We start from the raw sequence: 72,089 nt of genomic DNA on the forward strand, positions 1-72,089 counted from the left end.
TTGCTCTGTTCCAAATAAAGTGGAGAACTTCAATGCGCTCTATTAAGGCATACCTTTCCCCTTGGGAAGAAGCTTGTACCACTGCACTGGATCTGTGGGCAGGGAGATTGCCCCACTCCTTACAGGGTGACACATGCTCTGAGTGGACGCTGGGTAGAAATTGTAGCTCTTGATTTTCCTGGTTCTTTGGTCTTCTTGGATTGTCCTTCCCAGCATGTATTCTCCACCCTATGATCAAACTAGATTTAGGGAATCAAAACACCAGTATTCTTGGCTTGCTATGCCTAGGATAAAGCTTTAGACTCACAGATTGGGGTTAGCTGGGGGAAGAGAGACTCTGTACTTTTCACTGTGCCCATGCAGAAAAAAATTTTCATAATATGCAGCTGGGGGAATAAGCAACTCTGCTAGATCTCTCCTCCCAGTGTGAAATTTTCCCTAGACTGAGATCTGGAGGGAGATGGAAACCCTATCTCTTTGGCTGCATTCACCTTAAGTACATCTCCTGGAGTAGAGCTTTCATCAAAGGACACTGGGGGCAGGGCTGGGAGTGGTTTCTGGCTCCAATGTCACAGATTCTTAATGTTCTTACCAAGATTAGCAGATTTTCCTGGATAAATGTTTCACCAATTTATATATGTCCTTATGGCAATTTCCAAACACTTTAAATGGTTATTTTTCAAATTTTCACTAGTTTAATGGTTGTTTCACTAAGGAGAGGGTCTGGTGAGCTCCTTACACTGTTATTCTAAAGGTCCTGTAGTTGTATAAGTTGAATTTTCAATAAGCGTACAACTATAATTTCATGAGATGCCCAGGGTTCTTCAAGTTAAATGCATCATTATCTCTAGCTATTTATCTGAAAACAATTTGTGGGATATGAGTTTTGTTGTTTCATCCCCATTTACCTGTATTGGCCTGACTTTAATGGCAGTGGTGAGGAAAATCAAGTCCCTTTACACTACAAACATAACTCATTTTATTGTGTTTCACTTTGTTGAAATTCAGATACTGTGTTTTTTACAGTTTGAAAGTGTGTGGCAACCCTGCATTGAGCAAGTCTATTGGTGCCGTTTTTCTAATAAAACTTCCTCACTTTGTTTCTGTGTCACGTTTTAGTAACTAATAGTATTTCAAGCTTTTTATCATTATATTTGTTATGGTGATCTGTGATCAGTGATTTTTGATATAGCTATTGTAATTGTTTTGAGGTAACAGAAACATGAGGTGCATGTATCTTTACACATTTGTGTTTTCATGTTCTTTGGATAAATACCCAGCAGTGGAATGGCTGAATAGTATAGCAGTTCTATTCTTAATTTTTAGAGGAATCTCCATACTGTTTTCCATAGTGGCTGCACTAGTTTGCTCTCCCACTAGCAGTGTATGAGAGTTTCACTCTCTCTACATCTTCTCCAACATTTGTTATTTCCTGCCTTGTTAATTTTAGCCATTATGATGGGAGTGAGGTGATATCTCATTGTAGATTTGATTTGCATTTCTCTGATAGTTAATGATGTTGAACATCTTTTCATGCTCCTGTTGGCTATCTGTATATCTTCCTTGGAGAAGTGTCTGTTCAGATCTTTTCCCCATTTTTTAATTGGATTGTTAATTTTTGTTGTTGTTGAGATGTATGAGTTCTTTATATATTTTGGATATTAACCCCTTATCAGATATGTGGTTTGCAAATATCTTCTCCAAAATGTTAGGTTGTCTTCTCATTTTGTTTATGGTTTCCTTTGCTATGCAGACGCTTTTGAGTTTGATGTAGTCCCATTTGTTTATTTATTCTATTGTTTCCCTTGCCCAGTAAGCCATGGTACTTGAAAATATGCTGCGAGAACTTATGGTGAAGGGCATACTGCTTATGTTTTCTTCTAGATGTTTCATGATTTCAGGTCTTACATTCAAGTATTTAGTCCATTTTGAGTTAATTTCTGTATATGCTATAAGCTAATATCTACTTTCATTCTTTTGCATGTGACTGTCCAGTTTTCCCAACACCGTTTATTCAAGACACTTTCCTTTCTCCATTATATATTCTTGGCTCCCTTGTTGAAATTAGATGCCCATACATGAGTGGTTTTATTTCTGGGCTCTTGATTCCTTTCCATTGATCTGTGTGTCTGTTTTTGTGCCAGTACCATGCTGTTTTGGTAATTATAGCTGTGCAGTTTATTTTGAAATCAGAGACTGTGATACCTCCAGCTTTCTTCTTTTTTCTCAGGACTCCTTTGGTTACTTGGGGTCTTTTGTTGTTCCATATAGATTTTAAGATTCTTTTTTCTATTTCTGTGAAAAACGTCATTGGAACTTTGATAGGGATTGCATTGAATCTGTAGATTGCTTTAGGAAGTATGGACATTTTAACTATGTTAATTTTTTTTTGAGGAAGGTTAGCCCTGAGCTAACATCTGCTGCCAATCCTCCTCGTTTTACTGAGGAAGACTGGCCCTGAGCTAACATCCATGCCCATCTTCCTCTACTTTATATGTGGGACGCCTACCACAGCATGGCTTGCCAAGCGGTGCCATGTCTGCACCCAGGATCCAAACCAGCAAATCCCGGGCAGCCAAAGCAGAACGTGCGAACTTAACCACTGTGCCACTGGGCCAGCACCCTAACTATGTTAATTCTTCCAATCCAAGAGCACAAAATATTTTTCCATTTCTTTGTGTCTCCTTCAATTTCTTTCAACAATGTTTTACAGTTTTCAGTGTGCAGCCACTGACACCTCTTTGGTTTATTCTTAGGTATTTTATTCTTTTTGTTGCAATTGTAAAAGAGATTGTATTCTTAAGTTCTCTTTCTGCTACTTCATTGTTACTGTATAGAAATGAAACTAATTTTGTATGTTAATTTTGTGTCCTACAAATTTACCATATTCATTTATTATTTCTAAAGCTTTTTTAGTGGATTCTTTAGAGTTTTCTATATATAAAATCATGTCATCTGCAAGTAGTGACAGTTTCACCTCTTCCTTTCCATTTTGCATCTATTTTACTTCTTTTTCTTGCCTGATTGCTCTGGGTAAGACTTCCAACAGTATGTTAAATTAGAGTGGTGAAAAGGGGCATCCTTATCTGGTTCCTGTTCTTAGAGGGATAGCTTTCAGTTTTTCTCCATTGAGAATGATATGAGCTGTGGGCTTCACATATATGACCTTTTTTATGTTGAGGTACATTCCTTTTATACCCATTTTATTCTGAGTTTTTGTCATAAATATATGCTGAATCTTGTGAAATGCTTTCTCTGCATCTATTGAGATGATAATGTGATTTTTATTCTTCATTTTGTTAATGTGGTGTATCACGTTGACTTGTTTGAGGATGTTGAACCATCCATCCCTCCATCCATGCAATAAATCCCACTTGATCATGGTGTTTTATCTTTAATGTATTGTTGTATTCTATTGGCTAGCATTTTGTTGAGGACTTTTGCATCAATGTTCATCAGTGATATTGGTCCAGAATTTTCTTTTCTTGTATCGTCCTTTTCTGGTTTCATATCAGGATAATGTTGGCTTTGTAGAATGAGTTAGGAAGCTTCCCTTACTCTTCAATTTTTTGGAAGAGTTTGAGAAAGATAGATATTAAGTCTTCTTTGAATGTTTGGTAGAATTCACCAGGGAAGCCGTCTGGTCAAGGACTTTTATTTTTTGTGAGGTTTTCGATTACTCTTTCAATCTCCTCACTGGTGATTGGTCTATTCAAATTCTCTATTTCTTCTTGATTCAGTTTCAGGAAGTTGTATGATTCTAAGAATTTATCCATTTATTCTATATTAACAAATTTGTTGGCATATAGCTTTTCATAGTAGTCTCATAATTTTTGGTGTTTCTGAAGTGTGCATTGTAATTTCTCCTCTTTCATTTCTGATTTTATTTATTTGTGCCTTCTCTTTTTTTCTTGATTAGTCTTGGTAAAGGTTTGTCAATTTCGTTTATCTTTTCAAAGAACAAGCTCTTGACTTCTTGGATTTTTTTCTGTTTTTTTTTTAACTGTATATTTCATTTATTTCTGTTCTGATTTTTATTATTTCTCTCCTTCTACTGCCTTTGGGCTCTGTTTGTTCTTCTTTTTCCAATTCCTTTAGGTGCACTATTAGATTGTTTATTTGAGATTTTTCTTGTTTGTTGACGTAGGCCTGTGTTATTATAAACTCCCCTCTTGGAACCACTTTTGCTGTATCCCATAGATTTTGGCATGTTGTATTTTCATTTTCATTTATCTCCAGGTACTTTTTGATTTCTCCTTTGACTTCTTCATTGAACCAATAGTTGTTCAGTAGCATCTTCTTTAATCTCCGCATATTTGTGTCTTTTATGATTTTCTTCTTGCAGTTGATTTCTAGTATCATATATTTGTGGTCAAAAAAGATGCTTGGGCGGCCGGCCTGGTGGTGCAGCAGTTAAGTGCACATGTTCCACTTCAGTGGCCCAGGGTTCACTGGTTCAGATCCCGGGTGCGGACATGGCACCCCTCAGCAAGCCATGCTGTGGTAGGCGTCTCACATATAAAGTAGAGGAAGATGGGCACGGATGTTAGCTCAGGGCCAGTCTTCCTCAGTAAAAAGAGGAGGATTGGCAGCAGATGTTAGCTCAGGGCTAATCTTCCTCAAAAAACAAAAGATGCTTGGTATTATTTCAATCTCCTTAAATTTATAGAGACTTGTTTTGTGGCCTAATATGTGACCAATTTGGGAAAATATTACACACGCATTTGAAAAGAATGTGTATTCTGTGGTTCTTGGATAGAGTGCTTTGTATATATCTACTAAATCCATCTGGTCTAATCTCTCATTTAAGGCCAATGTTTCCTTATTAATTTTCTGTTTCAATGATCTATCAATTGGTACAAGTGGAGTGTTAAAGTCCCCTACTATTATTGTGTTACTGTATTTTTGTTCTTTTATGTCTACTAATAACTGCTTTACATATTTAGGTGCTCCTATGTTGGGCGCATACATATTAACAAGTGTTATATCCTCTTTTTGGATTGTTCCCACTTTCATTATATAATGCCCTTCTCTCCTGTTACAGTTTTTGTTTTAAAGTCTATTTTTTTCTGATATAACTATTGCTACCCTAGCTTTCTTTTCATTGCATAAGGTATATGTTTCCATCCCTTCACTTTCAGTTTGTAGTGTCTTTATGTCTGAAGTATGTCTTTTGTATGGAGCGTATATATGGGTCTTGTTTTTTATCCAATCCACCACCCTTTGCCTTTTGATTGGAACATTTAGTCCACTGACATTTCAAGTAACTATTGATAAGTAAGTACTTATTGCCATTTTGTTACTTTTTCCTGAGCATTTTAATTGTTCTTCTCTTTTCTTTTCTTCTTTTGCACACTTTCCTTGTGGTTTGATGGCTTTCTTTCGTAATACGTTTGGTTTCCTTTCTCTTTATTTTTTGCATATTTATTATAGGTTTCTGGTTTGTGATTATCATGAGGTTCATAAACAATAGCCTACACATATAGCAATCTATATTAAGTTGATGGTCTCTTGCTAAAAGTTGTACTGTTTTATTCTCTTCCTCCCACTTTTTATGTTTTTGGCATCGTATCTAACTTCTTTTTGTGTGTGTGGGTATCCATTACCCTCTTATCATAGAAATAGGTAATTTTAGTACTTTTGTCTTTTGATCTTCAAATTATCTTCATAGTTGGTTGATCTCCTACTTTTATTGTATTTTTTTGCCTTTACCTGTGATTTTACTGCTTTTTTGATAGTTTTCTCATTCTTATTTGTCGTCTTCTCTTTCCCACTTAGATCAGTCCCTTTAGCATTTCTTGTAAGACCAGTTTTTAGTGATAAACTCCATTAGTTTTTCCTTGTCTGGGAAACTATCTTTCCTTCCATTCTGAATGATGACCTTGCTGGGTAGACTATTGTTGGCTGTAGGTCTTTTCCTTTCAGCACTTTAAATATATCTTGCCATTCCTTTCTAGTCTGTATGGTTTCTGCTGAGAAGACAGCTGATAGCTTTATGGGGTTTCCTTTATATGTAACTTGTTGCCTTTCTCTTGTGGCTTTTCTCATTCTCTCTTTTTCTTTAATTGTTGACATTTTAATTATAGTCTGTCTTGGTGTGGGCCTCTTTACATTTATCTTGTTTCATGCTCTCTCTGCTTCCTGTACCTGGATGTCTGTTTCCTTCCTTAAGTTAGAAATGTTTTCAGCCATTATTTCTTCAAATAGATTCTCTGTGCCTTTGTCTCTCTCTTCTCCTTCTGGCACACGTATAATATGAATGTCAGTGCACTTGATGTTGTTCCCAAGGTTCCCTAGATTGTTCTCATTCTTTTTCATTCTTTTTTGTTTTATTTATTCAGCTTGGGTGATTTCCTCTTCTTTTCTTCCAGGTTGCTAATCCGTTCTTTTGTATCATCTACTCTGCTATTGATTTTCTCTAGTGAATATTTCATTTCCAGTACTGTATTCTTCATTTATGATTAGTTTTTCTTTATTTTTTGCCATTCTTTGTTGAAGTTATCATTGAGTTTATCAATTATTCTCCCAAGATCAATGAGCATCCTTATGACTTTTTGTTTTTACTCTTTGTCAGGTAGATTGTTTATTTCTGTTTCGCTTAGTTCTTTTTCTGGGGTTTTGTTCTATTCCCTTACTTGGAACTTATTCCTTTGCTTCTTCATTTTGCCTCTTTCTCTGTGCTTATATCTATGTATTAGGTGGGTCAGCTATGTCTCTTGATCTAGGAGAAGTGGCCTTATTTAAGAGACACCTCTTGAGGCCCAACAGTGTGCTTTCCTCTTGTCACCAGTTGCACATGTTCCAGGGTTTCCTCCTGCATGAGACACGTGTGTCCTTCTGTTGTGCCAGGGTTCCTCTTGCTGCAGGAACCTAGGGAAGCTATGCTGTCACTCTTTCCAGCTTGTTGTAATGCTCATCTATGTGTGCTTGCTATGGACCCTTCAGTCACTTTATTGGGTGTGAGGAGCCCCATTACAGTTTGCTACAGTGTCTAACAGCACATTCCTGTTGCAGTTTTTCTAAGTGAGTAGGCCCCTAGTGTGGCTGGTTGCTAGTCTCAGGGGCTTACAATTGCTGTAGGCCTCTGGACTGCAAGGCTCTTGTCAGCTCTCTCAAGGTTGCAGCTGAGTGGGGCTTGTCCCAGGCATGGGAGCATCAAATTGATTCAGGCTTTGGAAGGTGGGCCAATCCCCTATGTGGCTGTTTGAGAAGCACAAGTATTTGCAACTGAGAAGCCCCACCACCTGCAGGGCCACACAGACAATGAACACAGTCCTGCCCTGTGTGTATGCCCCAACCCCCTGAAGCAGACCCAGTAGCCCCATTGCAGATGTCCCATATACTCCAACAATGCCCCACACGCTCCACCCACTCCTCGCACCTACTCTACCCCACAGAGACAGACACACTTGCCCAGCTGCAGAGGATCCAGGCACTCAGGCTACACAGGCCCACAAATTGCCTGAGTCCTTGCTATTGGGTGGGGGCCAGTCCCTAGGGTGAGCTGCCTGCTCTGGCTGAGCTGGATTAAATCAGTGCTCTAGTGGATGGGGCAGACCCTGGGCTAACAGGCCAGTGGAAGAACTCCTATGGCATCTGTCAGCACCTGTGTCAGCATGCCTATACTAGGTTACAATAAAGGCTGCCACCAATGTCTGAGTCCCTGGTGATTTTAGGTAATTTTCTTTCTGGTGGTTTGTCCTTTCCAAAATGGCTGAATTTGTGTGTGAACCCTTGAAGAGCATACTTTTTCCCCCTTCTGTCTACTGGCTTTTCTGGAGGTATTCCCCATTGTTGTTAGTAGCCAGAAAAGCCAGATATTATGACATTCATCTCAGTTGTGCTGAGTCCAAAAGATACTTATAGTGGTAACACTCTCCCACTCAGGTTTCCCCACTCTTCAGAAGGCTGTGTACCTTAGGATTTCTCCTGGCCAATCATGAAGCACCATGGCTTGTGAAGGTGGCTTTTCTTCTCTCCAGAAAGGAATTTCTGCCTCTTCCGCTTCAGTCAGGGCTTCCCCTTGTTGCAGGGGTTCTTTTTTATCAGTTTTCAGTTCTCTCTCAGGGGTGATTGTTCCACAGTAGTTGTACATTCATTGTCTCTATAGAAGGAGGAGAGTTCAGAGTCTGCCTACACCAGCATCTTGACACAAACCTCCCATACAATGAGTTCTAAGTGCTCAAGTAAAAGGAAGAGTCGCTCATCTGTCACTTTAAATCAAAAGCTAGAAATTATTAAGTTTAGTGAGGAAGGCACATCAAAAGCCAGGATAGGATGAAAGCTAGCTTTCTTGTGCCAAACAGTTAGCCAAGTTGTGAAATCAAAGGAAAAGTTCTTGAGGGAAATTAAAAGTGCTACTCCAGTGAACACATGAATGATAAGAAAGCAAAACAGCCTTATCACTGATATGGAGAAAGTTTTAGTGGTCTAGATAGAAGATCAAACCAGCTACAATATTCCCTAAAGCCATAGCCTCATCCAGAGCAAGGCCCTAATTCTCTTCAATTTCATGAAGGCTGAGAGAGGGGAGAAAGCTACAGTAAATATGTTTGAAGCTAGCAGAGGTTTGTTCATGAGGTTTAAGGAAAGAAGCTGTCTCCATAAGATAAAACTCCAAGGTGAAGCAGCAAGTACTGATGTAGAAGCTGCAGCAAGTTATCCAGAAGGTCTGCTAAGATAATTAATGAAAGTGGCTATACTAAACAACAGATTTTCACTGTAGATGAAACAGCTTTATGTTGGAAGAAGATGCCATCTAGGACTTTCATAGCTGAAGAGGAGAAGCCAATGCCTGGTTTCAAAGGACAGGCTGACTCTCTTGTTAGGGGCTAATGCAGCTTGTGGCTTTAAGTTGAAGCCAATGCTTATTTACCATTCCAAAACTCATAGGACCCTTAAGAATTATCCTAAATCTATTCTGCCTGTGCTCTATAAATGGAGCAGCAAAGCCTGGATGATAGCACATCTGTTTACAACATGGTTTACTGAATATTTTAAGCCCACTGTTGAGACCTACTGCTCAGAAAAAAAGAAGCCTTTCAAAATATTACTGCTCATTGACAATGCATCTGGTCACCCAAGAGCTCTGATGGAGATGTACAATGAGATTAATGTTTTCATTCCTGCTAACAAAACATCCATTCTGCAGCACATGGATCAAGTAGTAATTTCAACTTTCAAGTCTTATTATTTAAGAAATACATTTCATTATGCTATAGCTGCCATAGATAATGATTTCTCTGATGGATCTGTACAAAGTAAATTGAATACCTTCCAGAAAGAATTCACCATTGTTGGTGCCATTACGAATATTCATGATTCATGGTAAGAGTTCAAAATATTAACATGAACACAGGTTTGGAAGAAGTTGATTCCAACCCTCATGGATGACTCTGATGGGTTCAAAACCTCAGCTGAGGAAGTGGTGGAACAGGCGAGAGAACTAGAATTAGAGGCAGAGCCTGAAGATGTGACTAAATTGCTGCAATCTCATGATAAAATTTTAATGGATGAGGAGTTGCTTCTTAAGGATGAGCAAAGAAAAAGGTTTCTTGAGATGAAATCTACTCCTGGTGAAGATTCTGTGAAGATTGTTGAAATGACAACAGAGAATTCAGACTATAACATAAACTTAGTTAATAAAGCAGTGGCAGGGTTTGAAAAGATTGACTCCAGTTTTGAAAGGAATTCTACTGGGGGTAAAATGTTAGGAAACGGCATCATATGCTACAGAGAAATCAGGAAAAATATTCTCTTCTCACCCTGTGGACCAAGGTGTGGGACTCTAATTTGCCCTGTCTGGGATGGGACTAACTAGATTATGGACTCTGTCCTTTCAAACTTTGGAACCCTTTCTTGTTAGATAAGACAAATTTTATAAAAGTAAGATGGGAAGAGAAGGAAGGGAAAACTAAGTTGTGGTTTTATAGATCTTCTGTTCCTTTATGGCAGTGCACACGGAGTCTCTGAGATCAAGGTTTACATTTACTCTCAAGCATTCAGTGTAGATCAGACTCAGCAGAGAAGTTTCAGAGTGGCAGATTAATTTTTACTAGGGAGAGAAATTTTTAGCCTTATTTTCTTTCACAGATTTTGGAGTTTCTCTTTCAGTCTATATGTATTTTCTTTCAGCAATCAGGTTTTCAGAGACTGCAGGTGAATTTCCCCACAGAGAAAATGAGGTTTTCCATTCAGTAGGCAAGTTTTCTGTACCAATTGGTGCATTCTCTTCCAAGGGAGGGTGGTTATCTACTACAGCTAATGGATTCTTTCCTTAGGCAGGAAATCTGCCCTGTCTCAGATAGGTGAATTCTCCCCTCTGGTTGATGGGAGATCTCTGCCCCAATAGTCAGTTCTCTCACCAAATTGATAGGCTTCTCCTGAGGTACCTGGACTATCCTTTCAAGTTCTCTGCACAGGTATGGGGGCTCTCCTATTCTTCTAGAAGACCCTCCATCCCTGCTGTTGGTCCCTTTCCACCTGCTGGATGGCTAATGAGGAATGACCAAAAGGTTAAAGTCTGCCAGTGGAAGCAAAGAAATATCTTTAAATAGATGATGATAACCTCAAGTCCACAGCTGCAGGTAAGCAGACCTTTCTTTTGGTGGCTGGAAGCAGCTTGTCTTCCCACTATGGATGTGCTTCTTGCTTGGGAGGGGACTTCTAAGGGTAATTTTCCACATATGAAACCCTGAAAAGTTCAGCCTAAAATTAGATTTACTGCATGGGTGGGTGTATGTATGTACATATTTATGTGTGAATGGAGGTAAGAGATGGGAGCTGGTCATGGGAGTCTGACATAATTTTCTTATTTATAGGAATATCAATATTTTAAGTATAAGATTATTAAAAAATATAATCTAAAGATAGAGTTTGCCAGAAAGGGTTATTTTTGATAGTGCAATGAAAATATTTAAATGAAATCCACATGATTTCTTAAACCACTTTGCAGGGTAATCTTGATCATAACAATAATTGTATTTTTAATTATAACCAAAACATTACCATCATCATAATCAATCATAATAAATTACAGTCAATAAAAAATAGCAATTAATTACTATGACAATGAATAATAATAATAACCCCTCAGATTTGTATATCACTTTATTCTTTTCAAAGTAACACTATATAACCTCATTATATCTTCACAACAGTCCTGAATATCCACGTAGGACTGAACAGCTTGTCAGGAAACTGAAGCTTGTATGTTTAAGAGAGTAATGATTTTCTATTAAGAAGTCATCTATAATTTAATTTCCATTATTTAGGTAAAATCAAATAATATAAAGGATGTGTAATGGTCAAAGTAATGTATGTAAATGCAGAGAATTATGATGATTACTTGACCTGATTTATTTTCATAAATATCACTTATGGAAATTGGAAATTTCCCATGCATATGCATATGTAGAAATAAACAAAAATGTTAGTGACAACATTAGTAATCAAATCCAACTTCAAATACTAAAGCAATTTTTATTATAACAAAATGGGGTATGAGGAGTGAGAAGAGGACTAGTAATCAGAATTAGCAAATAGGGACACAGGTATTTCTTTGATTTTTAAAAAATTTTAAAACAGCATTCTTAAACTCCTCAATCTATCACTATCAGTTTAGTAAATTCTTTTCTGTGCAGTTCTCAGGTTATAGCTTGGCTCTCTTTGGAGATATGACTTAATCTCTAAAATCTGAACTGTATTTTTGGATACTAAATGGAGCTCAGAGAAGTTACTTTCTGCCAACAGCAAGAAAGATTGGAGGTATTTTTTCTCTCTTTTTTGCAGATCAAAGATAAAACAATTTGGATGATTGAAATGTGTTTTTTAAATTCCACAAACAGGAAAAATAGTGTCATTGCCAAACAGGTTGCCTTTAGAAACTATACTTATATCCTGGTCTTCATTCTTGTTCTTTGAATTTAAAAAAGCTTGTTCTAGGGGATTTCCCTATGTTATTTGTGATCATTTAACTTTGATTATGAAGATGGCATGGCTTATAAAACAGGAGATGTCTATATTGCAAGTATAACTGTTAGGACTGGTATTTGATTGCTATCTCTTCTATTTTCAGACATGTCAGAAGTAGCAGGACATTCCCAGGTCATATAATGTGTGGGGATTGTGTGTGTGTGTGTGTGTGTGTGTGTGTGTGTGTGATTTAAGCTTAGGGCTTGTCTGGAGCAAAGAATAGTTTGTCATTAAAATTTTAGTGGACTTCAAGAAATTCTGATACTCTGAGATGGGAGGCTCTTGTAGGATGATGTTAAGTCAGACATAAGGATTCAGCTCTTAAAATTAGGCACATGAGTAATTTGTTAGAAGCATTTTAAGACCTCTCTCAATCCTGAAATTCTATGAGGCCCCTTTTTCTCCTGAGTTAAGAAAGGCTTTGGATTAGTATGGGTGGAGTCAATGAGCCTATTTGAAGATTGAATGCACAGTGCTGGCCTCCCAGTCATAGAGCTCAATTTAGTTTAGTATTATATTCAGGAGAATTGGGCACTCACCTTAATTTTTACTATTTGGCAACAGGTCACATCTATTCCTCAGGATTTCAGCTTCCTCAGCTGCCAAATGGGTGTTCTCTGGCAAAATTTCCAGGAGTTGTTGTGAGGAGTCTCTGCTCATCACCATGTGGCCCCCTGGTGGGGAGAACGTGCATTCCCCACTGGGATGTTACTTCATTATCCTGCCCTTCTTATTTCCTTGTTTATCCAATCTGAAGTTGACACTCTAACCCATGCCCCCAAAAGAGCCCTTAGAGACAAGCCCAAAGGTAAGCTTCTTTTGAATGCTAATGTTTCTCTCTTTGTCCAAGAATTATGAGGTCTAAGAAATAGCTTCCTCTGAGCTACTTTGTCTAGGGGGCTTGAGGTCTTATCTATCATATTGGAGCAACAAATTCTTTCAGCATTTCACATGGCTTTGATTTGCAGCAGGGTTCCTCCTCACTCCTCCTTTCTGTGGTTATATTACAGGAAAAGGTGAAGATTTTCACAGCAAATAAAAAGTGCTGTCCTGATCTTTATTGTTTTCAGGAAAAAAAAGTGTTAGAAGGGAGGTGTTTATGACCCATGGTGTTATACTGGAATAAACCCTACCAGTTCATTTCCCTTATCAATTTAAGTCTGGCCTCCAGTGGATATATAACTGAGAAAGGCCTAATAATTTTTGCAGGAGGAGTGGACTCTCCTCCATTTTATCTGAAGAGCACAAAGAGGAGGGAGGGTGGATTGGTTGGCAGGAAGCCCTTCAGATTAGTAAAGAAAAGAGATGGATAGCACTGTTATGTACTATATTTTCAAAACTCTTAGTTATCCCTACCTCTGTACTTTGGTGAGGAGGGGTTGAAACTAATGAAGTATACCTGTGCAACTGAGTTTGCGTGAATAGTTTTCTGACTTTGCTTGTCTGATTTAAAAGTTATGTACACAGCATTTAATAATTGGGAGATGACTTTAACGATTCAGGGGAAAGGCCAGGAATTTTAATTCAAAATCAAAAAGTGTTTCCTAGAGCAAAAGGGTTTTCCAGGGAATCTAAAGAGACACTATAGCACCCACAGTAACTAAACAAAGACTTTATAGTCCCAGGGTCCTAAAAACCCTGACAGTTCAACTAGTCACTTGAAATTTTACGCAGCACTTTTCTTGCCCCGTGTCTTTAGTAATCTGAAAGGGACTCACATATTAATGGCTTGAGAAGGAGAGGAAGGAAAGGAGGGAAAGTGATAGAAGGACTGTCACCTGATGTAATGCAGAGTTGTTGGTTCTTCAACTTTACAATCCTTTCTATTAGCTTTCTCTATTATCTTGTCTCCCATCACTTTGCTTTTTTTCTTTTGTTTGTTTTTATTCTTTCCTCTGTTTTGCCTTCATTTGTTTGTCAGGAACATTGCTCGGTCTTCCTAACTTCCTACTAGTGCCTCAAGGAGAAAGATCTGGTCCAAACTCTGCCACCTAGGCAATTTCATTTTGTTCTAAATAACCCAGTTTTCACATCTATAAAGCAAGGAAGTTGGACTTCAAGGGATGCTCCAGTTTAGATACTCTCTGAACTTGTAATTCTGATTAAGATACGGGATTTGTAAAGTAAATGAGAAACTAGTGTAAATAAAAATGGGATATGTTAGAAATGCAGATGTGCCTGCTTCTCTAAACAGGTTGTCTGTACAAGATATCAGAGGCTAGAGTTGGAGAAAGAATTTATCTACAACTACATTACTTGACCAAGAAATGCTACCTAGTTATCGTTCTATTGCTTACCGAGAAGCAAGTAGAGTAAAAATAGGATTTCTTTTCAGTTTTATAATATTTGTCATGGGGGAATTAGCAGAGGACTGATGTGGGAGGAGAAAGTTAATAGCATTATTTAAATATGTGAAGAGTTACCATAGTAGCATGGATAAATATTGAAATACTGTGTAAAATCTTTCTTAGAATCATTTAAAAAGAGGAGAGTCTCATTTGGCTGAGAAATTTGCATGTGCTGTGCTTTATAATAAGGATTTAGGGATTCTTAAACCTGATTGTACATTTGGGTGAGTTTTATAAAAGTACAAATTTGTGGATCTCACCTCAACTTCAGTGAATCAGAATCTCTGGCTTTTAAAAAAATACAAAACGGCATCTTGCTATCTTTATGCCTCTGCAGTCTTCTTTCTATGTGTAACTTAGGGTAACCATCAGAGAGACTTCTCCTATTTCTTTACAGATGAAAGTCTGGTTCCAGAAATGTTATTTACCTAAAATTCTTATTTAACTAGGTGTTTTGTATTTCATCTGGCAACCCTACCTGGCAGCAACAATCCAAGAAATAAAGCTCCCAATGTTATGCTCTCAGGTCGATAATCCAAGCAGCAATACTTGTGAAGATAACACTCCTAGAATAAATGGTCCCAGGGCATTGTTCCCAAAAATAACCTACTGGTGTGACTTGTAGGAATAATGCTCTCAGTCTCAATGCTCTCAGGGATAATGTTCCAAGAATCAACATTCCAAAAAAGAATATTCCTAAGAATAAGGATGCTTAGAAGAATGATCCTGAGAAGTATGTTTCTGGAGAAAAAGATTCCCAGAGACAGTTGTAGATATTGCAGTTATGTCCTGAAAGCTGGCCAAATGGTGTATTGTATCTGAGATAATAAGTTGTCTGGATACAGTTCACCAGGGGAGAGATAGACACTCACCATTTGTTCACCATTTCTTGTCTTGCAGACTTGAAGGCAGAGAATATATCCCTATATTTCCTCACTAAGGATACTCTTAACTCCTACTTGCCCTTTTCCCTTCTTCTCTTAATATCTAGTCAGTTTTTAACACAAGACATAACTTACAGTTAAGTCCACAAATCTTAAGCATACAGCTCAATGAATTATTTATATAGATATGCACCAATATAACCACCAACCAGATCAAGATAAAGAATTTTCCATCACCCCAGAAGGCTTCCTCATACTCCCACCCAATTAATAACCACTCCAGAGGTGAATTCTATTACCATAGATAAAATTTGCCTTTCTTACATGTCATAAATAGAACCATACAGTAAATAAGCTTTGTCTGGATCATTTTGGTTAACATAGTGTCTATGAGATACCTCAATCTTGTTAAGCATAGGAGTAATTTATCTTTTTATTGATGAGTATTGTTCCACTGTATGAATATACAAAATATGTGTACTCATTCTCCTTTTGATGATTTTTTCCGAGATCTTGCTTATTACAAATAAAGCTACTACAAAAATTCTTATACACATCATTTTGCAGAAATATACATTCATTTCTCTTGGAAGTATACCTAGGAATGGAATTACTGAGTCATTGTGAGGGAATATGTTGAAATTATTAGGTACCAAAGCAGATTTCCAAAGAGGTTGCACCAATTTACACTTGTGAGTAATGTTCTGGTTGTTCTATATACATACTAACAGTCTGTACTCTCATTATTTCTAGTTTTATCTTGTGTGTGTGTATTCTTGTGGATGTGTATTGCTATACTGTGGTTTTATTATGCATTTTCTTAACAACTAATGATGTTTAATATCTTTTCATATGCTTATTGACTGCTTGGAGATTCTCTTTTTCAAGTGCCTCTTCAAGTCTTTTGCCATTTTAATAGGATTGTTGCTTTTACTTATTGATTTGTAAGACTTTTAAAAATGTACTTTGTATACAAGTCTTTTGGTGTGTACATGTACAGTAATTATCTTTTCCCAGTCTGTGATATTCTTTTTCACTTTCTTAAGTGTCTTTTGAAGAAACAGACCTTCTTAATTTTGATGAAGTCCAATTTGTCAGTCTTTCTTTTTATATTTAGTGCTTATGTCCCATTTTAAAATATTATCCTATGCAAAAATCATAAAAGAAATTTTTCCTTTTTCTTATAGAATATCTCTTGTTATATCTTTTATGTATGTCTGTGAACAAACTGGAATCGCTTTTTGTGTATCTTGTGAGGTGGGAGTCAAGATTCATTCTTTAAAATAGATATATAATCTAACACAATTTATTGAAAAGAGTAAACCTTCCCTACTGTATTGGAAAGGACTCTTTGGGTAAATAAGTTAACTGCATGTGTATGGGATTTATTTTTGATTTCTTTTCAGTTCTATTGGTTTATCTGCCTCTATTATGTCTATTGGTCTGTCCTTTCAACAAAAAACACACTGTTTTAATTACTATAGGATCATAACAAGTCTTGGTATCTTATAGTGTAACTCCTCCAACGTTGTTCATTTTAATGTTTTTGTGACTAATTATATTGTCATATAAAATTTGGAATAGGCTTATTAACTTGAACAACAGTAATCATGTTGAAATTTTAATTGGTGTTGCATTGGATCTATAAATCATTTTGGAGAGTACTGACCTCATAACAATATTGAGTCCTAGAATCCATGAACATGATACATATCTCCATTTATTTGTCGTTTTTATCTTGTCAATGATTTATAATTGTCAGTATAAAGGATTTACAACTACTAGGTATTTGTTGATTTTGATACTCGTAAATTGCATTTTCACAGCTATATTGAGAGATAATCCATGTATAATAAAATATATAGTTAAAGTGTACAGTACATTACATTTGACACACACGTACACCCTTGAAACCACCACCACTGCCAAATAATGAACAAATTCATAAACTCCAAAGTTTCTCATGCTCCTTTTTTACTGCCTCTCTCCCTGCACCCCATCTTCAGTCAACCACAGAACTGCTCTCTTTCGTTTTGTATAAGTTTGTGTTTTCTAGAGATTTTTATAAGTGGAATGGTTCAAAATCTACTGGTTTTTGTCTTGCTTGTTTTAACCTTCATGAATATTATGAGATTCATTGATGTTTTCACGTGTTATTAGTTTGTTCCTGTTTATGCTGGAGTAGTAGACCATTGTCTGGATATACCACTATTTGTTTACCTATTTGCTTCTTGATAGACATTTGAGTTGTGTCTATTTTTTAGTTATCACAAACTAAATTTCTTTGTATATTTATGTAAATGTATTAGTGGGGACATATGTTTTATTTCTCTTAGGCAAGTATTATGAGTCAAATTGTTAGGTTGTTTGATAAGCACAATTTAAGTCAAAAGTGTCTCTTATGAACCACTAAGTTATTTCATAAAGTGATTGCACAATTTTTCATTCCCACCAGCAATGTATTATTTCTCTGAATACTTGGCAGCACCTAGTGTAGTCAGTCATTTTAGTTCTATCCTTTTTAGTGGGCATGAAGTAATGTCTCATTGTGGCTTTAATTTGCATTTCTCTAATAACTAATAATGTTGAGCATCATTTAATGTGCTTATTTGCTATTAGTATATCTTCTTTGGTAAAGTGAGCGTTCAAATCATTTGTCAAATTTTTAATTGGGTTGTTTACCTTCTTATCATTGAGCTGTAAGTGTTCTTTATATATTCTGTATACAAGTTCTATATTAGTTATATAATGTGCAAATATTTTCCCTAAGTATTTAGTTTGACTTTTCATTATCTTAACAATATCTTGAAGAGTAAAATATTTTGATTTTGATTAAATTCAAATCAAACATTTTTTGAGGATTTTATTTATTTATTGATGTAACGTTGGTTTATAATGTTATATAAATTTCAGGTGTACATCATTATATTTCTGCAGAGAATATATTTGTTTAAAATTTTTCTTTAATAGTTTATGCTTTTTTGTGTTGCATTCCCAAAATACTTGCCAAACTCAAGGTTGCTAAGAATGTCTTCTATGTTTTCCTCTAAGAAGTTTATTTATCTCTTACATTTAAATATAATATCCATTTTGTGGCAAGTTTTGCAAATGTTGTGCACTAAGGATTGAGATTCAATATTTTTTTTGTATATGGCAATCAATTATTCCAGCACCATTTGTTGAAAAGATTATTCTTTTTTTTTTTAAAGTTAGTTACTATCCACTCTTTTTATTTTATTTTATTTTGCTGGGAAAGATTTGCCCTAACATCTGTTGCCAAGCTTCCTCTTTTTTTTCTTCCCCAAAGCCTCAGTCTATAGTTGTATATTCTAGTTGTAAGTCCTTCTAGTTCTTCTATGTGAGCCACCATCACAACATGGCTACTGACACACGAGTGGTGTGGTTCTGTAACTGGGAACTGAACCCTGGACACTGAAGCAGAGAGTGTGGAACTTTAAACACAAGGCCAACAGTGCTGGCTCTGAAAAGAGTATTCTTTCCCCACTAAATTGCTTTAGAACCTAATGCAAATATGCAAATATCAATTGATAATATATGTGTGGGTCTATTTCTAGACTCATTCTCTCTACGTATATATGCTAATATGTTATATATGTTATTATATTATATATGCTAATACTATACAGTCTTGATAACAGTAGCTTGTTAATAAGTCTTGAAATCAGATGGTGCAAGTTCTCCAACTTTGCAAGTCTTTTTCAAAATGTTTTGGCTATTATAGATCCTTTGCTTGTTTAGACGAATTTTAGAATGAGCTTTTCAATTTCAACAGAGGTCTGCTGGAATTTTTATTAGAATTGTGTTGAATCTATAAATCAAGTTGGTGAGGACAGATAGATTAATAATATTGAGTGTTCTAATTCAAGAACACAGTATTGTTCTCCATCTCCATTTATTTAGATTTTCCTTTATTTCTCTCAGCAGTGCCTTCTAGATTACCATGTATGAGTCTTGCAGATATTTTGTCAAATTTATACTGAAGTATTTAATATTTTTAGTGCTATTGTAAAGTATATTTTTGAATTTCAATTTATTATCTTCTTTGTTAGTTTATACAAAGGAAATTGATTTTTTTGGATATTGAGTTTTCATACCAAGACATTGATGCACTCACTAATAAAGTTATAGCAGATTTAAAAACAATTTTTATTCAGATAAGATTGACACATAACATTATATTAGTTTTAGGTGTACAACACAATTATTGGTATTTGTATACATTGCAAAGTGATCACCACAATAAATCTAGTTACTATCCATCACCCTACAAAGTTGCAATATTTTTTTTCCTTGTGATGAGGACTTTTAAGATTTACTCTCTTGGTAACTTTCAAATGTGCAATATAATATTATTGACTATAGTCACCATGCTGTACATTACGTCCTCATGACTTGTTTGTTTTATATCTGGAAGTTTGCACCGCTTGACGCTCTTCACTCATTTCTTCTACCCTCCAATGCCCTTCCCCTCCGGCAACCACCAATCTGTTCTCTGTATATATGTTTTGTCTTATTTCTTCATTTGTTTTGTTTTTTAGATTCTACATATAAGTGAAATCATACAGTATTTGTCTTTATATATCTGGCTCATTTTGCTTACTTCCCTCAAGGCCCATCCATCTTGTCACAAATGGCAAGATTTCCTTCTTTTTTTTGTCGGTTGAGTAGTATTCCATCATATATATATATGTATGTATACGTATATGTATATGTATGTATTATATCTCACATCATTTTTATTCATTCATTTATTGATGGACACAGGTTGTTTCGATATTTTGGCTATTGCAAATAATGCTGCAATGATCATAGGGGTGCATATACTTTTTTAAAATTAATGTTTTTATTTTCTTTGAGCAAATACCCAAAAGTGGAATTGCTGGATAATATGGTGGTTCTAGTTTTAATTTTTTGAGGAACCTCCATATTGCTCCATATTGTTTTCCACAGTGACTGTAGCAATATATATTCCCACCAATGCTACATAAGGGCTCCATCGTCTCCACATCCTTGCCAACACTTGGTATTTCTTGTATTTTTGATAAAAGCCATTCTAACAGGTGTGATGTGATATCTCATTGTGATTTTGATTTGCATTTCTCTGATGATTAGTGATTGAATATCTTTTCATGTGCCTGTTGGCCATCTGTATGTCTTCTTTGGAAAAATGGCTATTCAGATCTTCTTCCCTTTTTAAAATTTATTCCTAGGTATTTTATTCTTTTTGATGCAGTGTGAAGGGGGTTATTTTTTAAATTTCCTTTTCTGATATTTTGATATTTCATTGTTGGTGTATAGAAATGAACCAATTTTTCTATGTTAATTTTGTACCCTACAACTTTACTAAATTTGTTTACTAGTTCTAACAGTTATGGTGGAGACTTTAGCTTTTTCTGTATATAAAATCATGTCATCTGAAAATAGTGACAAATTTACTTTTTCCTTTCTGATTTGGATGCCTTTTATTTATTTTTCTTGCCTAATTGTTCTGGCTAGGACTACCAATACTATGTTGAGTAAAAGTGGCAAGAATGGGCATCCTTGTCTTGTTCTCATCTTAGAGGAAAAGCATTCAACTTTTTGCCATTGAGTAGGACATTAGCTGTGGTTTTGTCACATATGGCCTTTATTATGTTGAGGTACATTCCCTCTATACCCACTTTATTGAAAGTTTTTGTCATAAATGGATGTTGAATTTTGTCAAATACTTTTCTGCATCTATTGAGATGATCATGTGATTTTTCTCCATTTTGTTAATGTAGTATATCACATTGATTGCTTTGCAAATGTTGAACCATCCTTGCTCCCTGAAATAAATCACACTTGACCATGGTGCATGATTCTTTTAATGTATTGTGAATTTGACTTGCTAATATTTTATTGAGAATTTTTACATCTATGTCCATCAAGGTTATTGGCCTGTAATTTTCTTTTTTTGTGGTATCCTTGTCTGGTTTTGGTATCAGAGTAATGCTGGCCTCATAAAATCAGTTTGGAAGAGTTCCCTCCCTCCTCTTCAATTTTTTTTATGAGGAAGATTGGCCCTGAGCTAACATCTGTTGCCAATCCTCCTTTTTTTGCTTGAGGAAGATTGTTGCTGAGCTAACATTTGTGCCAGTCTTTCTCTATTTTTTGTATTTGGGATGCTGCGACAGCATGGCTTGATGAGCAGTGTGTAGGTCCACACCCGGGATCCAAACCCATGAACCCTAGGCTGCTGAAGTGGAGTGCACAAACTTAACCACAATGCCACCAAGTTGGCCCCCCTCCTTTTCAATTTTTTGGAAGAGTTTCAAAAGGATAGGTATTAAGTCTTCTTTGAAGAGATGCTGTCTGGTCCTGGGCTTTTTATATGTTAGGAGTTTTTTGATTACTGATTTAATCTCCTTACTAGTAAGCAGTCTATTCAGATTTTCTATTTCTTCATGAGTCCGTCTTGGAAGATTGTAGATTTCTAGGAATTTGTCCATTTCTTCTAGGTTGTCCAATTTGTTGGTGTATAATTGTTCATAGTAGTCTCTTATGATTCTTTGTATTTCTGTGGTATCAGTTGTAATTTCTCATCTTTCATTACTGATTTTATTTATTCAGGCCCTCTGTGTTTTTCTTGGTAAGTCCAGTTAAAGGTTTGTTAATTTTGTTTATTTATTTATTTAAAGATTGGCCCTGAGCTAAGGTCTGTTGCCAACCTCCCTCTTTTTAATTTATTTTTTTCTTCTTTCCAAAGGCCCCCAGTACACAGTTGCATATTCTAGTTGTAGGTCCTTCTAGTTGAGCTATGTTGGATGCTGCCTCAGCATGGCTTGATGAGTGGTGCTAGGTCCGTACCCAGCATCTGAACTAGTAAAACCCTAGGCCACCAAAGCAGAGCATGCTAACTTAACCAGACAGGCCAGCCACTATTTTTTCAAAGAACCAACTCTTAGTTTCATTGATCTTTTCTATTGTCTTTTTAGTTTCTATTTCATTTATTTCCTCTTTACTATTTCCTTCTTTCCTCTAACTTTGGGGTTCATTTCTTCTTCTTTTTATAGTTCCTTAAGGTGTAAAGTTTGCTTTTTTATTTGATTTTGCTTTTTTCTTGATTTAAACCTGTTTTGCTCTGAACTTCCCTCTTAGAATTGCTTTTGCTGCATCCCATAGATTTGGGTATGGTGCATTTTCATTTTCATTGGTCTCAAAGTATTTTTTGATTTCTCCTTTAATTTCTTCTTTGACCCATTGGTTGTTCAGTAGCATGTTGTTTAATATCCATATATTTGTGCTTTTCCAAGTTTTCTTCTTGTAAATGATTTCTAGTTTCATACCATTGTGGTTGGAAAAGATGCTTGGCATCATTTCAGTCTTCTTGAATTTATTACTTGTCTTGTGGCCTAGTGTGTGATCTATCTTGGATAATGTTCCATGTGCACTTGAGAATATGTATTCTGCTACTTTGGGATGGAATGTTCTGCATATACGCATTAAGTCCACCTGGCCCAATGTGTTGTTTAAAGCCAATCTTTCCTTGTTGAAATTCTGTCTGGATGATCGATCCATTGATGTAAGTGGGGTGTTAAAGTCCCCTACTATTATTGTATTGCTGTTAATTTCTCCCTTTATGTTTGTTAACAATTGCTTTATATATTTTGGTGCTCCTATGTTAGGTACATATAAATAAATGTATGTCCTCCTGTTAGATTGACCCCTTTATCATTATGTAATGCCCTTCTTTGTCTCATTAAATTTTTTGGCTTGAAGTCTATTTTTTCTAATATAAGTATAGCTACACCCGCTTACCTTTGGTTGCCATTTGCTTGGATTATCATCTTCCGTCCCTTTACTCTGAGCCTGTGTCTTTAGAACCAAGATGGGTCTCCTGGAGGCAACATATTGTTGGGTCTTTTTTTTTGATTAGTGAATTCAATCCATTTACATTTAATGTAATTATTAATAGGTATGTTCTTATTGCCATTTTATTAATTGTTTCTGACTGTTTTTGTAGTTCATCTCTGTTCCTTTTTTCTTCCCTTGAAGCTTGATGGCTTCCTTTAGCATTATGTTTAGATTCCCTTTTCTTTATGTTTTGTGTATCTAGTATAGGATTTTGCGTTGTAGTTACCATGGGGTTCACATATAACAGCCTATATATATATATATATATAGGTTTATCCATATCTATCTATCTATCTATCTAGATTATATATATGGGTCATATGTATATATATAACAGTTTATATATATAGATTATATATTGATAGATTATATATAAAGTTTATTTTGAGTTGATAGAAACTTAAGTTTGAGTGCATTTTAAAACTGTACAGTTTTACTCCCTCCTCCATGTTTTACGTTTTTGATTTCACATTTTACATCTTTTTATTTTGAGTACTCCTTAATTAATTTTATAATTATAGTTAATTTTACTACTTTTTTCTTTTAACCATCATATGAGTTTTATGTGTGATTACTCCAGTATCTGTACTATGTATTTACTTTTACCAGTGAGATTTTTACTTTTATATTTTTTCTCATTACTAATTATTGCCTTTCCTTTTCAGTATTTCTTTAGTATTTCTTTAATATTTCCCTTTAGTATTTCTTATAATCCCTTTAGTATTTCTTATAATGCTGGTTCAGTGGTGATGAACTCCTTTAGCTTTTGCCTGTCTGGAAAACTCTTTATCTCTCCTTCAATTTTGAATAACATTGCTAGGTAGAGTATTCTTGACTGGAAGTTTTTTCCTTTCAGCACTTTGAATATATCATGTCACTCCTTCTGCAATGCAAAGTTTCTGTTGAAAAATCTGCTCATAGTCTTCTAGGGTTTCCCTTGTATGTAACAATTTCTTTTTCTGTTTTTAAGATTCTCTATTTTTAATTTTGTAATTTTAATTATAATGTGTTTTGGTGTGGATCTCTTTGGATTCATCTTATTTGGAACTTTTCCTGCTTCCTGAACCCAGATGTCTCTTCCCTTCCCCCAAGTTAGGGAAGTTTTTAGCCATTATCTTTTTCAAATAGGTTTTCTGCCCCTTTCACTCTCTCTTGTCCTTCTGAGACTCCTATAATGTGAATGTTAGTCCACTTGATGTTGACCCATAGGCCCCTTAAGCTATCTTCACTTTTTAAATTCTTTTTTCTTTTTGCTTCTCTTTTTTGGATGAGTTCCACTAAGCTTTTTTTCTATATTTCTGACACTTTCTTCTTCTGCTTCATCTAGTTTGCTGTTGAAACTCTCTAGTATGTTTTTTAGTTCAACTATTGTATTCTTCACCTGTGTGATTTCTGTTTGGTACTTTCTTATATTTTCTATCTCTTTGTTGAATTTCCTACTGTGTTCATCTATTCTTCTCCCGAGTCTGGTGAGCATCTTTATGACCATTTCTTTGAACTCTTTTTCAGGTAGATTACTTATCTCCATTTCATTAGAGTCTTTTTCTGTGGTTTTATCTTGTTCTTTCATTTGGAACATATTCCTTATTTTTCTCATTTTGCTTGACTCTCTGTGTTTGTTTCTATGCATTAGGTGAAATAGCTACCTCTCTCAGTCTTGAAAGAGTGGTCTTGTGTATGTGAACCATATTGTTCAACCTTACCCTAGCTCTTGGTTGTCTCTCAAACCTTTGTGATTTTCTAAGCAGTCTGATTTATTCTTGATAGGTCCCAGTTGTTGAGGATGTTCCAAGAACCGTCAGTGTTGCAGCAAGTTTCAGACTGATTGGAAGCCAGACTCTCAGGCAGCAGCTTTTAAAATATGCAAATATATACAGTTCTGTGGGTCTGCTATCATAAAATCTGCTGACCTTCAGACACAGAGATCTGGAGGTGTCCCCTGGGCCCAGTTCCCAAATCAGTGCATCACATGAGTGTTTCAGCTCGTTTCTGGCAGGTACCAGTGAGCTGTAGTAAGGGCAAGAGAGAGCACAAAATCATGTCACCCTGCCTATTTTCCCTGACAGCACTTCTTTAGCTTCAAGACATGTGGCAAACCTGAAGCCTGTCCCTCAGGCTGAAGCTCTAGGACAAATAAATAGGCCTTTTTCACAGGAAGACTGGGGGTGTGTTTCAGTCTGCTATTTGTGCAGTGCCCTGGGGGTGATAACCTACCAAGAGCTGTCTTCTGATTGATACAGTCTCATGGGGCCCAGGAACACAAGCCCCCCAACCACCAGGGTCAGGTGATCAAGGGTTGTCCCCTGTGTGGATTCCATGTGCTTTCCTGCTTTAGTGAGAGAGTAGGAGAGCACTGGGGGCAGGGCACAGCTGCTGGCTTTAGCTAGGCAGTATAATAGTGCTGGGGCAGGGCATACCCATAAGTTTAGCAAGATAGTAGGAGCTTGAAGAACCAGGACACATCCGTCACCTTTAGCAAGGCAGCAGGAAAGTGCTTTGACTGTGTGTGCCTGACAGCTTTAGCAAGGCAGCTGGAGAGTGCTGTGTCTGCCTGTGCCCACCAGCTTTAACAAGGCCAAGGAGAATGCTGTGATTGCTCGTACACACCTTCTGGCTTTAGCAAGATATCATGTGGGTGCTTTGGCCACCTGTTTCTTCTGGCTTTAGCAAGGCAGTGGGAGAATACTGCGTACACATGTGCCTGCCTGATTTAGTGAGGTAGAGGGAGAACAAAAACAGCACCTGCCGGTGCCTCCATTGCTGGAGAGAGTCCCTACTGGCTCCTGCTTCTCTGGCACATGCTTCAAGATTAACAAATGAATCTCCCTTCATGTGGTCTAAGTGCTTTTTGAACTGCTGCTTTTGCATTGGGTTCCAGGGTAAATGAGTCTGCATCTGAGCTTCCTAAAAGGAATATCTCAGTTCTCTCCCACCCTTTAGATCCTTTGCACATTAGCCCCATTGGTATACAAATCACACATTTTGGGGGCTCATCTCTCCAGTGAAGTTGCCAAGGGTTGGGGTGCCTGATGTGGAGCTCAAATCCCTTGCTCCTCAGGGAGAAGCTCCAGACTTGTAAGGCCCCTCCCCATTGTGGGTTGTCATGCCACGTTGGGGATTTTGGTGAGACCATGTCTCTGCCTCTGCTACCGTCTCGATTTGGCCCTTTTATTCTTTGCTATAGAGGAGCTGTTCAGCTAGTTTTCAGTTATTTTTTAGAGGGAATTTTTCCATATTTAGCTGTAGATTTGGTGTGTCTGTGAGAGGAAGTGAGTTCAGAATCTTACTACACCACCATCTTGGACCATCTTTATAGAAGATTCTTTTAAAGAATTGTTAGGATTTCTTATGTAAGATGATCACACTTTCTGTGAAAAGAAACAGTTTTGTTTCTTCTTTTCTAAAATATATGCCTTAAATTTCTTTTTCTTACTTTATTACATTGGCTAGAATATCTAATATAATGTTGCATAGAAGTGGAGACAGTGGACATATTTTCCTTGTTCCTTTCACCATTAAATCTTTCACCCTGAAGTATTATATTAGCTGTACTGATTTTTGTAGATATCTTTTAGCCACTTAAAGGCAATTCTAGTTTGCTAACAGTTTTTAACCATGAAAAGTATTAGAATTTGACATAGGTTGTTTCTGCATTCATTGAGACTATCATATGGTTTTTCTTTTTTTGTCTTAATATTGCAAAGTACATTGATTTATTTTTGCGTCTTAAATCAATCTTGCCTTCATAGGTTAAATTGATCATGTTATATTACCACTTTATATGTGATAGTATTCTATTTACAAACATTTTGTTAAGAATTTTTGTATATATGTTCATGAGAGATGTTAAGCTGTAGTTTCCTTTTCTTAAAATGTGTTTTTTCTGTCAGGATAATGCCCTGTTGAATGACTTGGAAACGGTCCTTTCCCCTTCAGAACTTCAGATGTATGCTTCCCATCTGGAAGCATACTTGTAGAATTGGTAATATTTCTTCCATAAATGTTTGGTAGAGTTTACCCGTAAAGCCATCTGGGGCTGGAGTTTTCTGTGTGCAAACATATTTAACTACAAAATGAAATTCCTTAATAGATATAGGGCTATTAAAGTAACCTATTTCTTCTTGAGTGAGCTTTGGTAGTTTGTGTCTTTCTAGGAGTTTGTCCATTTCATCTAATTTATCAAAATTATTGGCACAAAATTGCTCACATTATTCTTCTCTAATTTCTGCAGTATCTTTAGTGATATTCTCTTTCTCATTCCTAATATCATAATATGTGTCTTCTAAGTTTTATCTTTAAATTTCTGATAAGTCTGGCTAGTGGTTGATCAAGTCTATTGCTCTTAATGAAACAGTTTTGGTTTCACTGATTTTCTCTGCCATTTTTCACATTTCTTATTCATCCAGTTTTATCGAGATATAATTGAGATATAATATTGTGTAAATTTAAAGTGTAAAATGATGGTTTGATAATACATATATATTGTGAAATGATTACCACAGTAAGATTAGTTAAAACATCCATCACCTCACATAGTTACCATTTCTTTTTGGTGAGAATATTTAAGATTTACTCTCCTAGCAACTTTCAAGTATACAATACAGTATTGTTAACTTTAGTCATCATACTGTACATTAGATCCCTAGAGCTTATTCATCATATCATTGGAAGTTTGTACCCTTTGACCAACACCTCCTGATTTTCTCCACCTGTCAGCCCCTGGCAACCACCATTCTACTTTCTGTTTCCATGAGTTTGTTTTTTTTTTTTATATTCCACATATAAGTGAGATCGCTCAATCTTTGTCTTTCTCTTTCTGACTTATTTCACTTAGCATAATGCCCTCAGGGTCCATGCATGTGGTTACAAACAGCAGAACTTCCTTTTTATGGCTGAATAACCTTCCAAATGTATAAAATAATATATACATTTTATTTATCCGTTCATCTATTAATGGACACTTAGGTTATTTCCATGTCTTGGTTATTGTAAATAATGCTGCAATAAACATGGGGGTGCAGATATCTCTTTGAGATAGTGATTTCATCTCTTCCTTTGGATATATACCCAGAAGTAGGATTGCTGGATCGTATGGTAGTTCTATTTTTAATTTGTTGAGAAATTTCCATACTGTTTCTCATAATGGTTACCCGAATTTATACTCCCACCAACAGTGCAAGTGGTTCTCTTTAGTCCACATACTCACCACACTAGTTATCTCTTGTTCTTTGGGTAATGGCCATTCTAACATGTGTGAGGTGGTATTTGATTGTGGCATTGATTTGAATTTCCCTGATGATTAGTGATGTTGAGCTCCTTGTCATGTACCTGTTGGCCACTTGTATATCTTCTTTGGAAAGAATCTATAAAAGTCTTCTGCCCATGTATTAATTGGATTATTTGTTTTGTTATTCTTGAGTTGTATGAATTCCTTATGTGTTTTGGATATTAACTTCTCATCCAATATATGTTTGAAAATATTTTTTTCCATTCTATACGTTGCCTTTTTATTTTATTGATTGTTCCTTTTGCTGTGCTTTCTAGTTTGATGTAGTCCCACTTGTTGACTTTTGCTTTTGTTGCCTGTACTTTTAGGGTCATATCCAAAATGTCATTGCCAAAACCTATGTCAAGGAGATTTTTCCCTATGTTTTCTTCTAGGAATTTTACAATTTGAGGTCCAACATTTAAGTTTTAATCCATTTTGAGTGAATTTTTGTGAGCAGTGTAAGATACGGATCAATTTCATTCTTTTGCATATGATAATCCAATTTTCCCAACACTATTTATTGAAGAGACTATCGTTTCCTCTTTGAGTCTTTGTGACTCTCTTGTCAAATATTAGTTGACTGTATATGTGCAGGTTTATTTCTCAGCTCTCATTTCTCTTCCATTGGTCTCTATTTTTTGTTTTTTATGCCAATACCATACTGTTTTTGTTACTACAGCTTTGTAACATAGCTTGGAAACAGGAAGTGTGATGCCTCCAGTTTCATTCTTTTTTCTCAATGTTGCTGTGACTATTCACAGTATTTTCTGGTTCAATATGAATTTTAGGATTTTTCTTACTACTGTGAAAAGTGCTATTGGAATTTTGATAGGAATTACATCGAGTCTATACATGGCTCTTGGTAGTATGAACATTTTTACAATATTTATTCTTCCAATCCATGAACATGGGATATCTTTTCATTTACATCTTCTTTAATTTTTTTTAATCAATGTCGTATAGTTTTCAGCATACAGGTCTTTCACCTCCTTGGTTAAATGTATTCCTAAGTATTTTATTGTTTTCAATGCTATTGTAAGTGGGATTATTTTATTTATTTCATTTTAAGATATTCCATTGTTAGTGTATAGAAATGCAGCTGATTTCTGTATGTTGATTTTGTATCTTGCAACTTTACTAATTTTCCTAACGGTTTTTTGGTGGAGTCTTTAGGGTTTTCTATGTAAAAAATCATGTCATCTGCCAACAGAGAAAATTTAACTTCTTCCTTTCTTATTTGAGTGCCTTTTGTGTCTTTTTCTTGACTAATTGCTCTGGCTAGGACTTCTAGTACTATGTTGGATGGGAACAGTGTGTTTACGCACCCTTGTCTTGTTCCTGATCTTAGAGGAAAAGCTTTCAAGCTTTCAGCATTGAGTGTGATGTTAGCTGCAAACTTTTCACATATGGCCTTTATTATGTTGACATATATTTCTTCTCTTCCCAATTTGTTGAGAGTTTTTATTATAAAAGAGTGATGAATTTTGTCAGATGCTTTTCTGCATCTGTTTACATGATCATATGATTTTTGTCCTTCATTCTATTAATGTTGTGTAACATATTTAATGATTTGTGTGTGTTGAATTATCCTTGCATTCTAGGGATAAATCCCAGTTGATTATGGCGTACGATCCTTTTAATGTGCTGTTGAATTTCGTGTGCTCGTATTTTGTTTAAAATTTTAACATCTATATTCTTCAGGGATATTGGCCTGTAGTTTTCTTTTCTTCTAGTGTCCTTAACTGGCTTTGGTATCATGAAAATTCTGCCCTCATAAAATGAGTTTGGGAGTATTCCTTGCCTTTTAGTTTTTTGCAAGAGTTTTGCAAGGATGGGCATTAATTCTTCTTTAAATGTCTCATAGATTTCACTCACTTAAATCATCTGATTGTGAGCTTTTCTTTTTTGGAAAGTTTTTGATTATGCTTCAATCTCCTAAGTCATTATTGTTCTTTTCAGATTTTCTATTTCTTCATGATTCAATCTAGTAAGTTGTATGTTTCTAGGAATTTTTCCATTTCTCCTAGACTATCCATTTTTTGTGTATAATTTTCATAGCAGCATTTTATTATCTTGTGTATTTCTGTGGTATTAGTTGTAATGTCTCCTCTTTCACTTACAATTATCTTTATTCAAGTTCTCTCTCTCATCCTTGATTAGGCTAGCTAAAGTTTTGTCAATTTTATTTTTTGAAAAACCAACTCTTAGTTTCATTGATCTTTTCTATTGTGTTTCTACTCCCTGTTTTATTTATTTCTGCTTGAATCTTTGCTATTTCCTTTCTTCTGCTAATTTTGAGCTTAGTTTCTTCTTCTTCTAATTCCTTTAGGTGTAAAATTAGGTTGTTTATTTGAGATGTGTCTTTTTTCTTAATGTAGGAATTTATCACTATATATTTCCCTCTTAGAACTACTTTTGATGCATCCTATAAGATTTGGTATGTTATGTTTTCATTTCCATTTGGTTCAAGATACTTTCTAATTTTTCTTTTGACTTCTTCTTTGATCCATTGATTGTTCAGGAGCATGTTATTTAATTTTTTATGTATTTGTGAATTTTCTAGTTTTCCTCCAGTTGTTGACTCCTCTTTCATACAATTGTGGTTGGAAAAGGTACTTAATATGATTTCAGTCTTCTTATATTCAAGACTTGCTTTGTGGCTCAACATATAATCTATCTCAGAGAATGTTCTGTATATGCTTGAGAAGAATGTGTGTTATGTTGCAGTTGGGTGGAAAGTTCTGTACATGTTTGTTAGGTCCATTTATTCTAAAGTAAAGTGCCAGTCCAATGTTTTATTATTGATTTTCTGTCTGGATGACCTATTCCATGTTGAATGTGGGATACTGAAGCTCCATACTATTATTATGTTGCTGTCTATTTCTCCCTGCAGTTCTGTTAATATTTTCTCTAAATATTTAAGTGCTCCAATGTTAGGTACATATATATTTAAAAATGTTTTATCCTCTTGATAAATATACCACTTTCTCACTCTATAGTGACTTTCTTTGTCTCTTGTGACTGATTTTAAAGTTCATTTTATCTAATAAAAGTAAAGCCACTTCTGCTCTCTTTGGTTGCCATTTGCATGGAATATCTTTTTCTATCCCTTCATTTTCAGTCTATATGTGTTCTTAAATCTAAAGTGAGTCTCTTTATGAGGCAGCATATCACCGGATCTTGTGTTTTTATTCATTTAGCCGCTATGTGTCTTTTGAGTGGACAATTAAATCCATTTACATTTAAAGTAATTATCAACAGGTAAAGACTTAGTATTGCCATTTTAATAATTGTTTTCTTTTTTAAAATTTCTTAATTACTTTCTTCCTCTCTTGCTGTATTCTTTTGTGATTTATTTTTGTAGTGGTAAACTTTAATTATTTACTTTTTGTCTTTTGTGCATCTAATATAGGTTTTTTTGTGGTTATTATGAAGATAACTTAAAACATCTAATAGATATGACAGTCTATTTTAAGCTGATATCTTACCTTCAATTGCATAGAATAGCTCTACACTTTGACATCTAGTCCCCCCACATTTTATTCTGTTGTCACACTTCACATATTTTATATTGTGCAACCATTAACAGTTATGGTAGTTATATTTATTTTTAATACTATCACCTTTTAACTTTTACACTAGTGATAAAAGTGATTTATGCACCATGGTTATAATATTATGGTATTGTGAATGTTAATATGAATTTACCTTTACCAGTGTGGTTTCTGTGTTCATGTTACTAATTATCATTTTTTCATTTCAGCTTGATGAACTCCTTTCAGTATTTACTTTAAGGTAGGTCTAGTGGTGATGAATCCCTCAGCTTTTCTTTGTCTAGAAAAGTCATTATCTCACCTTCATTTATGAAGGACAGCTTTGCCAGATAAAGTATTCTTGGTTAACTTTTTCTTTCTTTGAACACTTCGAATGTATCATCTCACTCTCTTCTGACCTGTTATGTTTCTCCTTAGAAATCCACTAAGCCCATTATGGGGTTTATCTTGTTAGTGACAAGCTTCTTTTCTCTTCCTGCCCTTAGATTCTTTCTTTGTCTTTGATTTTTGACTGTTTTATTATAATGTGTCATGGAAAAGATCTTTTTGAGTCAAATTTGTTTGGGGACCTAAGAGCTTCATGAATTTAAATTTCCAAATCTCTCCCAAGATTTGGGAAGTTCTCAGACAGTATTTCTTTAAATAAGCTTACTACTACATTATCCCTCTGAGACTCCAATAAAGATTAAATTATTTCCCTTACAGTGTTCCATAAATCCCATAGGCTTTCTTCATTCCTCTTCATTCTTTCTTCTTTTTGCTCCTCTGACTGTATAATTTCAAAAATCTGTTCACTGATTCGTTCAACATTCTGATTTAGACTGTTGGTCCAGTTTGCTGTTATAGCTCTCTATTAAATTCTTCACTTCAGTCATTGTATTCTTCACCTCCAAAATTTCTATTTGGTCCTATTTTTTCTCTTTTTTGGTGAGGAAGACTGGCTCTGAACTAACTCTGTTGCCAATCTTCCTCTTTTTGCTTGAGAAAGATTGTCAGTGAGCTAACTTCTGTGCCAATCCTCCTCTATTTTGTATATGGGATGCTCCCCAGCATGGCTTGATGAGCAGTGTGTAGGTCTGTGCCTGTGATTTAAACCTGCAAACTCCAGGCTGTTGAAACAGAGCACACAAACTTAACCACTATGCCACTGCGCCAGCCCCTGGTACTTTTTGATGTTTTCTCTTTGTTAAACTCATTTTGTCCAAGTATTGTTTTCCTGATTTCATTAAATTATTTAGCTGTGTTTTCTTGTAGTTCTTTGGGCATATTTAGAAAAATTATTTAGAATTTTTTTCAGACAACTTGTGTATCTCCATTTCTTTGGAGTCAGTTATTAGAAGCTTACTTTGTCCCTTTGTTGGTGTCACGTTTCCCTGATTCTTCCTGATCCCTGTAGCCTTGTGTGTGTGTCTGCCCATTTGAAGAAGCAGTCACCTTTTCCAGACATATGAACTGACTTTGATAAGGAAATAACTTCATCTGTGAAGCATGCCGTGACCTCTGGTCTAGTGCTGGAGGATGCCAAGTGTGGGGGCATGTGGCATCTTTGGGTCTGGGAGGGGGCATGATTTCTCCTTGGCTCAGGGCCACTAGGGTCCATGACATCAACAATTGCATCATCCTTGGGGAGAGCTTTGGGGAGTTTGCAGTGGCTAAAAGAGCTGTTTGGGTCCTCAGTGGCACCTTCAGGTCCAGTATCCGGACACCAAAGCAAGCAGCAGTAGTGACCAGAGCCAATGGTGTGCACATGCTCAGCTGTATAGTGGCAGAGGCTGACTGTAGACACATACACAGGATCAAGGGCTATAGCCACTAGCAGGGGCTGAGGCCAACTGTGGGTGCACTAGCAGCTGTGGGGGCCCTGGTTGTCAGTGTGCACTCCTGAAGCTGCAGAGTCTTGCCATGTGTATATGCATGGCAGTGGAGATTGTTGACAAGGGTCAGGCCAGTGAGGTACAGTTGCAAAGCTGCAGGGGCTAGTTAACACTGAGCTCAGTGGTTCAGGCCAATGACAGGAGTCTGGGCTGGATCCAGGCCCAAGCAGTTGTCGGGGCCTTGGCTGTCAGAGTGTACTCCTGTGGCTGCAATGTCTTGCCATGGGCACATGCATAGAAGTGGAAGCAGGTGACATGAATCAGGCCAGTGGAGTGCAGGTGCACAGCTTCAGGTGAGCCTAGTAGTGCAGGCCAGTGACAAGATTCATGGCCAGATCCAGGACCATGAGCATCTGTGGGATCTTTGCTGTCTTTGTATACTCCTGTGCCTGACCACTCTAGGCGTGTACGTAACAGTGGTAACAAGTGACACATGTTGGACCAGCAGCATGTTGCTGCACAGCTGCAGAGGCTAGCTGCAGGCAAGCCCACTGATACAGGCCAGTGACAAGAATTAGGGTAGGGTCCAGGCCCATAGGCAGCTGCAGCGGCCTTGAATATTGGCATGTACTCCTGTGGCTGCTGGGGCTTGCCCTGGGTACATGCACTACAGTTGCAGCTGGTGACAGGAATCAGGTCAGTGATGTGCAGGTGCACAGCTACAGGGGCTAGCCAGCAGCACACACACAATGATGGGAGTTACCTGGAAGGATATAGACTGATATCTTGCACATGTGCAGCTGCAGAGGCTGGGGCTGGGTGCTGGTGTGGATCCTGGGCTCTGGTAGGAGGGGAGAGTGAGGGAGCAGGGAAGGACTCAGATGGCTGGCATCTACAAATATAAAAACCTGTGGGGAGAAAACCTCAGTAGTGAAATCTTCAGGAGATCCATGGTGATTGTGCTGGCTATTGGTTTCTTCAGCAGTCAAAGCTGCTGGGGTCCACAATGAGGTCCTAATTGGTGAAATCTGAGGGTGTCTGAAGCATCTGCAAAGGCTGTTGTGGTCCTCATCAGTGAAGGCTGCTAGAGTACTCTGCAAAGCAGGCCACTGGGAACTGTGGTCACTCCTGCTCCTTGGTTAATATTGTTAGGCCCTGCCCTTCTACCTTGTTCCTAGCTGTCTCAAGATGTCTCAGCTTTACTGGTTTCTGGGTGGAAGGAAACCAAAGTGGGTCCTTTGTGTAGATTCCCAAAAGGTTGGGGAAGGTGGTCACTCATCCCACATTCCCTTTCCTGGTGAGGGGAACTCTTTCAAGCTAGGGAGTTCCCTCGTGGCACTGAGCAGTGCCAGTCCAGGGAGTGGGATGATGCAGATAAAATGAAGCTGTTCTTTCTACCTTTTTTGTGTAGTTATTCTCAGGTTTTTTGTTCTATCGTGTTGTTGAAACTTTTCAAGTGGACTCCTGAGCTCTCTCAGAACTATTTTTATTTGTGAATAATTGTCTAATTATTAATCTTTGTGGGAGGACAGAGGCTGGGGTCTCCTCTTCCACCATCTTGGGTCTGCTCATCTTTAATGTTTTCTTTCTTCTTATTTTAAGCTTAATTTATTCTTATTTTTTTAGAGTTATTTAAAGGTTGAAATTAATGTTAATATTTTGAGATCTTTTCTAAAGTAAGTGTGTAGTGCTTTAAATTCTCCTTTATTCATTGCTGCATATCATTTAAAAAATATATTGTATTTTCATTTTAATTGAGCTCAAAATGTTTTCCAATTTAGATTTTTATTTCTTCTTTGACCCATGGGTTATTTAGAAACATTTTATTTATTTTCAAAATTTGAGAGATTTTCCGATCTTTTTTTTTTTTTTTTGAGGAAGGTTAGGCCTGAGCTAACCACTGCCAATCCTCCTCTTTTTGCTGAGGAAGACTGGCCCTGAGCTAACATCCATGCCCATCTTCCTCTGCTTTATACATGAGATGCCTGCCACAGCATGGCTTGCCAAGCGGTGCCATGTCCGCACCCGGGATCCGAACCGGTGAACCCGGGGCTGCCGAGCAGCAGAGTGTGCAAACTTAACCGCTGCGCCACTGGGCCAACCCTTGATTTTCCAATCTTTGTGTGATTGATTTCTAATTTAATTTTATTGTGGTCAATGAACAAACTGTATGATTTTATTCCTTTAAATTTATTGACACGTTTTATGCCCTAGAATATTGTCTGTCTTTGTCAATATTTCATGTAATATCTCTTCTTTCGTTTCTGATTTTATTTGGGTCTTCTTTTTTTTTCACTTAGTCTAACTAAAAGTTTTCAATTGTGTTTATCCTTTCAAAAGAGCTTTCTTAGTTTTGTTGGTCTTTTCTATTGTTTTTCTGGTCTCTGTTTCATTTATTTCTGCTCTGGTTTTTGTTATTTCCTTTGTTTTTCTAGTTTTGGACTTAATTTGTTCTTTTTCTAGTTCCTTGAGGTGTAAAGTTAGGTTGTTTATTTTATACAATTCTTTTTTCTTAATTGTGTTTATTGCTCTATACTTCCCTCTTAGAACTGCTTTTGCAACATCTCATAAGTTTTAATATAGTTTGTTTCCATTTTCAATTGTTTGAAGATAATTTTTTATGTTTTTAAAGTTTTTTCTTTGATATAGTGATTGTTCTAGGGTGTATTTTTAAATTTCTACATAGATGTGAATTTTCCAGCTTTTCTCCTGTTGATTTCTAGTTTTATCCATTGTGGTCAGAAAAGATACTTGGTATGATTTTAACGTTCTTAAATTTGGTAAGACTTGTTTTGTGACCTATAATATAATCTATCCTGGAGAATGTTCTGTGTACACTTGAGAAGAATGTTTATTCTGTTGCTCTTAGATAGAATGATCTGCATGTGTCTGTTAGGTCCATCTGGTCTAAAGTATTGTTCACATCCAATGTTTACTTGTTGATTTTCTGTCTGGATGCTCTATCCATTTCTGAAAGTGGAGTATTGAAGTCACCTACTGTTAGTGTATGGTCTATTTCTCTCTTTATATCTGTTAGTATTTGCTTAATGTATTTAGGTACTCCAATATATTTATGATTGTGATATCTTCTTTAAAAAAATTTCCCCAGCTTTATTAAGGTATAATTGACAAATAAAATTGTAGTATATTTAAAGTGTACAATGCAATGATATGATTTGATATATGTATACGTTGTGAAAGGATTCCCTCAATGAAATCATTAACACATACATTATCATACATAGTTACTTTTTTCTTTTTTGGTGAGAATGCTAAAATATACTCTCTTAGCAAATTTTAATTACACAAAACAATGTTATCAAGTATAGTCACTATGCTATACATTATATCCTCAGAACTTATTCATCTTATAAATGAAAAGTTGTACCCTTTTAAAAACCTCTCTCCATTTCCTGCACCTCACCCCAGCCCCTGGCAACCACTATTCTACTCTCTGATTCTATTAGTTTGAAATTTTTGTTTTTTTTTTACATTCCATGCCACTCAGTATTTGTCTTTCTCTGGCTGGTTTATTTCAGTTAGCATAATGCCCTCCAGTTTCATCCATGTTGTCACAATGGCAGGATTTCCTTCTTTAAGGCTGAATAATATTGCACTTAATATGTATACATCACATCTTCTTTATCCATTCACCCCTTGACAGACAAATTGTTTCCATATCTTAGCTGTTGTGAATACTGCTGCAATAAACATGGGAGTGCATATATCTTTTCAAGATAGTGATATTTTTCCTTTGGATATATACCCAGAAGTGGGATTATTGCATCATAGGTTGTTCTATTTTCTTTAGGAACCTCCATACTCTTTTCCATAACAGCTGCAGCAGTTAACACTCTGACCAACAGTGTCCAATGGTTCCCTTTTCTCCACATCTTCACCACCATTAGTTATCGATCTTTTGATAATAGACATCTTAACAGATGTGAGTTTATATCTTACTGTGGTTTTGTTTTGCATTTCCTTGATGATTACTGATATTGAGTATATTTTCATGTGCCTATTTGCCATTTGTATTTCTTCTTTGGGAAATGTCTATTCAGATCCTTTACCCATTTTTTAATTAGGTTATATGTTGTTTTACTACTGAGTTGTATGGATTCCTTATATAGTTTAGATAATAACCCTTTATTAGGTATATGGTTTGCAAATATTTTCTCCCATTCCATGGGTTGCCTTTTCACTTTGTTGATGGTTTCTTGTGCTGTGCAGAAAATTTTGTTTGTTGTAGTTCCACTTGTTTATTTTTGCTTTTATTGCCTTTACTATTGGTGTGAAATTCAAAAGATCATTGCCAACACCAATGTCAAGGAGCTTTCTCCCTATTTTTTCTTCTGAAAAATAGAATAATAGAATAGAAGTAGAAAAAACAGAATTTTTCTTCTATGTGTCTGTTTTGTCGCCAATACTACTGTTTTGATTACTATAGCTTTGTAATATAGTTCAAAATCAAGAAGTGTGATGCCTCCAGCTTTGGTCTTTCTGTTCAAGATTGATTTAGCTTTTCAGTGTCTTTCGTGTTTCCATACAAATTTTAGGATTGTTTTGTCTATTTTTGTGAAAAATGCCATTGATTTTTGATACAGACTGCACTGAATCTGTAGATCATTTTGGGTAGTATGAACATTTTAACAATATTTATTCTTCCAATACGTGAACACAGAATATCTTTCTATTTTTTTGTGTTTTCTTCAGTTTCTTTCATTAATGTTTTATAGTTTTCAGTGTATAGATCTTCCACCTCCTTGATTAAATTTATTCCTCATTTATTCTTTTTGATGCTATTGTAAATGTGATTGTTTTCTTAATTTCTTTTTCAGACAGCTTATTGTTAATTTATAAGAACATAACTGATTTTTGTATATTAACTTTTTATCCTGCAACTTTACTGAATTCGTTTATTAGTTCTACTAGTTTTTTGGTGGAATCTTTAGAGTTTTCTATATATGATATATGCTCTGTAAACAGAGAAAAATTTACATCTTATTTTCTGGTTTGGATTCCTTTTATATTTTTTTCTTACCCAATTGCTCTGGCTAGGACTTTTAGTACTATGTTGAACAGAAGTGGTGAAAGTGGGCATCCTTGTTTTGTTCCTGGTCTTAGAGGAAAAGCTTTCAGCTTTTCACCATTTAATAAGATGTTAGCTGTAGGATTGTCATATATGGCATTTATTATGTTGAGGTACTTTCCTTCTATACCTTATTTTCTGAGAGTTTTTATCACAAAAAGATGTTGAATTTTATCAGTTTGTTTCTACATTTATTGAGATGATCATATGATTTTTATCTTTCGCTTTGTTAATGTGGTGGATCACATTTATTAATTTGTGTATTTTGAACCATCCTCGCATCACTGGGATAAATACTGCTTGATCATGGTGTATGATTCTTTTAATGTGCTGTTGAATTAGGTTTGCTAAATTGTTATTCGAGGTTGCTATATCTTTTGATGATCTGCTTATCATTATATAATAACCTTTTTTGACTCTTTTACAGTTTTTGGCTTAAAGTCTATTTTATCTGATATAAGTATAGCTACCCCTGCTTACTTTTTGTTTTCACTTGCATGGAATATTTTTTCCATCCTTTCACTTTGACCTTATGCGTATCTTTAAAACTGAAATGACTCTCCTATAATCAACGTATTCTTGGGTCTTTTTTAAAAATCCATCCAGCCACTCCATGCCTTTTGATTGGAGAATACAATTCATTTAAATTTAGAGTGATTATTGCTAAATAAGAACTTACTAATGCCAACTTATTGTTTTCTAGTTTCCTTGTTCATTTCTGCTTCTCTTGCTGCCACTCTTTTCTAATGTAAGCACTTAGTACAATAAATTTACCTTCAGTGTTACTTTAGCTTCACTGCACAGAAGTCCTGTTGTATGTTCTTTTTTATTGAATTTCACATGATTTTTAAATTTCCTTTGAGACTTCCTATTTACCTGTGATTATTTAGAAGTGTGGTGTTTATTTCAAAAGTTTTTGAGGTTTTACTGTTATAATTGTTATTTGTATATTGATTCCATTATTGTCAGCGAACATGCTATTTATAATCTCAATTCATTTAAATTTGTTCAGGTTACTTTTGTGGCCTAATGCAGCCTATATAAATTTTTTTATCCACTTACAAAATATTTTGCCAGTTTCTTCTCGCCTCCATAATTTCAGGTGAGAAATCTGTTACCTTTCTAATTGTTTCCCTGTAGGTACTGTATCATTTCTTTCTAGTTGTTTTCAAGAGATTTTCTTTGTCTTTAGTTTTTATAAGTTTGATTATTGTGTGTCTTGACGTTGTTTTCTTTGGATTTCTCTTATTTTGGATTTGCTCATTTTGTGAAATTTTGTATGCCTGTGACCAAATTTGGGAAAGTTTTAGAGATTATTTGTTCAAATATTTTTCAGCCCCACAATCTTTCTTCTCTCCTTGTGGATCCTTATTACATGAATGTTGTGTATTTTGTTATTTTTCCACTGTCCCTGTGTCTCTTTTTATTTCTGGTTTATTTTCTGCATGTTGTTCAGATTGGGTAATCTATTGATCTTTCTTTGAGCTTGCTGATTCTTTCATCTGTTGTCTCCAACGTATTTTTTACACCATTCAGTGACTTGTCTTCTTCATTTGTGTAACTTCCTTTGGTTCTTTTTATATCTTATGTTTCTTTGCTGATATTTTCAATTTTTTCATTTATTTCAAAAGCATTCATAATAGCTTGTTGGAGAAGTTATTTTATGGATGATTTGACATCATCAGAAATTTTTTCATGTGAATGAACTAGTTTTGGTGTCTATTGTCTTTTCTCATGTCAACTGTGATTTTTTTTGGTTTTAGTATACTGTGTGAATTTTTTATTGTACCCTAGACATTTTTCATTTCATTTTTGTGTGACTCTAGTCCCTATTTAATATTTTTTCTCATGAAATCACCCTATTTTAGCTGTAACATGCATGTCCAAATGGGGATGGATGTTCAACTCCAGATTCTGCCCCGCTGACACCACTCTTGCAAATGTGGAGCACTGACTCACATCGCATTTTTGCTGGTGAGTAGGGATGAAATTTCAGCTTTCTTTTCAGCCCTACTTACACTCCCTTGGTAACATCAGATCACTGATTGGTGCTGCTTTATTACTGCCTCATGGAAATAGAAGTTTAGCTCCCTGATAGGTACCACTGACAACAGAGTTGGGGGAAAGCACAGTGTTAACTAGCATAGCTTCCTACTGCCTTGTTTCATCCACTATTGCTAACTGGGGATGAAAATGTATCTCCTCACTGTTTTTTGCTGACACAAGTTGAGTGGAATACTTAGTGCCAACTAGTGCCACCTCACATCACCTCCTTCTGCCTTGGTGCCACTGTAAGGAAGTGCAAAATAGCATCTTGATGCTTCTACTGACATCATGGAAGGGGAAAGCAGCATGCTGTCTAGCATCATCTTGCATTGCCTCATACCACCTCTTTATGGGCAGGTGAAGGTGAATCTCATCTTTATGCTGGTCTCTACTGACATCACGATTGTAGAAAAGCAAAGTGTCAAATAGCCCCTCATCACACCACCTCATTGCTTTCACATGAGGGTGGAAGTTGAACTTCTTACTAGACCTTATTGATACCACTCCTGCAAAAGTCGAACATCAATTCAAGTGCTTTACACTAGCTCATTTCTGCCTCTTTGCTACCTCATTACTACTAGATCAGGGTGGATGTTCTGTTCCCCACTGGGTTCCACTGACACTGAAGGAGAGATGTGTACTGCCTACTAGTACCACCTCACACCACCTGTTGTCAATGATCAGAGTAGAGGTTGAGCTTTCCATTGTGCCCTGCTAAAACCAGGCATTGGGAAAGCAGTGTGGCAACTAGTGTTACTTCTTTGCTGTTGGTGGGGAGGTAAGTTCAGCTCCCTGCTGGGACCCACTGGTACTACCTTTGCAATAGCAGACTTCTAATTTACACTGCCTGTTGCTTCTGGATGTAAGCAAGAGTTTAGCTCCTCACTGGGCCCTACTGCATTAAAGGTTGGAAAGCAATAAGTCAACCAGTAGCACCCCATTGCTGTCATGGGGGGCTAGAAGTTCAGCTCCCTAGTGGAACCCACTGATACATGAGTGTGGAAAGCAAAGCACTGACTAACCCTGTCCCTCATAGTTCATTCTGCTTTACTTATGCTGTGTGGGTCTGGAAGCACAACTCCTTGCTTGGCCCCACTGACATCATCCAGGTGGGTGAATCAAGGCACCCTCTACTACCACTAAGCAGAGAGTGAAAGTTCAGTAACACGTTGAGACCCATTAACACCATTTTGTTTCTGTGCCTGTTGATATTTCTGAGTTGTAGGTTTTTGCAGTGCCCCATCCAGTAAATGAAAGGAAAAATGAAAACATAGGGAACTGACCACGTTCCTAAAGTTTCAAGCTACCTAAATAGTCCCCCACCCTTTTTCCACCTTTCAAGGTCATTTTATGTTTTGTAATGTCTGTGTTTTTGAGTTGTAAGAGAGAGGACTAGGGAAGATAGGGGCTACTCCTTTCTTGCTAGAACCGAAGTATAATTTTAAATTTAGTTTACTTTTTAATGTATGAATATGAACATGAAATTAATTTTTGTACACTGTGGAACAAGGTTGTTACTAAGTTGACATGAATTTGCATAAGTTGTTCATAGATTATTTTGGACTTTACATGTAGACAATTTTGCCTGCTCTGGATAATAACAACTTTTTTGTTTTCCTTTATAATAATTATATGTTTTATTACTTTTTACTGCTTATTGCATTGCCTAAGACCTCTATTGCAATAATGAATTAATGTGTGATGATGGACATCCATTTCTTATCCTAGGATCCAAGAGAATCTATTCAGTATATCCCCATTAAATTACTGTTATCTGTATGTTTTTTGAATATACTCTTCTATTAATGGAATTCCTTTCTACTCCAAATTGTCTATGGTTAAAAAAAAAGATTATGCAGAGGGATGTTGGCAACATGGTGGAGTGAATTGTTCCCTTTATGCTTCCTCCTTTGAACTACAACTAAATAGCTATTCACTGACCATTGGAAGGTACACACATGGCACAACAGGATGCCTGAGAGACCCGCAAATGTATACCTCTGAAGGTGGATGGACTGGGACTCCAGGAAGTAGTGGAGCTAGGTGAGCACTCCCTGACCCTTACTTGGCAGCCCTATGTGTGAATGCAAATGCTTTACCAGCAGGGAGTACCCACAGTGCTGCTGTGGTCCCACAAATGGGAATGTGCATTGGCATGACCGTAAGAAGAGGCAGAGACAACCCTGCTGGGCCTGTGCATGAATGTTTTCTCAGCTGGCAGGAGAGCCCACTGTGCCAAGCAGTCCCAATGAGTGGCTCAGGCTCAGACCCCATGGAGAAACCACACCCACAAAGCACAGTAGCTGGCATGATCATAAGCAGAGGTGGTGGCAGATCTATGCATGTGTGTGAATGCTTTCATGCCTGGTGGGAGCACCCATAGTACCACTGTGGCCCAACAAGAGGGAACATGCCTCAGCATGACTGTAAGAAGAGATGATGGCAGCCCTGAATGTGCCCACAAGTACTTTCCTGACTGGTAGGACTGCCCACTATACCCCCACAACTTCCAGCAGATGCTGTGGGATCAGGAATCCCCCAGTGGTAGAAACTGGAATCTGTGACTTGATACTACCACAAATGTGCTGGCAAAGGATTATTTCATCAAACACCGTGAGAAACTGTAGCAACAATTAAGAGCAGAAGGAAAATGACAAGTCTCCAGAATCCAACCTTGAAGTCACAGAAATTTACAATCTAAATGACAGAGAATTAAAAAGAGGTGTCATAAAGAAATGCAGAGTTACAAGAAAACTCAGAAAGATAGTTAATTGAGCTCAGGAATAAAATTAATGAAAAGAAGGAATATTTCACCAAAGAGGTTGAACCTATAAAAAAAATCCAGGCAGAATTCTGGATATTAAGAACACAATTAATGAGATAGAAAATATCTAGAATCCTTAAAAAATAGAGGTGACATAATGGAGGAAAGAATTAGTGATTTAGAGGATAGAAATATAGACATCCTTCAAGTGGAGATGAGAGAACTAAGATTTTTAAAAATGAAGGAATTCTTCAAGAAAGATCTGACTCATTTAGGAAAAGAAACATGAGGATTATAGGTACTCAAGAGGGAGAAGAGGGGGAGAAAGGAGCAGAGAGCTTGTTCAAAGAAATAATAGCTGAGAACCTCCCAAACCTGGGGAAGAAACTGGAATTACAAATACATGAAGTCAATAGAACTCCTAATGATGCTGATTCTAAAAGACCTCCAAGGCATATAATAGTAGAACTGGCAGAAGTCAATGACAAAGAAAAAATATTAAGGGCAGCAAGACAGAAGAAAATAACCTACAAAGGAACTCCTATCAGGCTTTCAGCAGATTTCTCCACAGAAACATTACAGGCTAGGAGAGAATGGAATGATATATTCAAAATACTGAAAGACAAAACTTTTCTGCCAAGAATACTCTATCCAGCGAAACTGTCCTTCAGATATGATGGAGAAATAAAAGGTTTCCCAGGTAAACAAAAGTTGAGGGAGTTTATGGCCACTAGACCTCCCTGACAAGAAATGATCAAGAATGCTCTCCTAACTGAAACAAAAAGGTAAAGGCTTACAAAGCTTTGAGCATGGAGATAGACAGACAAAATTAGAAAAATGCAGCTCTCACAACAGGGTAGCAAATAATTATAACTTAAAAGATAAAGGAAAAGAAGGCATAAAAAGTAAATGTAAACACTACAACTTAGTCACAAATTCATAACATAAAACACAATAATTTGTGACAGCAATAACTCAGAAAGGGAAGAGGAGAGGGATGGAACCTGCTGAGTTTAATGGAGATCAGAAACTATCAGGAAATGGACTGTCTTATCTACGAGATTTTTAATACAAACCTCATGATAACTACTAAACAAAAAGAGCAGAGCCACAATACATAAAAATGTAGAAAACCACCAAAATGAAATCGCAGTCAGAAGTACAAAAGAAGAGAAACAATGGAAATATAGAATAATCAGAAAATGAGACAAAATGGCAGTATTAAGCCCTCATATATCAGTAATCACTCTAAATGTAAGGAGATTGAATTTTCCAATAAAAATACCCAGAGCAGCTGGTTCGATTAAAAATCAAGACCCAACAATATGCTGCCTCCAGGAAACAAAACTCTAAAGACAACTGTAGGCACAGAGTGAAGTGATAGAAGATGATATTCCAAGTAAATGGCAAATAAAAGAAAGGAGATGTTGCTATACTTTTATCAGAAAAGCAGACTTCAAGATAAAAACGACAGTGAGAGACAATGAGGGACAGTATATAATGATAAAGGGACATTCCACTAAAAGGGACTTTGCACCAAGGACTTAACACTTATGACTATATATGCACCTAAAACAGGAGCACCAAAGTATATAAAGCAACTACTAACAGACCTAAATGGAGAAATTGACAGCAATGCAATAATAGTAGGGGACCTCAACACCCCACTTACATCAACGGATAGATCATCCAGACAGAAAGTCAACAAGGAAATAGTGGATTTAAGTGAAACACTTGATCAGATGGACTTAGTAGATATATAGAGAGCATTCCATCCCAAAACAGCAGAATATACATTCTGCTTGAATGCACATTGAACATTCTCAAAAATAGATAAAATGTTGGGAAACAAGGTAAATTTCAATAAATTTAAGATTGAAATCATATCAAGTATCTTTTCTAACCACAATGCTATGAAGCTAGAAATCAACCAGAAGAAAAATGCTAGGAAAGTCACAAATATTTGGAGACTAAAAAACATGCCACTGAACAACCATTGCATCAATGAAGAAATCAAAAGAGAAATTGAATGATACCTGATGACAAAGGAAAATGAAAATACCAACTCTTATGGGGTGCAGCAAAAGCAGTTATAAGAAGGAAATTCATAGCAATATATGCCCACCTCAACAAACAAGAAAAATCTCAAACAAGTAATCTTAAACTTTACCTGATAGAACTAGAAAAAGAATAACAAACAAAGCCCAAAGTCAGCAGAAGGAGGGAAACAATAAAATTAGAGCAGAAATAAATGAAATAGACTAAAAAACAGTAGAAAGGATCACTGAAACTAAAAGCTGGCTCTTTGAGAAGATAAACAAAATTGATAAACCCTTAGCCAAACTCACTAAGAGAAAAAGAGAAAAGGCTCAAATAAATAAAATTAGTAATGAAAGAGGAGAAATTACAACAGATACTGCAGATCTATGAAGGATTATAAGAGAATGCTATCAAAAATATATTGGACAACCTAGAAGAAATGGATAAATTCTTAGACTCATACAACCTCCCAAAACTAGATCAAGAAGAAACAGAGAATCTGAGTAGACCAATCACAAGGAAAGAGATAAAAAAAGTAGTGAAAAACCTCCCCCAAATCAAAAGCCCAGAGGCAGCTGTGATGGTCTAGTGGTTAATGTTCTGCATGCTCTGCTTTGGCCACCCAGGTCAGGTACCCAGGCATGGAACCATACCACTCTTCTGTCAGTAGCCACACTGTGGTGGCAGCTCACATAGAAGAACTAGCCAAATTTATACCTATACACAATTCCATACCAGGGCTTTTGTAGGGGGAGGGAGAAAAAAGGAGGCAGACTGGCAACAGATGTTAGCTTAGGGTGAACCTTCCCATGCAAAAAAAAAAAAAAAAAAAAGAAAGAAAAGAAAAGAAAAGAAAAGAAAAAAAAGCCCAGGATCAGATGTCTTCTCCAGAGGATACTACCAAACATTCAAAGAAGATTTAATACTTATGTTTCTCAAACTCTAACAAAAATTTGAAGAAGATGGAACAGTTTCTAACTCATTCTATGAGGCCAACATTACCCTAATACCAAAACCAGGCAAGGACAGCACAAAGAAGACAAATCACAGGCTGATATCTTTCATGATCATAGATGCAAACATCTTCAACAAAATATTGGGAAACTAAATACAGTAATACATTAAAAGCCTCATACACCATGATCAAGTGAGATTTATACTAGGGATGCAGGGATGATTCAACATCCACAAATCAATCAATGTGATACGCCATATTAACCAAATGAGGGATAAAAATCACATAATCATCTCAATAGATGCAGAGAAAGCTTTTGATAAGATCCAACATCCATTTATTATTAAAACTCTGAATAAAATGGATATAGAAGGAAATTACCTCAACATAATAAAGGTCATGTATGATAAACCCTTAGCCAACATCATACTTAATGGTGAAAAACTAAAAACCATCCCACTGAGAACAGCAACAAGACAAATATGCCCGCTCTTGCCACTGTTATCCAACAGAGTACTGGAGGTTTTGGCCAGAGTTATTAGGCAAGAAAAAGAAATGAAAGGAACCCAAATTGAGAAGCAAGAAGTGAAACACTCACTGTTGGCAGATGACATGATCCTATATGTAGAAAACTCTAAACAATTCATCAGAAAACTACTAGAAATAATCAACAACTACAGCAAAGGTGTAGTGTACAAAGTCAACTTACAAAAATTAGTTGCATTGCTATACAGTAATAATGAACTAACAGAAAGCGAGGTCAAGAATACAATCCCATTTACAATTGCAATGAAAAGAATAAAATACCTAGGAATAAATTTAACCAAAAATGTGAAAGACCTATACACTGAAAACTATGAGACATTATTGAAAGAAATCGAAGAAAACATAAAGAAATGGAAAAATATTCCATACTCATAGATTGGAAGAATAAACATAATTAAAATATCAATAATACTTAAAGCAATCTACAGTTTCAATGCAGTTACAATCACAATCCCAGTGACATTCTTTATGGAAATAGAACAAAGAATCCTAAAATTTTTATGGAACAAGATCTCAAATAGCCATGAAATCCTGAGAAAAGAAGAACAAAGCTGAAGGCATCTCAGTCTCTGACTTCAAAATATGCTACGAAGCTATAGTAATCAAAACAGTATGGTACTGGAACAAAAAAGACACACATATCAATGGAAATTAATTGAAAGCCCAGAAATAAACCCACAGATCTATGCACAGTTAATCTTTGACAAAGGAGCCAAGAACATACAATGGAGAAAGGAAAGTCTCTTCAATAAATGGTGTTGGGAAAACTGGACAGCCACTTGCAAAAGAATGAAAATAGGCCATTATCTTGCACCATACACAAAAAATAACTCAAAATGGATTAAAGACTTGAATTTAAGACCTAAAACCATAAAACTCCTAGAAGATAATATAGGCACTACAGTCTTGGACATCAGTCTTAGCAGCACCTTTTCAAATACCATCTCTACTCAGGCAAGGGTAACAAAACATAAAGTTAACAAATGGGACTATATCAGACTAAAAAGCTTCTGCAAGCCAAAGGAAACCATGAACAAAATGAAAAGACAACCCACCAACTGGGAGAAAACATTTGTAAGTCATATATCAGACAAGGGGTTAATTTCCAAAATATACAAAGAACTCATACAACTCAACAACAAAAAAACAAAAAACCTGATCAAAAAATGGGCAGAGGATGTGAGCAGACATTTTTCCGAAGAAGATATACAGATGGCCAAAAGACACATGAAAAGATGTTCAACATCATTACTCATTAGGGAAATGCAAATAAAAACTACTATGAGATATCACCTTACACTTGTCAGAATGACTATAATTACCAAGACAAAAAATAACAAGTGTTGGAGAGGATGTGGAGGAAAGGGAACCCCTGTACACTGCTAGTAGGAATGCAAACTGGTGCGGCCACTATGAAAAACAGTTTGGAGATTTCTCAAAAAATGAAAAATAGAAACACCATATGATCCAGCTATTCCACTACTTGGTATTTATCCAAAGAACATGAAATCAACAATACAAAGAGATCTATGCACCCTTATATTTCTTGTAGAACTATGCACAATAGCCAAGATGTAGAAGCAACCCAAGTGCACATCAACTAATGACTGGATAAAGAAGGTGTGATGTACATATTTAAGGGAATAGTATTGAGCCATAAAAATGACAAAATCATCCCATTTGCAACAACATGGATGGACCTTGTGGGTATGATGTTAAGCAAAATAAGCCAAACAGAGAAAGATAAATACTGCATGATTTCACTCATATGTGGAAGATAAACACATCGATAAAGATAACAGATTAATGGTTACCAGAAGGGAAGGGGGCTGAGGGGTGGGTGAAAGGGGGTAAAGGGGCACATATGTATGGAGATGTATAAAAGTTAGACTACTGGTGGTGAGTATTACACAGTCTATACAGAACGTGGTGAATGATGTACACCAGAAATTATGCAATGTTTTTAACCATTATCATTTCAAGAAAATAATTTTTAAAAATTATGCATCTGTATTGAATTTTATAAAATACATTTTCTTTGTCTCTTTTTCCCCTTCGTGATTTACATTTATTTTTGAATGTTAAAGCAATCTTGCATTTATGAACTGAATACCATTGGATTATAAAGTACAGTATTTTTCATACATTTCTGCATATTTTTAGCTTTTATTTTGTTTAGGATTTTTCATCTATCTTCAAGATCTACGTAGGCTTGCAATGTTCTTTTTGTATGATAACTTAGTCATGTTTCCATATTAGAGTTATGGTGGTTTTATAAAACAAGTTGGGAAATGTTTGATATATATTTTCTGAAATATTTTGTATAGTTATTAAATAAAGATATCACTTCTTTAAATACTTGGAAGACTTCACTTAGGGCACCTGGATTTGAATTTTTTTGTAATGGTATGAAGTACAACAATGAATTCAATTCCTTCAAAGAATATTCAGATTACTATCATTTCTCTTGTTATTTTTTCAATAAATTCATCCATTTAACCTAAGATGTTTTTAACTGCATACATCTACTTATAGTATTCTATTATATTTTTAATAAATGTATACTCTGTAGGAGTGTCCACTTCTTCAATCATGATTTTGGTAATTAGTATTTTATTTACTTTTTCTTTCATCAATCTCTTCAAATAAACAAAATTGGCTTGGCTTATTGTCTCTATTGTGGATCTGTTTCTATTTTATTTATTTCTATTCTGTATTATTCTTTAATTCTAAATGTTTGGGTTTGTTTTCTAAGTTCTGAGATAAAAGGCTGTGTGGTAGGCAGAAAAAACTCCCCTATTAAAGATGCCCATATCCCAATCCCTGGATCCTGTGAGTATGTTATCTTACATGGCAAAAATAAATTTGAAAATGTTATTAAGTTAGAGATCTTGAGATTGTGAGATTAAGCTGCATTATCCAGGTGAACCCAATGTAAGCATAAAAGTACTTTTAAGATGGAGGAAGAGAGTCAGAGTAAGAAAAAGACATGAGAAATGATAGTAGAAGTCAGAGTGATGTAGTTCTTGACTTTGAACATGGAGGAAAAGGCCATAAGCCAAAAAATGCAAGCAGCATGTAGAAGATGGAAAAGACAAGAAAGAGTCTCCTCTGAAGCGTCCAGAAGGAGTGAAATCCTGATGACACCCTGATTTTAGTACAATGAAGCTCATTTCAGATTTCTGATGATCAGCATAGTAAGACAAATAAATTTGTGTGGTTTTTGGTCACAAAATTTCTGGTAATTTGCTACAATATCAATAGATAACTAATATGATTTTAATGGTACTAGCTTAATAGAAAGTAATATGTTTCTGAAAACTAAAACTAATGGTATTTAGTTTTAATAGAAAACTAATAAGATTTTGGTACCTGGAAGTGGGTGCTGCTGTAAAAAATAATTACAAGTGTAAAAGTGATTTTGGTATTAGTCTGAAATAATTTTGAGAAGAATGTTGGAAAAAGTCTAGATTGTCTTGAATAGACTATTAGGAGAAAAATGGATGCTAATGACGCTGTTAGTGAGAACTCAGAAAGAAGTTGGAGCATGGTATAGAAAAACATGTCATCTTAGAGTATACCTGAATTGTCATGAATAGACTGTTACTAGAACTATGGATGTTAAAGGGACTTTTAGTGAACACTCAGAGGGAGATGAGCAACATGTTATGGCAATTGGATGCAAGTGGTTCCTTATTATATAGTGACAGAAAGCTGAATTGTGTTCTGAAGCTATTGTGTTCTGTAAAAAGAAATTTTAAATGATGATTTGGATTTTAGCTGATGATATTTACAAGTAAAGTGTTGAAAGTGTGGCACAGTTTCTTCTTTCTGTTTATAGTAAAATTCAAGGAGAAGGAAATATATTAGGGGAAAACTGTTAAAAGAACAAGATAAAGTTAGAAACCAATAACAGAAGGAAAACTGGAAAATTCATAAATATGTGGAAATCAAACAAGACACTCTTAAAAAATCAATAGTCAGAGAAGAAATCACAAGGGAAATTAGAAAATAGATAGAGGTAAAGATTATGAAAACACAACATACCAAAACTTATGGGTTGCAGCAAAAGCAGTTGTAAGGGGAAAATTCATAGCTATAAAATGCCTAAATTAAAAAAGAAGAAAGATTTCAAATCAATAACTTCCATTTCCACCTCAAAGAACTAGAAAAAGAAGACCAAACAAAATCTAAAGCTAGCAGAAGAAAAGAAATAATAAATATTAGAGCAGAGATAAGCAAAATACAGAATTTTAAAACAAAGAAAATCAAGGAAAACAAAAGTTGTTCTTTGAAAATATCAGGGGCCGACCCCATGGCTGAGTGGTTAAGTTCATGTGCTCTGCTTCAGCTGCCCAGGGTTTTGCCAGTTCAGATCCTGGGTGCAGACATGGCACTGCTCACCAGGTCATGTTGAGGCAGTGTCCCACATAGCACAACTGGAAGCACTCACAACTAGAATATACAACTATGTGCCAGGGAGCTTTGGGGAGAAGAAGAAGGAAAAAAAAGTTTGGCAACAGATGTTAGCGCAGGTGCCAACTTTAAAAAAAAAAAAGAAAATATCAATATTATTGACAAAATTTTAGCTAGACTGACAAAGAACAAAAGAGAGAAGATGCAAATTAAAAGATCAAATGAAATGGGAAGAGGTAGCTCAAGATGGTGATGTAGGAATATCCTGAACTTGTTTCCTTCCATGGACACATCAAATTTATAGCTAAATATGGAACAACTTCCTCTGAAAATGACCTGAAAACTAGGTGAGGAGCTCCTTCACATCATGTCACACCAAAGTGAGTAGGAGAGGTTGAGGTACAACCTCACCATAAATGTCAAGCCTGCCACAATATCCCACTATTGGGAAAGAACTCACAAACTTGGAACTTCTCCCTGAGGAGCAAAGGGTTTGTACCCTGCCTTGAGCACCCGACTTTTAAGACATGCACTTCAGAGATGAGCCCCTAAAGCATCTGGCTTTGAAAACCGACAGGGTGCAGGTCAATGAGACCCAAAGGGGTATAGGGGGCTGAGAAATGACTCTTAAAGGGCTTGTGTAAGGATTCACCCACCCCAGGTTCCAGTACAGCAGCCATTTGAAAAATGCCAAGACTTTATGTGAAAGACGTTTATTGCTAATCCGAAAGCATTGGCTAGAGGAGCAGGAGACAATTGACATACTTCCCAAGGACCGAGGCCAGCAGACACCATTTTAATGCTCTCCCTCTGCCTTGCTAAAGCCAGTGGGCACTATTTTTTTTCACTCTAGACCTTTTTTGTTTCTTTTCTCAGCAGGTGCCATCATCATGCTCTTCCTCTTCCATGCTTCAGAGTACAAGTATTTTCCTGATGGGAGCTTTTACATGTGTCTGGTGCCTGGGTTTTTATGTCTGGCACCCTGCTTTTTGTGGCTGCTGTCCAGGGGATACCACTTGATCATTTAGCTCTAGAGGCCAGGGGGGCTTGTGTTCCTGATTCCCATGGGACTGTATCAATCAAAGAGACAATTCACGGCAGACTGCCACCCCCAGGGCACTTCAAAGATAGCAGACTGAAACACAACCCCAGTATTTCTGAGAAAGAGGCCTACTTGATTGTTCAGGAGCCTTAGGGACAGACTGCTGGTTTGGCACTCTTCTAGGTGTCTATGGAGATGATCTCAGGAGACAGAGATTGGTGGACACAATCTTTGCCCACTTCCTCTGCCTCACTCTAGCTTACCAGTATCTCCCAGAAGGGAGCTTATCCCCTTGTTTGGTGGCCTGATGTTTGCTGCTGTTGCCAGAGGACATCTCTATATCACCTGGGTTTTGTGGCTAGTGGAGCTTACACTTGTGGATCCAACAAGACTGTGGCCAATAGAGAAATAATTTTTAAACAGCTACAACCCTCAGGGACTTGCAAGAGGCAGCAGACCCAGGAGCACAGGTTTTTGTGAAAATGCCTATAAGCTCATCACCATAACTGCAAACTTAAGAGCAAGTTTCTAATTGAACACACATCTGATGGCCGACTATAAACTTTTCCAGAGACATTGGAAGGCAGACGTGATCTTTGTGCTCTCCCTCTACCATGCTCCAAAGCATCCCTCAGAGAGAAGCTCTTATATGTGTCTGGTGTCCAGGTTTTTTATGTCTTGTGTCCTGGCTTTTGCTACTACCACTCAAGGAGTGCCACTTGATCACCTTGCTGTGGTGGGCAGGGGGATTTGCATTTCTGGGTCCCAAGGGACTGTAACAATTGGAGAGACGATTGTTGGTCAGCTACCACTCCCAGTGTGCCGCACAGAGAGAAGACTGAAACACACCCCCAGTATTTCTGTGAAAGAGGATTACTTGCTTGTCCTGGAGCTTTGGCCTGAGGGGCATACTTCAGGTTTGGCACACATTGGAGGCCTAGGATGATGCTCTCGGAGAACATAGGCTGGGGGGATGCCATCTTTGCATACTGCCTCTGCCTCACTACAAATTGCTGGTATCTCCCATAAAGGAGCTTATACACACATATAGAGCCCAAATTTTTATGACTGTTTCACAGGGGACACCTCCAGAGTGCTTGGTTCTGGTGGCCAGCAGGGCTTACTCTTGTAGTCACAAAGGACTAGATATATTTGCATACTTTGAAAGCTGCTGCCCTGAGAGTCTGGCTTCCAATCAGACTGAATATAGGTGCTGTCTGAGATCCTTTCCTTTTGTACACTGACACATCACCAACTACTGGGAGCTATTAAAAATGAAATAGACTGCTAGGACAATCACAAAGGTTTGAGAGACAGCCAAGAGCTAGGGCAAAGTTGAATGATAAGGTTTATCTCCTACATGATGCCACTTCCTTAAGACTGAGAGAGATGACTGTTTCATCTAACATATAGAAACCAACACAGAGAGTCAAGGAAATTGAGGAAGCAGAGGAATATGTTCCAAATAAAAGTACAAGATAAAATCTCAGAAAAAAACATTAATGAAATGGAGATAAGTAATTTACCTTATAAAGACTTCAAAGTAGTGGTCACAAAGATTGTCACTGAACTCAGGATAAAAATAAATGAACACAGTGAGAACTTCAACAAAGAGGCAGAAAATATAAGAAAATACATAACAGAAGGTACAGAACTGATGAATACAAAGAGTGAACTGAAAAATACACTAGAAGGGTATAACAGGAGACTAGATGAAGCAGAAGAAAGGATCAGTGAACTTAAAAACAGGGCATTGAACTGCACCCAATGAGAGTAGAAAAAACAAAAAAGGATTACAAAGGTTAAGATAGCTTAAGGGATTTATGAAACAAATTCAAGTGGATCAATATTCACATTATAGGGGTCCCAGAAGGAGGGGAGACAGAGAAAGGGGCAGAAAACTAATATGAAGAAATACTGATTGGAAAATCCCCTAACCTGGAGAAAGAAAGAGACATCCAGGTCCAGGAAGCCCAGGGAGTCCCAAATAGGGGCTAGGGCAGGGTTCCAAAGAGACCCATAACAAGAGACATTAATTAAAATATGAAAAGTTAAAGACAAGAAGAGAATCTTAAAAGCAACAGAAACAACTATTTACATGCAAAGGAACCCCCATAAGACTATCAGCAGAAACATTGTGGGCCAGAAGGCAGTACCATGATATATTCAAAGTACTGAAATAAAAAACTGTCAACCAAAAATACTCTACACAGTAAAGTTATCATGCAGAATTGAAAGAAAGATAATAAGTTTTCCAGACAAGCAAAAGCTAAAGGATTTCATTGACACTAAACTGGGCTTACAAGAAATGTTAAAGGGACTTTGAGCTGAAAAGAAAGGATGCTAATCAGTAACAAGAAAACATACCAAAGTATAAACCTCACTGGAAAGGTAAATATATATATTTATAGTGGATTAACCACTTGTAAGCTAGTATGATGATTAAAAGAAAAAAGTAGTAAAAATAATTATAACTACAATAATTAGTTAAGAGATACACAAGACAAAAAGATGTAAAATATAACATTAAAAGCATAAAATGTGATGAGGGGAGAGTAAAAATATAGAGTTTTAGAATGCATTCAAACTTAAGTTGTTATCAACTTAAAATAGACTTAAAATATTAGTTGTTATATGTAAGCCTCATGGTAACCACAAAGCAAAATCCTATAGTAGATACACAAAAGTTAATGAGAAAGGAATCTAAGCATACTACTAAATAAAATAATCAAACTACAAAGGAATAGAGTAAGAGAAGAAAAAGGAATGAGAAGAACTGCAAAACAGCCAGAAAACAATTAACAAAATGGCACTAAGTACATACTTATCAATAATTACTTTAAATGTAAATGGACTAAACTCTCCACTCAAAAGACATAGACTCAGGGCTGGCCCAGTGACATACTGGTTAAGTTTGTGTACTCCACTTTGGCATCTTGGGTTTTGCAGGTTCATATCTCGTGTGCAGACCTATGCATCACTCATCAAGTCATGCTGCAGAGGTGTCCCACATACAAAATAGAGGAAGACTGGCAGAGTTCTTAGCTCAGGGGCAATCTTCCTCACCACAAAAAAAGAGACATAGAATCAATGAATAGATAAAAAGTGAGGTCTATGTACATGCTGCATACAAGAAATTCACTTCAGATATAAGCACACACATACTGAAAGAGAAGGGATGTAAAAAGATGTTTCATGCAAATAGAAACCAAAAGAAACCTCTGGTAGCTATACATATATTACACAAAATAGACTTTAAAACAAATACTGTAATGAGACAAAGAAGAGCATTACATAACGATTTCCATTTACTCACACATTGTTTTCTGGACTTTCTTCACATCTTCCTTTAGTTCCTTGAGCATCTTTAAGACAGTGGTTTTAAATCTTTGTCTGGAAGATCCACCATCACTTTGCTTTTCAGGGACAGTTTCTGTTGACTTTTTTCTCTTGAATAAGACATACTTTCCTGTGTCTTTGTATGACTCGTGATTTTTCTGTTGAACACTGGACATTTGAATCTAATAATATGGTAATTATGTAAGCCAGATCCTCCCATTTCCCCATGGTTTTCTATTTTTGTTATTGCTTTTATTTACTATTTTCTTAAATTCATCTGTTTATTTTACTTTTATGTATGTGTTTCTTTGTTTTTATTGAGTTCATAATAGTTTACATCAATGTGAGATTTCAGTTGTACATTATTTCTTGACAATCACCACATAAGTGCTCCCCTTCGACCCCTGTGCCCACCCACCACACCCCTCCTCTGACAACCACTGAGCTGTTTTCTTTGTCCATGTGTTTGTTCATATTCCACGTATGAGTGAAATCATCTGATGTTTGCCTTTCTCAGTCTGGTCAGTCTGGCTTATTTCGCTTAGCATAATTCCCTCCAGGTCCCTCCATGTTGCCGCAAATGGGATGATTTTGTCTTTTTTTATGGCTGAATAGTATTCCAGTGTGTGTGTGTGTGTGTGTGTGTATATATATATATATATATATATATATATATATATATACCACATCTTCTTTATCCAATCATCAGTTGATGGGCACTTGAATTGTTTCCATGTCTTGGCTATTGAGAATAGTGCTGCGATGAACATAGTGGTACATATGTTACTTTGGATTGTTGATTTCAAGTTGTGTGGGTACATACACAGTAGTGGGATAGCTGGGTCATATGGCAGCTCTATTTTTAATTTTTTGAGGAATCTCCATGCTGTTTTCCATAGTGGCTGCACCAGTTTGCATTCCCACCAACAGTGTATGAGGGTTCCTTTTTCTCCGCAACCTCTCCAACATTTGTTACTATTGGTTTTAGATATTTTTGTCATTCTAACGGGTGTAAGATATCTTAGTGTAGTTTTGATTTGCATTTCCCTGATGATCAGCGATGATGAGCATCTTTTCATGTGTTTTTTGGCCATCTGCATATCTTCTTTGGAAAAATGTCTGTTCATATCTGCCCATTTTTTGATTGGGCTGTTTGTTTTTTTATTGTTCATTTGTGTTAGTTCCTTAAAAATTATGGAGATTAACCCTTTGTCTGATATATGGTTTGCAAATATTTTCTCCCAATTAGTGGGTTGTCTTTTTGTTTTGATCCTAGTATCTTTTGCCTTGCAGAAGCTCTTTAGTCTGATGAAGTCCCACTTATTTATTTTCTCTTTTGTTTCCCTTGTCTGAGAAGACATGGTATTCGAAAGATCCTTTTAAGTTCAATGTCAAAGAGTGTAGTACCTATATTATCTTCCAGGAGTTTTATGGTTTCAGGATGTATCTTCAAGTCTTTGATCCATTTTGAGTTTATTTTTGTGTATGGCTTGAGATAATGGTCTGCTTTCATTCTTTTGCATGTGGCTGTCCAGTTTTCATGACACCATTTATTGAAGAGACTATCTTTTCTCCATTGTATGTTCTTAGCTCCTTTGTCGAAGATAAGCTGTCCATAGATGTGTGGTTTTATTTCTGGGATTTCAATTCTGTTCCATTGATCTGTGTGCCTGTTTTTGTACCACTACCATGCCATTTTGGTCACTATGGCTTTGTAGTACATTTTGAAGTCAGGGATTGTGATACCTCCAGCTTTGTTCATTTTTCTCAGGATTGCCCTAGCAATTCAGGGTCTTTGGTTGCCCCATATGAATTTTAGGATTCTTTGCTCTATTTCCGTGAAGAATGTCATTGGGATTCTGATTGGGATTGCATTGAATCTGTAGATTGCTTTGGGTAGTATGGACATTTTAACTATGCTATTCTTCCAATCCATGTGCATGGAATCTCTTCCCATCTCCTTATGTCATTATCAACTTCTTTCAGTAATGTCTTATGGTTTTCATTGTATAAGTCCTTCACCTCCTTGGTTAAATTTATTCCTGGTACTTTATTCTTTTACTTGCAATTGTAAATGAAATTGTATTCTGGAGTTCTCTTTCTGTAAGTTTGTTATTAGAATATAGAAAAACAACTGAGTATTGTAAGATGATTTTGTACCCTGTAACTATACTGTAGTTAATTATTTCTAATAATTTTCCGATGCATTCTTTAGGATTTTCTATATCTATATCTATATATAGATCATGTCTTCTGCAAACAGTGAGAGTTTCACTTCTTCACTCCCTATTTGGATTCCTTTTATCCCTTTCTCTTGCCTAATTACTCTGACCAAAACCTCCAGTACTGTGTTAAATAAGAGTGGTGACAGTGGGCACCCTTGTCTTGTTCCTGGTCTCTGAGGGATGGCATTCAGTTTTGGCCCATTGAGTATGATGTTGGCTGTGGGTTTGTCATATGTGGCCTATATTATGTTGAAGTAATTTCCTTCTATCCCCATTTTGTTAAGAGTTTTTATCATAAATTGTTGTTGGATGTTGTCAAATGCTTTCTCTGCATCTATTGAGATGATCATGTGGTTCTTATTCCTCAATTTGTTGATGTGGTGTATCACGTTGATTGATTTGTGGATGTTGAACCATCCCTGTGTCCCTGGCATGAATCCCACTTGATCATGATGTATGATCCTTTTGATGTATTGCTGAAGTCGGGTTGCTAAAATTTTGTTCAGGATTTTTGCAACTATGTTTATCAGTGATATTGGCCTGTAGTTATCCTTTTTTGTGTTGTCCTTGTCAGGCTTTGGTATCAGAGTGATGTTGGCCTTGTAGAATGTGTTAGGAAGTGCTCCATTTTCCCTAATTTTTTGGAATAGCTTGAGAATGATAGGTATGAAATCTTCTCTGAAAGTTTGGTACTATCCCCCAGGGAAGCTATCTGTTCCTGGGCTTTTATTCTTTGGTATGGTTTTGATTACTGTTTCAATCTCTTTCCTTGTGATTGGTCTATTCAGATTATCTGTTTCTTCTTTATTCAGCTTTGGGAGATTGTAAGAGTCTAAGAATTTATCCATTTCCTCTATATTACCCATTTTGTTGGCATATAGCTTTTTGTAGTATTCTCTTATAATCCATTGTATTTCTGTGGTGTCTGTTGCTATTTCTTCTCTTTCATATCCAATTTTGTTTATCTGAGCTTTCTCTTTATTTTTTTCTTTGTAAGTCTGGCTAAGAGTTTTTCAATTTTATTTACCTTCTCAAAGAACCAGCTCTTTGTTTCATTGATCCTTTCTACTGCCTTTTGGTTTCAATAGCATTTATTACTGCTCCACTTTTTAATATTTCTCTCATTCTGCTGACTTTTGGCTTTGTTTGTTCTTTTTCTAATTCAGTCAGGTGTGGTTTAAGATTGCTTATTTGGGAATTTTCTTGTTTGCTAAGGTGTGTGATGAATTTCCCTCTTAATGCAGCTTTTGCTGCATCCCATATGAGTTGGTATGGTATGTTATCATTTTCATTTGTCTCCAGATATTTTTTGATTTCTCCTTTAATTTCTTCAATGGTCCATTGCTTGTTCAATAGCATGCTGTTTAGTCTTCACATCTTTGTCCCTTTCTCAGCTTTTATCTTGTAATTAATTTCTAGCTTTATAGCATTGTGATTGGAAAAGATGCTTGATATTATTTCAATTTTCTTAAATTTATTGAGGCTTGCCTTGTTTCCCAACATATGGTCTATCCTGGAGAATGTTCCTTGTGTACTTGAGAAGAATGTGTATTCTGCTGTTTTGGGATAGAGTGTTCAATATATGTCTATTAAGTCCAACTAGTTTAGCTTTTCTTTTAATTCCACTGTTTCCTTGTTGATTTTCTGTCTCGGTGAACTATCCATTGATGTGAGTGGAGCGTTGAGGTCCTCTACTGTTATTGTATTATTATTAATATCTTATTTTAGGTTGGTTAATAGTCACTTTATCAACTTTGGTGCTCCTCTGTTGGGTGCATAGATATTTATAAGTGTTACTTCTTCCTGATGGGGTGTCCCTTTGATCATTATATACTGCCCCTCTTTGTCTCTCTTTGCCTGTCTTACCTTGAAGTCTGCTTTATCTGATATAAGTTTTGTGACATCTGCTTTTTTTTTGTTTGCCATTAGCTAGGAGTATTGTCTTCCATCCCTTCACTCTGAGCCTGTGTTTGTCTTTACAGCTGAGATGTGTTTCCTGGAGGCAGCATATCGTTGGGTCCTGTTCTTTATTCTGTCTCACCACTCTGTGTCTTTTAATTGGAAAATTCAATCCATTTACTTTTAGGGTGATTATCGATATATGAGGGCTTAATGCTGTCATTTTATCACTCATTTTCCTGCATTTCCTTTGTTTCTTGTCCTGTGTGTTTTGGTCTACCCATTGAATTATGTAGTTTTTGTGATATGCTTCTTCGTTTTCTACTTGTTTATCTTTTGTGTCTCTGTTCTGCTTTTTTGTTTAGTGGTTACCATGAGGTTTGTATTCAGAATCTCGTGTATGAGATAGTCCATTTTTTGATGGCCTCTTATTTCCTCAGTCTAAACCAATTCAGTCCCTTTCATCCTTCCCTCCTAAGTTGTTTTTCTCACATCTTATTCCATCTTTTGTGGTGAGTCTGTGGTTAAAATGACAAGATTATCTTTGTTTTTGCTGTTCTCCTTCCCTTCATCTATAATGCTATACTTGAGTATTTTCTATCATATTCTGATTCTGTCTAACTATTTATCTCCTTACTCCGTACTTTGTAACACCTTTCTCCACTTTTTTCAGGTTTGAGGGCCTTCTTGAGGATTTCTTGTAGGGGGGTCTTGTGGCTATGAACTCCTTTAGCTTTTGTTTGCCTGGGAAAGTTTTTACTTCTCCATCATATCTGAAGGATATTTTTGCTGCACAGAGTATCCTTGGCTGAAAATTTTTGTCCTCCTAGCTTGTAAGGTTTCTGCAGAGAAATCCACTGAAAGCCTGATAGGGGTTCCTTTGTAGCTTATTTTCATCTGCCTTGCTGCCCTCAGTATTCTTTCTTTGTCATTCATTTTTGCCAGGTTTCTAGTATATGCCTTGCAGCAGGTCTTTTTACATTGAGATATCTAGAAGATCTGGAAGCCTCTTCCACATGGATTTCCATCTCTTTCCCTATGATTGGGAAGTTCTCTGCTATTATTTGAACACACTTTCTGCTCTATTCTCCTTCTCTCCTCCTTCTTGAATACCTATAATTCTTATGTTGCATTTCCTCATTGAGTCAGATATTTCTTGGAGACTTTCTTCATTTCTTTTTAGTCTTAGTTCTCTCTGCTCCTCTATCTGGATCATTTCAAATGTCTATCTTTGACTATGCTGATGTGCTCCTCTATGATGTTCACTTGAACATTCAGGGAATCCATATTTTGTTTCATCTCTTCCATTGTGTCTTTCATCTCTAATATTTCTGATGGATTCTTCTTTATAGTTTCAATCTGTTTTGTGAAGTAGCTTCTGAACTCGTTGAATTGTTTCTCTAAATTCTCTTTTCCTCATTGACTTTTTTGATGATAGCTATTTTTAATCAATTGTCATTTAGATTACATATTTCTGTGTCCTTGGGACTAAATTCTGGGTACTTGTCATTTTCTCTCTGGTCTGGAGATTTGATATTGCTAGAGAGGGTGGCTCCGGTCTTATGCATCCTCATTTGGTTGGACTTACCACCTATTGCCACTGGGTTGGGGTCAAGATCCATGTATTCTGAGCCCTCTGCCTTCAGCCAAGATCCCAAGCAGTGGAGAGGGGGTGGGGCGGGTTGGGAAGGGACACTTTCTCCTGTGTGCTCTCGCTGCTTTCTTGCTCTGCTCTCACTATCTGCTCTCTTGGGATGTTGACCTGATGAGGTCATTCCCCACAAATGCTCTCACCCTGGTAGAGGTGTTCCCTCTAGGCTGCATGGGCCCCCAGGGTTCTTCATGTTCCGGTGAACAAACATCTCCTCTCCCATTCATTCCCTCCTGGAGGTCTCCCATGGCTGCAGATTGCAGTCTATTAGGGGAGGGAGTGAAGTTTTTCTTACCCCATTCCAGCTTTTCTCTGGGGGGCTCCAGCTTCTCTGCCCTCCATTGTATGGCTGCGTGTGTCTCTCTGATGTTTTTGTGTTGTGTTAGGATGTCCTCTGTTGGAGTATGAATGTCCCCGTTCATTGTATGTTGGAGGGGAGAGAATCCCAGGCAAGTTCACTCTGCCATGATGCTGACATCACTGGCTCCTATTTTTGCTTTTTTTTTTTTTGATTTTTGTGAGGTGTCTCTGTGCTGAGAATCAGCCTAAGTTGTAAACTTAAGACCTACTCAAGTTTGTTTCTGAACCTTTCCCTGGGTATGCATGGTCACTTTATAACTTCTCCCATATATGAAGCTGTTTTTGAATGTCCTTCTCTTTAATATATGGCTCCCAAGAGATGAAAAAGTGAAAACTAAAGGGAGGAAAAAAGAGTTCTGGCCCTTGAAATTCCCAGGAAGTCATTTCAGCCAGAGAAGGCCTGCAACAATGGAGGGAGATGCACCAAAAATCATTGCCTTCCTCTTTATCTGCACCTCTGTGATCAGAGGCAGTGATCAGTAATCAGAACACAGCTCCTTGACATTTGGATTACAGGGTCCTTTTTTCCAACCCTGGCTCCCATAATCTGTGTCAAAGATGCTCCAGGAACACTTGAACAGCTACCTGCCACATTGATGGTGATGGGGGATATGTATCTGCTACTGTGTGCTAAGGGCTAAAATTGACTACAATTAACTGCAGTTTACCTTCCACGTCTTCCCGTGGAAGTTGCAAGCCTTAACAGACTCCACAGTTCTAAATTGTTTATGTCAGACAGATTCTACCATGAAATCATTGTCTTAGGGAGACAGATTCCTGGTGCTTTCTACTCCACCATCTTCCCAGAGTCCTCTCTTTAGTTGCTTTTACACTGCAACAGCAAAGTTGAGTAGTTGTAATTGAGACCATATAGCTTACAAAGTTTAATATTATTTTTTTAATCTATCCCTTTACAGAAAACATATGTTGGCTCCTATTCTAGTCAACATTTTAAAGGAGGGATGGTGAGTGCAGAATTACCTATGTTATTATATGTTATAAATTGTTTTTCTACTGCCTGGATATAAGAAGGACAGCTCAGCTGAATATAAATTCTTGGTTTATACTTTCCTAAATTAAGTATTTTAATAATTCTGTCCCATCCTTGCCTTATGATGTATGTTGATATTAAAAAGTCTGGTGCCAGTCATTATTTTTCCTTTGGCACTTATTTGGTTTCTTTAGTCCAGAGACCTTGAGAATTTAATCTTTATCTTTGAAACGTAATAGTTTACTAAGCTATATTTTAGAGTTGATTATTCTGGCTTAAGTTTCTCAGATATCTGATGAGTTCTTTCAATGTATAATTTAGATCATTTTCTATTTCTGGAAAGTTTTCTTGTATTATAGTCTTAAATATTAGCTCTGATTCATTTTTTCCTTTTTCTTTTTCAAGAATAAAATGCTGTTTCTCTGTCTTCCATTTCCTCTCTCTCTGAACTTTACTTTTTCTTTCTTTATGTCATTTTCATTTTCTGTGTTATTTTCTTGCTTTTCTTAAATACTTGTATTTAGTTTTAACTTGATTCTATATCCTTTGAGTGCCTTGGAATTTATTTTTCATTTTGTAACTTTGTTTTTTCCTTCTATTTCTTTCTTGAGTTTATTCAACTCTCTATTCATTTTTCTATTTTTTGTCCTTTTTGTTTTAGGTTTTAAATTTCTGATTTATGATGGTTTCTCAGATCATCAAATGCTTATTTGAGTATACTCAATTCTGTTAGGTGTATTCTCTTCTACTACATCCAGTTTATTTTCCTCAACTGGCTAAGTGTGAAAATTTCTGCTCTGATTTTATTCAGTAGCTCTTGACAAGAGATTTTCACATATTGAGGTATTCGGGTTCAAAAGTGATTTGGCTTGAACTAAAAAGCCTGACTTATGGCCTCTCAAACATATATTGTACTTCTGCTTGACCGTAAAAGTAAAGAATGCACTCTCTTAAGAATGCATACTTCCCCTCCTATGCCTTATTGACAACACCTAGATTAGTCCCTTTCCCCAACATGAGGGTCATGTTGACCTGCTAATTTGCAACTAAATATCTCTTTGAAACTTTGATGAAAATGTATCCTGGGTGTGTTTAATGTATGTTCTTTGTTCTAAAAAGGTATAAGACTACTGAAAATCATGCTTCTCTGGAATGCTTTCTAAGGCCTTCCTGGGTTATAATCCTCACACTGACTCAAGTAAAACTTACCTATTTCTCTTATCTATAGAATGGTTATTGGTTATTTTGTGTCAACATACCATATAGAATTCATTTTTTCTTGTTCATTTTTATGTCACTGAGGGTGTTATAAAATATTTATAGCTTAATGGCACTATCTTCTGCTAGTACAACACAGTTCAGATACTTTTGTAGAGTTTTGTTTCTTTGCTTGCTTGTTTTGACGTTAAAGGAAGTTTTATGAGTCTTGTGACTTTATGTTACACTTTTGTATGGCAGGATTTTAATTTTCCCCCTTTCCATCAATTTTCCTTTCCCATCCAATTGCCAGAGACTGCTTTCCTTTTTCTTTTTGCTTTAATGTTCCTTCAAAAGTATGTCCTTTTTTGACCTGTAATACACATTTTATTATTCATTTATTTATTCTTTTTTATTGCAGTAGCAGTGGTTTATAACATTATATAATTTTCAGGTGTATCTCATTATATATTTCAATTTCTGTGTAGATTACATCTTCACCACCCAAAGACTACAGTCCATCACCACACACAGTTACCAGAGGGGAAGAGGGGAGGGAAGAGGCCAAAAGTGTCTTGCAAGGGTATCCTTTTAAAGTACACTTGCCTCTTTATATTATGTTTATCTGTTTCAATCCAGTCTGTTCCCTTAAAGGGTACTAGATTCTTTAAATTGCACATAATTTAAAATTTAGGTCCTGTAGTCCTTGTGGGAATCAACCCAAGCTCTCTTCTAATATTTTCAGATTTAGAGTGGATTTAATATTCTTGGTGGTGATTCCAAATCATTCACAGCCCTTTTCTCTTCTGTATTCCTTGCTCTTTTCTTTGATATTCTTTTGTTTTCCACAAAGCTTTTTGGTGGGCAGACTTTGGGCACAGTATGACAAATTAACTACTGGGATTGGGTGGTATTTCTATTTTATTCATAATTATTTTGCATTTTGGACAGTCTCTGTTTTCAAGTTATACTGGAGACATTATTTTGCATAGATTTCTATTCCCCTGTAGATTTTGCTTATGGTTTTGGGAGATATATTTTGGATAAAATTAGCTATGAAGACACAATTTCTCTTAGCTAGGTGGAAGTGCCTGAATTTATTTTTTGTGGTGCTTGTCAAAATATTTGCTCATTTTTATCAGAGTATTTCTTTTTATACGTGAGTTTTGAATTTTTATGTCTATTTTACATATATTTTGAGGTCATATATTCTGGATACAAGTCCTTTGACAGATACGTAACATGCAAACATTTTCTTTCATTCTGTGGCTTTCATTCTCACAATAACGTCTTTCACAAACAAATACTTAATTTCAAGAAAATCTAATGTATCATTCTTTCTATTATGGGTTGTGCTTTAAGTGTTGGTTCTAAAAATGTTTACTGAAACCAAATTTAAAAATATTTTATTTTGTGCTTTCTCCTAGAAGAAGTACAGTCATAGGTATCACATTTAAGTCTATAATTCATTTTTTTTTTATTAATGTTATGATGGATTACAAGCTTGTGAAATTTCAGTTGTACATTTTTGTTAGTCATGTTGTGGGTATAATTCATTTTTAACTAATACTTTTATATAATGTGAGTTATGGATCAAGGTTCGTTTTTGCATGATTCACTAAAATTTGTATAAAATATTATCCTTTTTAAAGTTAATACCTTTGCACCTTTGTCAAAACTAATTTCTTGTATACATGTGAGGATATTTCTGGATTCTCTTTTTTCTTTGATCTTATTTGTCTCCATTTACCAATACCACATTGTCTTAATTAATGTACGTCTACAGTAAATCTTGAAATCAGATAGGATGAATCTTCCAACTTTGTCCTTTTTAAAAAATATTTTGATTATTCTGTTTTCTTTGATTTCTATATAAATTTGCAAATGGGCTTTTCAATTACTACACAGAATCCTGTTTGTATTTTAACTGGAATTGTGGTAAATCTGCAGTTTAATTTTGGTAGAATAAATATCTTAATAATCTTCCAAACTATGAGCATACTCTATATCTCCATTTATTTCAATTTGCTTTGATTATTTTATCTCTTTCATTAGTGTTTTGTAGTTTTCAACACACAATATTGCACACATTTTTTTAGCTTTATACTTATGCAACTCATTTTTTAAATACTATTGTAAAAGATTTTGTTTTTATTTCAATTCCCAATTGTTTATTGATGGTATATAGAAGTAGGAATTATTTTGCACATAAAGCTTTTATTCTATGACACTGCTAAACTCACTTATTAGTTCTAGTATTTTTCGTAGCTTTGTTGAGAATTTCTACCGAGACAATTATGTCACATATGAATAGTTTCTTTTATAACTTCCTTTCCAATATATATGAATTTTATTTTTCGCCCTTGGTTCATTTCACTGGCTAGGATTTCCAGTAAAATATTGGCTAGGAGTATTAAGAGTAGACACCCTTGCTTTGTTCCTTCTCTTAGAAGGAAACACTTAGTCTTTCACCATTAAATATCATGTTAGCTATAGATATTTCAGATACTCTTTATTAAGTTAAAGAAATTTGTTTTAGTTTTCTGAGATTTTTATCATGAGTATATTTCAAATGTTATCAAGAGCTTTTTATGCATCTATTGAGATGATAATTGACTTTTTCTTCTTTAGTCTGTGGATTTGGTAAACTACATTGTTTGATTTACACAACCTTTTTTAGCTTTATGCTTAAAAATTTTTAGTATTTGACTGTGTTGTATATGGTATAGTTCTTTTAAATTTCACTTTGTAATTGTTAATTATTAGTATTTAGAAATACTATTAATATTTTTATTTCAAATTTGTCTTATGCTACATTGCTACACTCATCTGTTAGTCTTGGGTATTTTATATAGATACTGTAGGATTTTTCAACATAGACCATGTTTTCTTTGAATAAAGACATTTTTACATTTTCTTTTCCAATATACATGCCTTTTATTTATTTTAATGCCTTATTGAACTTGATAGAACCTCGACTAAAATGTTAAATACTTTTCTGGCCTTTTGCTGTTTTTACTCTTATGATAGCTCTAGCAGCAAAGAATGAGTTGGGAAGTAGTTCCATTTCTTAATTTCCTGAAAGGTTTTGTGTTGAAATTGTATTATTTATTTCTTATCTCTTTGGTAGACTCACAAGTGAATTCATCTGGGATTGGAGTATCATTTGCAGAAAGATTTTGGACTACTAAAACTATTTCTTTAAAAGATACAGGTCTAATTATTTTATCTCTTTTTTCTTCAGTAAACCATAATTTATGTCTTTCAACAAATTTGTGCATTTTGTGTATACTATCATTTTTTTGTGCAAAGTATTTCATAATATTCCATTGTTATTTTAATATCTATATATTTTGTTCTGACGTCACTTATGCATTACTAGCCCACAGACAGCCCCAAAGCCCCGTTTGTGTCACTCACCCCCCTGTGGCTAGCTTCCCACGTGTATCCCTGCAGATTTCTATTGTGTGACCCTGCAGATGGCTTATGATTACATGTGGAATACTTGCATGAATCTGCAGGATTTGGAGAAGGCACACAACGTTCAGCATTTCAGGGCACTCCTTCAGTGTAAACAAATGGGAGGCTCTCATCACCTGGCCTGGCTTTGTGGCATAGACAGAAGCCATACAATCTTAAGAATTCCCCCCAAGAGGGAACAAAATGTGTAGAGGAGACACAGCAATGGAAAAACGTCAAAGTCTCAGAACCCTAATTGGGCTAACTGAAGGTGTTTTACTCCTAAAGCCAGTCAGTAAAATATTGAAGAGGTGACTGCTTCTTAACATGTGAAGACAGCAATGTAAGACCTCAAGCAACATGAAAAATAAAGGAAACATGACACCACCAATGGAACACAAAAATCCTTTAAGTAACTGACCCCAAAGAAATGAGATATACAAATTACCTCACAAAGAATTCAACATAATTGTTTTTAGGAAGCTCAGTAAGTTACAACAGAACACAGAAAGACAATTCAACAAAATCAAGATAATGATCATTTACTTAATGAACAAAATGAGAATTTTGATAAGATAGAAAGTATAAAAAAGAAACAAAAGAAATTACGATGCTAGGTATGCTGAAGAATACAATGAATAGAATGGAAAATGCAATAGAGTGTCAACATTGGACTAGATCAAGCAAAAGAAAGAATCTGTGAACTTGAATATAAGTCATTTGAAATTATCCAGTCAAAGGAGAAAAAAAAGGATGAAAAGGAACAAAGAAAGCCAATGCGATTTATGGGGCACCTTCAAGGAAAATAATATGCCCATTATGAGAGTTCTAGAAGGATAAGAGTGAAAGAGACAGAAAGCCTATTTAAATAGATAATGGCTGGAAACTCCTTAAATCTGGGGAGACATATGGACATCTAAGTACACAAAGCTAAAAGAACACCAAAAAGTTTCAACCCAAAGAGATCTTCCCTGAGACATATTATAAACAAACTGTAAAAATCAAGTACAAAGAAAGAATTTTGAAAGAAGAAAGAAAAAGGATATTCATTACTTAGAAGGGAACTCCCATAAGATTATCATTGGATTTCTTAGCAGAAACCTTGCAGACTTAGGGGAGAGTGAGATCATATAATGAAAGTGCTGCTAGAAAAAACCCCTGCAAACTGGAATGCCTTACTCCGCAAAGCTGTATTTCAAAAATTAAAGAGATATAGGGGCTGGCCCCGTGGCCGAGTGGTTAAGTTCGCGTGCTTCACTGCAGCGGCCCAGGGTTTTGCTCCTTCAGATCCTGGGCACAGACATGGCACTGCTCATCAGTCCACGTTGAGGTGGCATCCCATATGCCACAACTAGAAGGACCTGCAACTAAGATATACAACTATGTACCGGGGGGATTTGTGGAGATAAACCAGGAAAAAAAAAAAAAAGATTGGCCACAGTTGTTAGCTCAGGTGCCAATCTTAAAAAAAAAATTAAAGAGATATAAAGACTTTCTCAGACAAACAAAATTTGAATGACTTCGTTACCACTACACTCGCCTTCAAGAAATGCCAAAAGGAGTTCTTCAAGCCGAAATGAAAGGACACTAATTAGTAACATGAAAATACAAGTGGCATAAAATCAAATTTATATACTCTAATACTATATAGTGGTGTGTAAATCACTTTAAACTTAATATAAAGGTAAAAAGAAAAGAAGAATTAAAATAACTATAGATATAATAGATGCACAACATAAAAATATGTGAATTGTGGCATCCAAAACAAAAAGGATGGGAGAAGTAAACATTAGAGTTTTGTACGTGATTGAAGTTAAGTTGTTGTCAGCTTAAAATTGACAGTTATAACTTTAAGATGTTTTATGTAATTTTCACAGTAATCACAAAGCAAAAATCTATAGAAGATACACAAAAGATAACGAGTAAGGAATCAAAGCACACCACTATGGAAAATCAACAAATCACAAAGGAAAACAGAAAGAGTTGAAGAAAGGAACAAAAGCACTACAAAACAGCCAGGAAACAATTAAAATGGCATGCCATAGTGCTTACTCATCAATAATTACTTTAAATGTAAATAGATTAATTTCCCCAATCAAAAGACATATAGTAACTGAATAGATATAAACCAGGGCCAAATTATATGCTGCCTACAAGAGACTCACATTAGCTTTAAGGACACATACAGGCTGAAAGTGAAGGGATAAAAAAGGATAGTCTATGCAAATTGTAAGTAAAAAAGAGCAAGGGTAACTAAACTTACATCAGACAAAATAGACTAAGTCAAAACTATCACAAAAGACAGAGAAGGTCATTTTATAAATACAAAGGGGTCAATTATAGAAAAAATATGTAGGGGGCCAGCCCCGTGGCTGAGTGGTTAAGTTCACGTGCTCCGCTGCGGCAGCCTGGGGTGTCGCCAGTTCGGATCCTGGACGCGGACATGGCACTGCTCATCAGGCCATGCTGAGGCGGCATCCCATATGCCAAAACTAGAAGGACGCACAACTAAGAATATACAACTATGTAGCAGGAGGCTTTGGGGAGAAAAAGGAAAAAAATAAAATCTTTAAAATATATATATACACCCAACATTGGAGCACATGAATACATAAAGAACATATTAGCAGATCTGAAGAGAAATAGACAGCAATAAAATAATAGTAGAGGACATCAATACTTCATTTTTAACAACAAATAGGTCAGCCAGAGAGAAAATCAATAAGGAAATATTGGATGTGAGCTACACTTTAGACAAAATGAACTTACCAGACATATACAAGACATTCCACTCAAAAGCAGCAGAACACACATTCTCCTCAAGCACACAGAGAACATTTTCCATGATATGTTAGGTCACAAAACAAGTTTTGACAAATTGAAGAAGATTGAAATAATATAAAGTATCTTTTCTAACCGTAATGGCACAAAATAAGAAATCAATAAAGGAGGGGAACAGGAAATTAATTTGTGCATGGAAACAACAAACTCATAAAAAAACCATTGGGTCAAAAAAATTAAGAAGGAAATCAAAGAATACCTTGAGATAAATGAAAACAAAAATACAAACCCCAAACTTAATACATGCAAGGAAAGCAGTTTTCAAAGGGAATTTTATAGTAACATATGCCTACATTAATAAAAAACAATCTCAAATAAACAACCTAACTTTACACCACAAGATATGAGAAAAAGAAGAAAACACTAGGCCCAAAAATGGCAGAAAAAGGAAATCAAGATCAGAGCAGAAACATGAAATAGAGACAAAAATAATAGAAAAGATAAATGAAACTAAAAGCTTTCTTTTGAAAAGAAAAATAAAATTGACAAACCTTAGCTAGACTAAGAAAAAAGAGAGAAGCCTTAAAATGACCAGTGAAAATTACAACAGGTAACACAGAAATACAATGAATCATAAGAGAATACTATGACCAATCATATGCCAACAAATTGGACAACAAAGAAGAAATGGATAAATTCCTAGAAACATACAACCTACCAAGACTGAATCATGGAGAGATAGAAAGTGTAAACAGACCAATGTTGAGAATAGAAACTGGATCAGTAATCACAAATCTCCCAATAAAGAAAAGTCCAGGAGAAGACACCTTCATTGGTGAATTCTATGAAACATTTAAAGAAAAATTAACACCAATCCCTCTCAAATTCTTCCAAAAGATTGAAGAAGAGGAAACATTTCCAAACACATTTTACAAGGACAGTATTACCCTGATACCAAAGCCAGATGAGGACACTATAAAAAATTATAGGTCAATAACCATAATTAAAATAGATTTAAAAATTCTTAACAAAATAATAAAAAAATGAATTTCATAATACATTAAAATCATCATACATCATCAAGTGAGATACATCCCTGGGATGCAAGGATGGTTCAATGTATACAAATCAATGTAATGCATCGCATTAATAGAATGAAAGATAAAAATCATATGATCGTTTCAATAGATGCAGAGAAAGCATCTCTTTGACAAAATTCAACATCCTTTCATGATTAAAAACTCTCAACCAATTAGATATGTAGAGAATGCATCTGAACCTAATATGTGTCGTTATATTACAAGTCCACTGCTAACATAATATTCAATGGTGAAAAGTTAAAAGCTTTTCTACTAAGATCAGAAACAATACAAAGATGCTTACTCTCAGCAATTCTAGTCAATATACTACTGGAAGTGCAGGACAGAGGCATTAGGCGAGAAAAAGAAGTATAAGTCACCCAAATCAGAAAGGAAGAAACAAAATTCTCTCTGTTTGCAGATGAGATGATCTTACACACAGGCACACAAGGTTTTATTGCACTTTGCTTTA

Source organism: Equus quagga, chromosome 10 (genome assembly GCF_021613505.1).
Source record: "Equus quagga isolate Etosha38 chromosome 10, UCLA_HA_Equagga_1.0, whole genome shotgun sequence".
NCBI classification, from domain to species: domain Eukaryota; kingdom Metazoa; phylum Chordata; class Mammalia; order Perissodactyla; family Equidae; genus Equus; species Equus quagga.